Here is a 72089-nt window from a genome sequence, read left to right on the forward strand (position 1 = left end):
TTTTATGCCAACAACTTGTTTTTAGCCATAAGGACGTAGGTAAATGTGTTGGTACCAAGTGAAGCATGCTTGAGACCCTTTTATTCATTACTATTGTTTTCACCTAAATATAAAAATGGACTCAATCCCTTAAGAAGGTTGTCATGCCAACCATCGTTGGGAAGGGCCACCCGGTTCACACAAAACCGACCTTTGGAAAGACCCGTGGCATTAAGAAAACCAAATGCTTATTGCTTACTTAAACATAACAAGAAGCTACCAAATCAAAAGGAATCTACTAAAGTAAATAAGAAGTTATACTACTAAGAAAAACAAACTAAAGAAGCTATGAAATAAACTACGGAAAATAAGACAAATGAATATACAAGCCGAAGGGAAATGAATATATACATCAAATAAAAGGGAAGAATATATACATACCCAAAAAGAAAATAAAGATAAAAGAAAAATAATATTAGATTTATTACAGGCCAAATGTCAATGTTACTATGAATCATCCAAAATAGACTACCCCGTGAATAAACGTAAGCATTGTCCTCAATGCTCAACGAAAATATGAACAAGGAAGGGTAGAAGTTAAGAGAACTCCCTATGTGGTCTCAGTGTGCATGTCATCCTCAGCACCTTCGGTCTCCTACAACTGTATCTCATCATCACCTGGATGAGGGACAACAGGGTTGGTGAGCATTTGGAGCATCTCCTCTGCGGTGTGGGCAGCAAGGTCTGGCTCATCAGATTGGTTGGCTACTATTTGTGATACCTCAGGTACTGCTGGTGCTGCTGGTATTGCTGGTGTTGTCTCCATAAGAAGGTCAAGAGGTAGATCTCCTACAGATGCTATCTTGGCAACTTCTCTTATCAACCTATCCACTGACTTCTTCGAAGCCTGAGATTTTCGCATATTCTTCTCCTTCTTTCCCAACTCTTTTGTGACATCCCCATGCGCCACAAGAGTCTCCATAATTGTCTTCTAATTTTCCAAGATCTTTGAAAATGTTTCCTCCACTGACGGAGATACCTGGAATGCTGCTGGGGCAGAAGACTATGTTGCAATAGCACTGGATATGTCAGATAGCTTTGAAGTAGCTGTCTGCATCCAGTTGTTGAGACTCGCCAATGTTTGGGAGACTCACAACGTAGTCTGTGGATATGTGGAAGAGGCAAACACTAACACTGATGTAGATGGTCTAGCAGGTGGAGGTGGTGGCATGTCAGTTGTCTCGGTGGAAGGACCGGCTCCTGTGGAAGGTATGGCAGTTGTAGAAGGCTTAGCAGCTGAATTAGTAATCACTACCGTTGGCTCCTCAGACCGGCCAGCGGAGGTACTTTCCTTACCCTTGAACTTTGGGTTGTCAGCACCTTGTAGGTGGTACCATGAGAAGGGCTTCTTGGCCTTTACTTTTGTATCATATTGCATCAGCTCCACCTTTGCATCATTGAAATACTCTGTGAGGAAGTTTGGATAAGGGTAGGATCTTTCACCTTTTTGGACAGCTAATGTGATATTGGTTGACATGATGTCACCCACATTGATAGGGTACCCACCCATAATAGAATCCACCAGAACTGCTTGGGGAAGTGGGAGGTTTTTCTTATTCAAATACGGGTCAATACGGCTGCACACAAAGGTCTGCCACTCTTTAGCTTCAAAATTTATAGTGGCCCGGAAGATAGGAACCCCTGGAGTGATCCACAGTTGTGGTGGTCCTCAAACAGCTAATATCTCAGCTAGCCACGGGCGAGCTACATCACCCATAGCAAGCTTTTCCAAGTACTAGACTATCTCTACTTCTTCAAATCCCACATAAGTCTTCAAAGAGCAGGAGTCGAATTTGACTTTCAGATTTCTCACCTTTGTCTGAAGATTTATGCAAATAAATATGATCAATGGCCTAACCAGTCCCTAATTAGCATACATGATAATACCCAACTGATTCTAAGCACACATGACTAATCAATTAAAATTTTAGGCCTAAAAATAACCTTAACACAAAATAACAAAAACTAAAAGAAATTGAAAAATCTAAAGATGTAATGAATATACCAGTGATAAAGGATGCAGATAGGAATCTACACAGATGAAATTCTTGAGAATTGTTAACTAATTGAAATTGCACTATGCTTGCTTAGGGTTCAAGAACTCAGAGTGTGTAAAGTTTTGAATAGTGCATTGAGGACCTATTTATAGGTTGACCAAGTCGCCCCAATTTTAAGTTGAGTGCGGCTGTACAATTTTGGGTGCGGTACGTACTATTTACCTGGACCTTTGGTGAAACTCTGCGGACCTCACAAAAGTGAGTGCGGTTGCAGAATTTGTGCGGACCACACAATTTTGTGAGCAACCGCAAATTGGATATGAAATTTGACAGGCCAATCTTCAGAGAGCTTGCACATTTGGTCTTCCAGTTGTGCGCCCACACACAGAATTGTGTGATCGCAGAGTGATTGTGCGGTCCACATAATTAGTGTGTGGTCCGTACTTTGGCAATACTTAGCCAAAATTTTTATGCATAGTCCCTGCATCCAAACATATTCCTGCAATTCACTTCAAAACTAGTTAGCTCAATCCAAAACCTACCTAAAAAGAAATAAAATGAAAAATGAAAAGAAACATGGGTTGCCTCTCAAGAAGTGCCTGATTTAACGTCGCGGCACGACACAGATTACCTATCATTTGAAATGAAAAACGACCATGATGTGGCCATCATCAGCTTTACCAAGATAGTGTTTCACCCGGTGCCCATTGACTCTAAACACCTCATCATTCTTATTTTTCATGTCCAAAGCACCAAAGGGGGTTACATTCACCACTTCAAATGGGCCACTCCATTTAGACTTCAACTTTCCCGGAAACATCTGTAACCGGTAATTGAAAAATAGTACGAGATCACCTTCTTTAAACTCGTTGTTGTGGATGTACTTGTCATGCAGGAACTTCATCTTCTCCTTGACTCTAGATGAGCTTGTGTAGGCATGGTACCGGAATTCATATAGCTCATTCAATTGTGCCAACCTTATGTTTGTGGCGACATCCCACTCAAGGTTCAACTTCTTCAAAGCCCACATGGCCTTATGCTCAAGTTCCACCGGAGGATGACATGCCTTCCCAAACACAATCGATATGGAGAAATCCCAATTGGTTTTTCGTAGGCCGTCGTATAAGCCCAAAGAGCATCATCAAGTTTTCTTGACCAATCTGTCTGATTGGCATTCACAGTCTTTGACAAAATACTCTTAATCTCCCCGTTGGAGACTTCAACTTGTCCGCTTGCTTGAGGATGGTAGGGAGTCGATACTTTGTGAGTGACACCATACTTTGTGAGTAAGGTATCAAAAGCCTTGTTGCAAAAATGAGATCCCCCATCACTAATAATGGCTCTAGGAGTACTGAATCTTGTAAAGTTGTTCTTCTTCAAAAATGCCACCACACTTCGTACTTCATTGTTGCGTAAAGCCATGGCCTCAACCTATTTTGACACATAGTCCACAGCTACCAAAATGTAAGTGTTCCCACAAGAGCTCACGAACGGTCCCATGAAATCAATGTCCTACACATCAAAGATGCCAATTTCCAAGATGGTGGTGAGGGGCATATCATCCTTCTTAGAAATCCTACCGGCCCTTTGACATTCATCACAATGCTTGACTAGATCACTAGCGTCCTTGTAGAGAGTAGGCCAATAGAATCCATAACTCAACACTTTTGTTGTCGTTATAGCTCCACCATGGTGACCACTATACGATGAAGGGTGACAAGCCACAAGAATTTCTACTTGTTCCTCCTCCGGCACACATCTTCGAATCACACCATCGGTACAAATATAGAAGAGATACAGTTCATCCCAATAATAGTCAAGGCAATCCCGTTTGAGCTTCTTCCTTTGGTTCGAAGAGAACTTATTTGGTACAATGCCACTTACAAGATAATTTGCTACATCGGCGAACCACGACATTTTGGTCATTGAAATGGCTAGAAATTGCTCGTCGGGTAAGGAATCATTGATCTCAAAGCTGTTATGTGCCCCCCCTCCTCCTCCAATCGAGACAAGTGGTTTGCCACTTGATTTTCACTACCTTTGCGGTCTTGGATCTCTAGATCAAACTGTTAGAATAGAAGCACCCACCGCATTAACCTTGCCTTAGAATATTTCTTGATCATCAAGTATCGAAACGTCGTATAATCGGTGTGGACAATCACCTTTGTACCCATCAAGTACGGGCGGAACTTCTCCATAGAAAAGACAATGGCAAGTAGCTCTTTTTTGGTCATTGTGTAATTGACTTGGGCATCATTCATGGTCTTACTAGCATAGTAGATCGGATAGAAGATTTTGTTGATTCGTTGCCCCAAAACTGCTCCAACCTCCACATCACTTGCATCACACATGAGCTCAAATGGAAAGCTCCAATCCGGTGCGATGATAATAGAAGTAGTTGTCAATTTGAACTTGAGCAATTCAAATGCCTTCATGCAATCCCCATTGAAATGGAATTTGAAATCCTTCTCCATAAGCTTACACAAGGGATTCACCACTTTGAAAAAATCCTTGATGAATCGGCGATAGAACCCCGCATGACCCAAGAAGCTCCTTACTCCCTTTATGTATGTAGGGGGGAGTTTGGAGATCGCCTCAATTTTGGCCTTGTCGTCCTGAATACTATGATTTGAAATTTTATGGTTGAGGACTTTGCCTTCCTCAACCATGAAGTGACACTTCTCCCAATTTAACACCAAATTTGTATCCTCAGATCTTGCCAAGACCTTATAAAAAAATTTAAAGCAATCATCAAAAGAATTCCCCTCCACGGAAAAATCATCCATGAAGACCTCAAGAATATCCTCCATCATGTCAGTGAAAATAGCCATCATACATCGTTGAAAAGTCATCGGTAGATTGCATAACCCAAAAGGCACCCACAAAAATGCAAAAGTAGCATAAGGACAAATAAGTAGTCTTTTCTTGATCCTCCGAAGCAATAAGAATTTGATTGTAGTCGGAATACCTATATAGGAAACAATAGAAAGCACAACCGAACAACATATCAAGCATTTGATCAAGGAAGGGAAGTGGAAAATGATCTTTTCTTGTAACTTTGTTGAGCTTGCGATAGTCCATACACACCCTCCATCCGGTTACCGTTCTTATAAGAATCAACTCGTTCTTGTCATTGGTAACCATGGTCATGCCCGCTTTCTTTGGGACATATTGCACTGGAGAAGTTCATGAACTACTGGAAATGGGGTAAACAACCCCGGCATCCAACCACTTTATTAGCTCCTTCTTGAACACTTCTTGCATTACTTCATTTAGCCTTTTTTGATGTTCAACAGAGGTTTGGCACCCTCCTCCAAAATAATTTTGTGCACGCAAAAGGCGGGGCTTATGCCCCAGATATCCGCCAAAGTCTATCCAATTGCTCGCTTCCTCCTTTGTATCACCTCCAATGTGGACTCTACCTGCATATTACTCAAACAATAAAAGGATAACTGGTAAAGTAGAAGAAGGGACAAGGAATTCATACCTAAGATGTGGAAGCAATGGCTTTAACTCCAAAGTGGGAGGCTCCTTGATTGATGGCTTTGTTGGAGGAGTCTTCCGGTTTTCAAGATCCAAGGATAGCTTGCGAGTTTCATATGTGTACGACCCTATTCCTTGAAATGCATTCACACATTCTACATAGACTTCGGTCTCCTTATCATTATCAAGGTTGAGCAAAACAGCTTCCAAATTATCCTATCAGTTATCACATCGGTCACCAAATCCACGAACGAACAAACTTCATTGCTATTCGGTTGCCTCATCGATTTGCACATATGGAAGACCATATTTTCATCACCCACCCGGAAAGTGAGTTCACCGGCTTCCACATCAGTAAGAGCCTTCCCTGTAGCAAGGAAAGGTCTACCCAAAATAATAGGTACATCATAATCCACTTCACAATCAAGGATCACAAAGTCCACCGGGAGGATGAACTTGTCAACACGAACCCACACATCTTCAATAATACCCAAAGGCCTCTTCATTGTATGATCCGCCATTTGTGATCTCATAGATATGGGTCTTAGTTTCCCAATTCCCAAAGTTTTGAACACTGATTAGGGTATAAAGTTGATACTTGCCCCTAGATCACATAGAGCTTTGGCAAAATCGGCGCTCCCAATAGTGCAAGGGATTGTGAAAGCGCCTGGATTTTCCAATTTCGAAGCCATTGATTGCACAATAGCACTCACTTTATGTGTCATCTTAATAGTCTCACAATTCATTGATCTTTTCTTTGTCACCAAGTCCTTCATGAACTTTGCATAACCCGGCATTTGCTCCAACGCCTCAACCAATGACACATTAATAGAAAAACTCTTCACCATTTCAATAAAGTTTTTGAATTGGTTCTCGCTATTTTTCTTGGCAAGCCTTTGAGGGTATAGAGGAGGAGGCCTTGGCATTGGTACCATTGCCTTTGGCACTACCGATTCCGGTATGTCAACAATGTGCTCCCTAGACGGGTTCACGTCTTCTTGCATCTCCTCCACATTGTCATCAACATCAATTCTCACCTCCCCATTTGCTTTCACTTCATTGTTTGGCATCTCATCTCCTTGCACCAAGTGCTCTTCATCCACAATCTTCTTTTGACTTGAGGTTGTTACTTCCCCACCTTTTCCACTTCTTGTAATCACGGCCATGGCATGTCCCATGTTGTTCCCACCTTTCGGGGTTACCACCATATCACTTGGTAGTGCCCCCTTAGGACGAGTGTTCAATGCTTGCGAGTGGCCAAATTGAACTTCCAAATTATGAATTGAAGTGTTATGAGAGGCTAATTGAGCATCGGAGTCGGTATTCTTCTCCATCATTTGTTTGAACATGTTTTCTATTTGGCACATCTCATTGTTGGAAGAACTCAGCCCTTGGGAAGGGTAGGGAGGTAGATTGCTCGATTGTTGAAACATTGAGGCCTTTGAAAACCCGGACCCCGATTGTTGTTGTTGTTCCACCCTCCTTGGTTGTTACCTCCCAAATAGCCTTGATTATTTCCACTCCAATTGCCTTGGTTATTTTGGACCAATCCAATTTCCTTTATTGCCTTGATTGTTCCAATTCCCTTGGTTGTTTTGATTGTTCAAACCACCTTGATTGTTTTGATTATTCCAATTGCCTTGATTGCTTGAATTCTAATTTTCTTGATTTCCTTGTGGTCGTTATTGTTGTTTATTTGGGCCTTGATTGTTGTTTCTTTGCCCTTGTAAGTTGTTCACATATTGTATGTCCTCCTCTTGCTCATTATATTGTCCGTCTTGATCGAATCCACTATCATCTTGCTCATAATTTTCAACTTGATTTTGCACTTGAGGACCCTTTTGCCTTCTCTTGTTTACCATCATACTCACTCTTGCCATTGCATTTACTTGCTTAGGACCTTGTACTTGTTGAAGTTGCGCTTTATCTAGTTGATTCATTATAGTGATCAACTCGGCAATTGCTTGCCCATGATCATGTAATTCTTTATGCAAATGAATCACATTTGGATAACCTTGAGAAACGTTGCTCTACTTTGCCATGCTGATGAGGTATCTGCCATTTCATGAAGAATTTCACAAGCTTCGGCATACAGCATTGTCATGAAATTCCCACCGGAAAGTTGATTGACCACGCATTGATTGGTAGTGTTGATCCCCTATAGAAAGTTTGTTGAATCATGGCCTCCGTCATGTCATTGTTTGGGCATTCTTTCACCATAGTACGGTACCTTTACTATATCTCATGCAAAGTCTCATTAGGTTCTTGTTTGAAAGCTAGAATCTCATCCCTAAGAGTTTCCATAAGCCCGGGAGAAAAGAACTTGGAAATGAATTTCTCGGCCAATTCATCCCATGTATGGATGGAATGATTTCACAATCTCTCCAACCAATCAAGACCTTCCCCCGAAGAGAGAAAGGGAATAGCCTCAACCGCAAAACATCCTTAGAGATGTTGGTTTGTTTTCTCCCCCAACAAGTGTCAACAAACCCTTTCAAGTGCTTGTATGCATTTTGACTCAGAGACCCGATGAAGAATCCTTGTTGTTCCAACAGTGCAAGCATGACACTTGTAATTTGAAAGTTTTCTGCCCTAATGTGTGGCGGGACTATGGGACTTGCGTATACTTTATTGGGCAACACCTGGCGTGTCGCCACTCTTGGAGGAGGTTGGGGAGGATCGGGAACATTGTCTTGAGGTGGGAAGCCTCGTCTATTTCCTTGAGGTTCAAGAGGAACCTCATCAACTTGGTCATCATCCCCACCGTCCCCCAAAGGCATGTATCCAAGAGGATTATTGTTGTTGAGAGCCATTGTATCACCTACAATTGTGTCACAAAAAGATTAGTAACTCGAAAAGAAAAGAAAACAAATCACACACAAAATCAAATATATAGCAAAATTCATTATTTAGCTCCCCGACAACGGTGCCAAAAATTTGATGTCGCCCAAACTCACACCACTAACTGGAATTGTGAGGCGGTTGATGCAATTATAAATACCCAACGCGAGTCGGGGTCGATTCTACAGAGAGCTTTTTATGGGATTAGGTATATACCTAGTCTAGTGTATGACGTACCCAAGATTGCACTTTCACATATATAGTTATTTCTTTTCTATTTGTAGTTTGTATGTTAATGCTTGTAATTGAAAAGCTAAGAGTCAATATTTTTTGTGTTGTTATTTTTCAAATTGTTAAAAGATCTAGGGTCGTGACTTCCACCTAGGTGGTTATCTAACGGAATGTAGGCTCTAGGGCAAGTTTATTTGGTCGAGGTCGTAATATAGCAATCACATGCAATTACCCACCCAATACCTCTCGGTAGTTAAAATGATTTTGCCCAATTTGTCTTTCTCAATTTCAAATGGGTATTGCACAAAACAAGTGATAAATACTCAAGTCGGGTCTTAGTATCTCTAGATTCAACCCTTTAATTGAGGCTATCAATTTCTTGAGTTCACCTTAATTTCCTGTTAGCCAAGTTTTCCTAGACTTAGTCTCTCTTTCTCAAGTTGAGACTAAGTCAATTAGGCATGAATTAATATTTGCAACCATTAATTCTTAAATTCAAGCAAAAACTAGGCTAAATATTACTAACCCAATCACAAACAAGCCCTAAATCAAACACCCATTAGGTACTCACACTAGGGTTGAGTCACAACCCTAGCTAGAAATATATCTACTCATGGAAACTGAAGAAATTAAAGAAGAAGCTAAGATAAAATTCATAATATATGATTAAGGGAAGAAAATCTAAGGTGAAAATCTTAAACTATTACAAAGTTACCCAATACAGCAAAGAAAAATGGCTATCTATTCTCAGGTGCACAAAACTTAACCTAAAAAATGACAAAAGATCTATTTATACCTAGCTAAAATTGTCGGACAAAATTTCCCCTGCGAACGTTGTGTGGCCGCACAATTAAGTGTGCCGGGTTGTATTTCTGTGGCAACACAATTCTGGGTTGCGACCGCACTCCTTCAACTTCTATGAACCGCACATTTTTAGTGTGGCCGCACTCTTGATTCTGCGGCTGCACAATAATGGTGCGGTCCATATTTCTTGACCATGGGCTTTGGCATGGGGGACTTCTGTGGATCGCGCATTTTTGAGTGCGGCCGCACAATAATGGTGCGGTTTACACTTCTTCATTGACCAAAATCACTAACTCTCTTAACTTCATCTTCTGCAGTCGCACCATAATTGTGTGGTTCGCACTTTGTAAAGGAAAACTGATAGAGGTTGTCTCATGTTCTCCGGCCGCGCTTAATATTGTGTTGTCTGCATTTTGCCCTTTTAGCCTTATTTTGGTACTTGTCCAAAATTACTCATTCTTGAGTTGATTTTCATCTCTTTAGCTCATATTTCAACACTCCTGCAAGAAAGCACATTTTATTAGTTTTTGGGAATACCTTTAAATAATTTTGATCTAAAATGAAAGTAAAAGAGTGCAAATAAGTAGTCAAAATCCCTACTTATCACGATGTCGTGGTCTAACTCTAAACAACCTCTATCTTCTTCGGATCCACCTGAATACCCTCACTAGACTCCACATGCCTTAAGAAAGCCACTGAACTGAGCAAAAACTCACACTTGGAGAACTTGGCATAAAGCTTCTCCTCCCTCAACCGTTGCAACACAATCCTCAAATCTTGGGCATGCTCCTCCTAGCTACGAGAGTACACTAGGATATCATCAATGAATACAATAACAAACGAGCCTAGATAAGGCTGAAATACAATGTTCATCAGATGCATGAACATTGTTTGGGAGTTGGTCAACCCAAAAGACATCTCAAGGAACTCATAATGACCATAACGGGTCCTGGAAGCTGTCTTAAGAATATTTGAGTCCCGAATCTTCAGCTGCTGATACCTTGACCTCAAATCAATCTTGAAAAATATCCTCGCTCCCTGAAGTTGGTCAAATAGATCATTAATACGCAGCAAAGGATACTTGTTCTTGATTGTGACCTTGTTTAACTGCCTATAATCAATGCACATTCTCATGGTACTATCCTTCTTCTTCACAAATAGAACCAGTGCACCCCAAGGTGACACACTAGGCCTAATAAACCCTTTCTCAAGGAGTTCCTAAAGCTGCTCCTTCAACTCCTTAAATTCAGCCGATGCCATACAGTACAAAGGAATAGAAACGGGCTGAGTGCCCGACACCAAGTCAATATCCCCATCGGGCGGCATGCCCGGTAGGTCTACAAGAAACACATTCAGAAAATCTCGCACCATCAGAACAGAAACAATAGTAGGGGTATCAACACTAACATCCCTCACAAAGGCCAATTAAGATAAACAATCCTTCCCAACCATCTGATGGGCCTTCAAATATGAAATCACTCTACTAGGAACATAGTCTAGAGAACCTTTCCACTCAATACGTGGCAACCCCGGCATCACCAATGTTGCAGCCTTAGCGTGGAAATCCAGAACAACATGATATGGAGACAACCAGGACATACCTAAGATCGTATCAAAATCAACCATACTAAGAAGTATACGATCAACTCTAGTCTCCAATCCCCCAATAGTCACTACACATGATCGATACACACGGTCCACAATAATAGTATTGCTCATCAGCGTAGATACATGAATAGATGAAACTAGAGACTTACGAGGCATATATAGATAATGAGAAAAATACAATGATACATACGAATAAATGGAACGAGGGTCAAATAATACCGAGGCATCCTTGTGGCAAACTGAGACAGTACATGTGATCACTGCATCTGAAGCAATGGCGTCTAATCTGGCAGGAAGAGCATAGAATCGGGCCTGGCCACCACCTAATCAACCTACCCCTAGTGCAACCCCTAGCTGACTGAGCCCCGCCCCGAGCTGGCTAAGCGGGTGGTGTAGTTGCTGGTGCTGGCGCCATTAGTCGAGAACTCTGTTGTGGAGTCCCACTCAACAACCTAGGGCAATCTCTCTTGATATGACCAAGATTCCCTCACTCAAAACAACCCATCATATGATGGAACTACTGCTCCTAATACCCCGAGGAACAACCTGTAGAAACTTGAGTGGACGAGACATGGTGAGAACTCTACACTGGTAGTGCACTGAATGAAGACTGGCAATATAAGAACTATGGCTAACTGATGCACCATGATGAGCTGATCGAGTCATCTGATCATGCCTATAAGGGCGACCCCTACCATGGTGGAACTGAACCCTAGAAGGAACACCACTAAAACCACCTGATGAACGTGACCTCTTGGCCTCCCTCTAAACCCACTCCTGGTTGCGGACCATCTCTACCTACCGGGAAATGTCAACAACCTGATTGAAAGTGGCACCAGATACCCTCTCTCTGGTCATAAGGAACCGTATCTGAAATGTGAGGCCATCAATGAACCTACTAATCCTCTCCCTATCAGTGGGAACCAACCAAACCGCATGACGGGCCAACTCAGAATACCTCATCTCGTACTGCATCACAGACATATCATCCCCACGTAACTACTCAAATTGTCTACATAGCTCCTCTCTATGAGACTGCGGCATGAGCTTCTTTAATAATAGAACAGAGAACTGTTGCCAAGTAAGTAGTGTTGCACCAACTGGTTTACGCTTCTCATAAGCCTCCCACCAACTGCAGGCAGCTCTAGTAAACTGAAAAGTAGTAAACGAGACTCCACTGGTTTCCAGAATACCTTCTGTACGGAGAATCCTCTGTCATCTGTCCAAGAAACCTGGGCATCCTACGACTTTTCCCCCCTAAAAGATGGAGGCTGGAGACTACCAAACCTCTCTAGTCTCGGATGCTCATCATCAGTCATAATAGGAACCACACGGGCCTGAGCAACTGCCACCAGCTGGGCTGGTAGTTCCCCCAATGTCTAGAGTCCTTATCGAGGCCAACCCTGTACCACTACAAAGTAGCAAGAGAGGTCGAAACAACTTTACCCGAGAAGGTCGGGATCGATTTCCACAGGGAGCTAGAGATTGGAGTTGAGTTTCTATCTAAATTGGTGTTGCATAATTGTTCCTAATTGCACTTCTAAACATTGTTGGTTTTGATATTAATTCTAAATTTATACTACTAAGATGCTTAATTAGACTAAGTGAAGCTAAGAGTAAAATATTGAAGGTTGTCTAAATAGATAAAAGGCACCAGGGTAGTGACTTTTCCTAGGTGGATAATTGACGGGCTCTTGAGTCGAAGGCTAGATTGTCATATTTAGGGAGTTTGATATAACCATTGCACGATTCTACTCACTCTATACCTCTCGGTAGTTCGGGTTATTTTGCCCGAATTGTCTTTCTCAAGACCAATTGGGTATGATAATTTGTGCAAGCAATTGAGGTTCAAGGTATTACTATCTCTAGGTTTAACCCTTTAATTGGGGCTATCAATCTCTTAAATACACCCCAATTCCTTGTTGGACCAATTTCATAAACTTAAGCTCTCTTTCTCAAGAAGAGCCAAAGTCAACTAGGTATAAACTAGTGTTTGCAACCACTAATTCAACATTAAAATCCTAAATTAGTCCATCTATCAAACACCCATTGAAAATCAAGCATTAAAACACAAGACCCATCAATTATCCACACTAGGGTTGAGCTACAACCCTAGCTAATAGGTCTAGCTACTCATGATTATAGAAGAAAATAAAGAAATAGATAAACAAAAGCCCATAATAATTAATTACTAGATAAAATTTAAAGATTCACTGATGAAACTAAGCTAAAATTACTCAAAATAGAAAATAAGAACTGTTCACGAGCGCAGCTTCGGTCCAAAATACAACTGATGACCTAAAAATGGGAAAAAAACTATTTATACTAGGCTGAAAATTCTGGATAAAAATACCCATGCGGGGCTAGTGCGAACCGCACAAAATTGAGTGCGGCTGCACTAAGGATCTTGGCTGACCAATATGCTATCTAAAGTTGGCCACCGCGGACTGTACAAAATGCACGTGGATGTGGTGGATTCTATTGCACACAAAATGGACCACAAACCGCATCGGGCATCATCCTCCAATTTGGCAACTCTTTGATCTTGGGCTCTGTGTACCACAAAAAGGCGAGTGCAGCCGCAATGAAATCAATGCGGTCCGCACAAAATACTTTGCGGCTACATTTTTTGGCTGCCTGAAATGCCTACTTTCTGAACTTCATCTTTGCGGACCGCAGAGAATGGTGTGCGGCCGCACTAGTCCTGTTTTACTGAGCTTGGCCTTGGTCTTGGTACTTGTGCATGTTTCACTCCTTTTTGAGCTGGTTTTTGACAAATTGTCACCTTGTTGATCAAACCCTATAATCAAGTACAACATGTGATCCTTTGAGACTATTTTGTACACATTTCTAATCAAAACTTAAGCAAGATGGAGTGTAAAATGCATCATAATCCCTAGTTATAAACTCCCCCAAACTTAAGTTTTTGCTTGTCCTCAAACAAACAAAATAAGACCCACCCCTTAAGAGTCAATCCAAGAAAATTTAGCTGACCTAAAGTAATCTCATCTAGCATCAATTGGGACTAATAATTGCCCTTAATTCAAATGGATCATTAACACATTCACTCTTTTAAAATACCATGGATTTAGAGCGAAACAAGAGCATCAAAAGTTGACTTAACACATCAAAGAAACTCTTTCTATTACTCTGGTCATTGTGGGACCCAAACTCACAAATCCTCGACTCTCCCTAAGCAAACCTCACCTTTAAGATAGTAGCACTCAGAATGAGGTTAATGGAAATACACTCATCTCTCTCAAGGAAAAGTCACAAGTCCGGCTCTAAGTACCATATGCTTGCCCTTATGTGAGTCACCACTAATGTAAGTTTCATTCAACTCAAGATCATATAGGGCTTTTGTGGAGACATAGCGAAGGCTTTTGGTTCAGGGTAGGAAATGTTTGCTAGGTAGGTTCCAACTTCCCTTTAGCACTTGTTTTACTTTATTTTGGCACACATTTACTTGACTTTTTAAGTCATTTTACTTTTTTCTATGGGTTAGAGAGACACAGTGTCACTCTTTCTTGTTCATTTCAAATCTTTTCTCCTTTCTCAACTTTCCACACCTTTCATTCTTTGCTTTTATTGAACCCCTTCATTCATTTCTACATTGAACATCTTTTTTTTGTCTTTTTTTTCCTTCTTTTTCATTACCTTTCCTTTTATTCATTTTGTACCTTTTTACCACTTTGTTACAATCCTCGTCTCTCCCCCCAAACTTATACTTTTGCCATGTCCTAAGGAAAGATCGGATGCCAAAAGAGGGTATCTTTAGAACGGGTAAGGGCTTGTATCGTGGTTCATGAAGGAAAAAGGTCTAAGGCTCAAAAGGGTTGACTAGGGATATTATCATTGGTGGGCTATGGAAGTGTTCAAGATATCATTTGGATCAAGGAGAGCCTATAATCATGTCTCAAGTCAAATTACACTTAGGATTTCACCTAGACAAACATTCAGGGTAAGTTCTAGACCAATGGCTCGGGACTTGGACATGCAATGCAATTTCTCACCACACAAGCTATGGGATCACTAAAGACACTGAGTCGGGGGCCCACAACAACCTTAGATAAGATTTGAGCACACAATGGTCCCGAAAAACCACTTGATGATTATCGGCCAACACAAGAGTCTCAAGGTCACAACTTTAATCATCCTATACACAATGATTTATTTTTTACCATAGGATCAAAGGCAAATGTGTTAGGCCCACGTGAAGCTTTGCTTGAGGCACCCTTACTAACTAACTATTAAAAATCAAAAAGAAAAACAGACTCAAACCCTTAAGAAGGTTGTCATGCCATCCATCATCGGGAAGAGCCACCTGGTTTACACAAATTCCACCTTTGGAAAGAACCGTGGCATTAAGAAAACCAAAGGTTTATTGCAAAAATTCAAAACAAGAAACTAGGAACATAAATAAGAAGCTAAGACAGGAAAAATGCGAAAAGTAAAATGAATATGTACAATAGGGGAGATGAATATGTACATAAGAACGTAACTTTTATATACAGACCCAAGGTAAAAAGTACGAAAAATGTAATGAAATGCTGAAATTATATACATACCAAAGATAAAAAGAAGAAAGAAAGCATAAAATCTGTAATATGTACAGTCATCCAAATGTCTAAATAGGGCTACCCCCTTAAATGAAAGCTGGCATTGTCCTCAATGCCAACTAAGCAAAATAAGCACAAAAATAGAGGAAAGAGGATGAAAAAACTCCCTATTGGCGTCCGTCTGCACGAGATCCTGAGTCTGGGTCCCTTGGTCCTCTGTATGCTTGGGAACCTGTGACTGGCTCTCGGTGGTCTGTGGCTCTGCTGGGACCTGGGCCTGGACTGGCTCCTAGGCTGCATCCTAGGGCTGGCTGGAGGAATCTTCCGGCGGGTCCACCAACTAAATAACTGCATCGTCAAATTGGGGATCACTATTTTACTCTAAGGAGGCCTCTCGGACTGCTCTGGTTGCGGCTGGGATGCGGGTGCTGGGTCATGCAGTAGCAAATCTAAAGGCAGGTGATCCGCTTTCAATCTCTCAACCTCGACCCGTAACTCCTTCACCGACTCTTTGGAAGCCCGAGTCTTCCTCATCTTCTTTGCCTCCCTAGCAAGCTCCATGAGAGCCTTTCCATGTGAATCAACAGCGTCCATAAGCAATTTCTGGTTCTCTATGATCTTCTTCTGGTTGTCGAGAAGATCCTTGAGAGTGTCCTCAATGGACTGTGGGACCTATAGAGGAGGAGGTGCTGACTGAGCTGCCACCATGGTAGATAGTACAGACAGCTTAGAAGTAGTTGTCTGCATCCAATTGTTGATGTTGGCGAGGGCCTGGCTCAGGCGGTGGGCAGTCAATGAGTATGTAGTGGTGGAGGGTATCTCTAGAGCTGTAAAAGTGGAAGGACCTGGGGTCATGTCTGATAAGGTGGAAGGAGGCTAAGTAGGAGCCACTACCACTACTGGCTTTTCAGACTGGCCAGTCGAAGTAGTGGTTTTGCCCTTGAAGTGCTTGCCCTTAGGGTTGTCATCACCCTGTAGGCTATACCATGAAAAAGGTGCCTTCACCTTCACTTTCATATAAAACTTCCACTTTTCCACATCTTGGTCCTCCAGGTACATGGTCAAGAAGTTGGGAAAGGGATAAGATCTGTCACTTTCGTTCACTACCCGTGTAATAACCCGGAACATCACATTCCCGACGTTAATCGGGTACCCTCCATGATAGATGCTATCAAAATTGCCTGGTGAATAGGGAGTAAGTTGTCGTAGGTGGTTGGGTCTAGCCTGGTGCACACAAATGTCTCCCACCCCTTAGCCTCAAAGTTCAAAGTTCTCCTCAAGATCTTCACTCCTGCAGTCAACCAATTTGGGGTGGTACCTGGGATTGCCAAGTACTCCGCCAACCAAGGACGAGCTTCCTCACCCTATGCCATCTTCTCCAAGTACAAGGACTCATCCTCCACCAAGAAGCCCAGATAATCATTTATGGTCTTGCCATCGAATTTCACCTTCAAGTTCCGCACATTGGTGACTGTGGTACCCTTTTTGATATGGGCCACATTTGTGTAGAACTCCTTCACTAAATGCTTATTGGCGTCCTTCACATGGCCTATGAAGTATTCCCATCTAGCTCTCTCTCTGAATTGCCTTCGCACATTGGGGTTGTGAGGCAAAAGGTCCTGGGTGATAAATTTACGCTCAAGTATCAATTTCCTCTCGGGACACCACACTCTAAACTTGTGGTAGGCAACCTCACTTACAAACCGGTCCTGCCATGCCTATGGATTTCTAGTCCTCTGTACCCCACCTACTTGGGGCACACCCCCTTCTACCTCTTCCCCATCTTCTACTACTGGACCCTCTCCGGATAGTGAAGCTGTAAGAGAGGTGCAGTATTCATTTCCACTACCGGAAGCTGAGCCCTCAGACGACTTAGAAGATATATGCACTGATGTTTGGGCAGTGGGAGAGCCTGGAGATGTATCCCTCAACCTGTTCCTCTTTAGCCAGTCAGGAACATACTCTGGCACGGATCCTGAAGATGCCTCCCAAGAAGACTCATACTCACTCCCCGACTGGTCAATGGCTCTGTCAGCAGCTCTTATGATCCTCCTTGTATTCTTTATGTTTTGTCGGACTTATGAGGTCAATTTTATCATTCCTTGTCTCCTACCCCGTGAGGACTCTCCTCTTCCTGATTGTTTATCACCTTTGCCTCAAAATTTCACCATTGTCTGCAAACAACATTCAGTCATGCTTTGTTAGTATCAATAGAAACCATAAAATTCAAAGTTGTAGAAAAATATATGTTGTAGACAGTTGAAATATTGCATAGTACGGACCGCACAAAAAGCAGTGCGGCCTCAAAGACTCCACCGCGGACCGCACAAAATCCATTGCGGTCCGCACAGAGGTGGGGTTCAGACTACCCACTCTCTGAATCTATGCATTGTGAACCGCACAAAATTCCAATGCGGTCGGCATTGAGGCACTGTGGACCGCACAAAATCCAATGCGGCAGCGGTCCTCAAATGTCAGCATTCAAAACTTTGATCATTGCGGTCCGCACAAAATAGCATTGGGGACACCACAATGGCACTGCAGACCGCACAAAATCCACTGTGGTCTGCAGTGAGTGCCCAACAACAATACCAACCTAGGGTTCATGCTTTGTTCAATTTTTGTCCAATTATACACCTTTTAATGATTCTCTAAGTGTTGGCCCAATGTTTTAACTACCTAGCCCTACTTAAAACAAAAATTAACTAACCTATGCTAAAAGCTTGAAAGAAATACGGACAGGGAAAGAAGAAGAAATAAGAAAAACAAAAATTCAAAGAAAATAATAAAATTGAACTATTAAGAAGAAGTTAACGTTATCAGAAATGAGATGCAGAGTTGATTAGTGAACTTTAGCAGTCAATATCGTGCAGATTAGAGAGATGAACAGTAACTTTTGTGCCTCTGAGATGAAAAGGGTCGAAAAGTTCAAATATAGGGCCTCAGGTCCTATTTATAGAAAAAAGTCTTGGGGCCCAGCTTACCTACCCACCGCGGATGGCACAAAATGGCACCAGGGTCCGTGATGCTCAGAATCATGAGGCACAGAAAAGTTGACCACTGTGTACCACACAAAATGCAATGCGGCCGCAGTGGAGCACCGCGGACCGCACAAAATGCAATGCGGCAGCGGTGAAAAACTTCAGAGAGTCCTAACTTTTAAAACTTTAGAGAGTCCTAACTTTTGTCACATCACCAGTGCGGTCCGCATTGATTTCTTTCCCCCGCACAAAGGTCTTTACGGCCACACAAAATGAGTGTGGCCCGCATTACCAACTTCATAGAGTGGTCATTTTTTTTATTTGTTCTTGTACTGCATCAACACAATCCTACAACATCTCACAACCAGTCAGTCCAAAAATAAATCCTACACTACAATGAAAATCAAAGAAAAATAAGAAGAAAGATACATGGGTTGTCTCCCAAGAAGTGCCTGATTTAACATCGCGGCACGACACAGGTTACTATCAAATTATTTGAAATGAAGAAGTGCTACCACGTGGTTGTCATCAATTTTTCCCATATAGTGCTTGACCCTGCCTATTCACTCTGAAAACTTCCCCATTTTGTTCTTCAAGTCAAGTGCACCAAAAGGAGTCACAAACACCACTTCAAAAGGTCCACTCCATTTTGACTTAAGCTTTCCTGGAAACAGACGTAACCGAGAGTTGAACAAGAGAACCAAATCACCCACTTTGAACTCCTTGCCACGAGCATATTTATCATAAAGGTACTTCATCTTGTCCTTGTACAAGGACGAACTGGAGTAGGCATGGAATCGGAATTCATCAAGTTCATTAAGCTGCTCCACATGAAGATTTGCTGCCACATCTCATTCAAGATTTAACTTCCCCAAAGTCCACATGGCCTTGTGCTCTAACTCAACCGGTATATGGAACACTTTCCCAAACACAAAACAATACGGAGACATACCAATCAGAGTCTTGTAAGCAGTCCTATAAGCCCATAGAGCATCATCCAACTTCTTTGACCAATCAGTCCTATTTGCATTGACCGTCTTTGACAATATACTCTTGATTTCCCTATTTGAGACTTCAACTTGGCCACTCTCTTGAGGGTGATACGGAGTAGAAACTTTGTGGTTGACACCATACTTTGCAAGCAAAGTGTCAAAAGCTCTATTACAAAAATGAGACCCCCATCACTTATGATTGCACGAGGAGTGCCAAACTTTTTAAAAATGCTCTTCTTGAGAAATGCAACAACACTCTTGGCCTCATTGTTGGGTAAAGCCACGACTTCAACCCACTTTGAAACATAGTCAACGGCCACAAGAATGTATGTGTTCCCACATGAGCTAACAAACGGGACCATGAAATCAATGCCCCATACATCAAAAATATCAACCTCAAGAATGGTATTGAGAGGCATCTCATCTTTCTTCAAAATTCCACCCGCTCTTTGAATTCGTTACACCTCTTCACAAGTTCAATTGCATCTTCGTACAAAGTTGGCCAATAAAACCCACAACTAAGAACTTTTGAAATTGTTCTCGCCCCGCCATGATGGCCACCATAGGGAGATGAATGACAAGCCTCCAAGATACTTAATTTCTCTTCCTCCAGGGCACACCTTCGGATCACACCATCCGTGCAAATATTGAACAAATACGGCTCATCCTAATAGAAATCCAAACTATCCCGTTTGAGCTTCGTCCTTTGGTTAGAATATAGCTCACACGGGATTATACCAGTCACAAGGAAATTAGCAACGTCCGCAAACCATGGCATACCATTCACCAACATCGAAAGGAGTTGTTCTTAGGGAAATGAATCATTGATCTCTAGGCCGTCACGAGGCCTCCCCTCCTCCTCCAAGCGGGACAAGTGGTCCACCACTTGGTTTTCACTACCCTTCCTGTCCACAATCTCCAAATCAAACTCTTGAAGTAACAAGACCCATCGCATCAGTCTAGCTTTGGAATCCTTCTTCGTCATCAAGTACCGGAGTGCGGCATGATCGGTATGGACTATGACCTTGGCACCCATAAGATACAGGCAAAATTTCTCCATTGCAAACACAATAGCCAAAAGTTTTTTCTCGGTCACCGTGTAGTTCACTTGAGCATCATTCATTGTCTTGCTCGCATAGTACACCGGATGAAACATTTTGTTCACTTTTTGACCCAAAATCGCCCCAAAAGCAACATCACTCGCATCACACATGAGCTCAAAGGGCAAGCTCCAATTAGCTGCAGTAATGGTAGGAGTGGTGGTCAACTTGTGCTTGAGAAGTTCAAAGGCTTGCATACATCTCTCATCGAACACAAACTTGGAATCCTTTTCCAATAGATTGCATAAGGGGTTCACTACCTTCGAAAAGTCTTTGATAAATCTACGGTAGAACCCCGCATGCCCAAGAAAACTTCTAACTCCCTTGACAGAGGTAGGGGAGGGAGCCCCTGAAATCACATCAATTTTTGCTTTGTCTACCTCAATACCATGCTTTGAAATTTTATGCCTAAGAACTATGCCCTCTTCTACCATGAAATGACATTTCTCCCAATTAAGAACAAGATTAGTTTATTCACAACGGGCCAAAACTCTATCAAGATTTTTCAAACACTCATCAAATGAATCACCCACAACACTGAAGTTGTCTATGAACACCTCTAAAATGTATTCCAACTTATCGGTGAAAATAACCATCATACAACACAGAAATGTAGCCGGTGCATTACATAACCCAAAAGGCATTCTAGAAAAGGCAAAGGTTCCATATGGACAAGTGAATGTGGTCTTCTCCTGATCTTCTAGAGCAATCAAGATTTGGTTGTATCCAGAATACCCATCCAATAAACAGTAGAAGGCACGCCCAGCTAGTCGGTCTAACATCTGATCAAGAAAAGGCAATGGAAAGTGATCCTTTCGGGTCACTTTATTCAACTTGTGGTAGTTCATGCACACCCTCCAACCGGTGACAGTTCTGGTAGGAATGAACTCATTTTGTAAATTTGCAACCACGGTCATACCACCCTTCTTCGGTACACATTGCACCGGCGAAGTCCAAAAGCTATCAGAGATGGGGTACACAACCCTGGCATCCAACCACTTGATCACCTCCTTTTTCACAACTTCTTGCGTTGCCTCATTCAACCTCCTTTGATGTTCCAAGGAGGGCTTTGCATCATCTTCTAGAAAAATCTTGTGCATACAGAATACGGGTCTTATCACCCGAATATCAACTAAATTCCATCCATGGCCTTTTTCCGTTTTTGAAGCACCGACAATGTGGCATCAACATGCATGTTAGTAAGACAAGAGGAAAGAATAACTGGCAAAGTAGAACTAGGGCCTAAGAACTCATACCTGAGGTGTGGATGCAACGGCTTCAACTCCAACACCGGAGGTTCCTCAATTGAAGGTTTTTGGTGGAGTCTTCCTATTCTAAAGGTCCAAAGATAGTTTTCTAGGCTCATAAGAGTAAGCACCCATCCCATTTAAAGCATTCACACACTCCACTCGGCCTTCATCCTCATTGACATCAACATTCAAAAATATGGCCTCTAGAGGGTCCTCCACATTGATCATTGCACTAGTATCATCAACTATCACTGCCGTGACAAGGTCCATAAAAGAGCACACCTCGGAACTATTGGATTGCTTCATTGACTTACATACATGAAAGACCACATTTTCATCACCCACCCAGAAGATGAGTTCCCCTGCTTCCACATCAACTAAGGCCTTCCCAGTAGCAAGGAAAGGTATCCCCAATATGATTGGAACTTTGTATTAACCTCACAATCCAAAATCACAAATCAGCTGGCAAGATAAATTTGTCCACCCAGACAAGCACATCATCAGTAATACCCAATAGTCTCTTCATCGTTTTATCTGCCATTTGCAATCTCATGGAAGTCGGCCTCGGTTGCCCAATACCCAAAGTCTTGAAAACTGAGTAGGGCATCAAGTTGATACTTGCCCCCAAATCATAGCCTTAGAAAAGTCCCTTTTCCCAATGGTGCAAGGAATGGTGAAAACATCGTGATTTTCAAGCTTCGGGGCCACTGAATGCACTATTGCACTAACTTGGTAGGTCATCTTTATAGTTTCACAATCAATGTATCGTTTCTTTGTCACCAAGTCTTTCATGAATTTAGCATAGCCTTGCATTTGTTCAAGATCCCCCACCAAAGTCACATTGATGGATAAGCTCTTCATCATATCAATGAACTTTTTATACTGATTCTTATTTTTCTGCTTCGTGAGCCTTTGAGGATAAGGTGGAGGTGGTCTTGGAAAAGGAGCCTTGGTTTTAGGCACAACTGGCTCCAGCATGTCTATTACGTGTTTCCTAGACGGGTTCACGTCATTTTGAGTTTCCACCTAGGCATCTTGAATATCAATCCTCACTTCTTCATTCATATTTTCAACAATCACATTTTTAACCACCAAAGGAACTTCATCTTCTTGAAACTCAACATCATCACCCAAAATTTGCTTTTGTTTGGAGGCATTCACATCACCGCCTCATCCACTCCTTGTAGTTACTGCCATAACATGATTGTTCCCACCCTTCGGGTTTACTACCGTATCACTTGGTAGATCCCCCTTAAGGCGAGTATTCAAGAACTGCGAGATTTGGCCTAACTGAACCTCCAAATTTCTAATTGAAGTATTGTGGGAGGACAACTAAGCATCAGAATCTGCATTCTTCTTCATCATCTGTTCAAACATCATTTCAATTCTCCCCATATCATTGTTAGAAGAACTAGGAGCTTGGGATGGAAATGGGGGTGGATTGTTCGGTTGTTGGTACATTTGGGGGCCTTTGAAAGCCTTGGCCCCCATTTCCTTGATTGACATTGTTCCACCCACCTTGATTGTTGTTACCACCCCAGTCATTGTTGTTACCATGCCAATTACCCTGATTATTCTGATTGCCCCAATTGGAATTTTGGTTGTTGTTCTCCCAATTACCATTGCCTTGTTGTTGTTGATTTCCCCAATTGCCTTGGGGTCTTCATTGTTATTGGTTGGAAGAATTGCCCCTTTGGACTTTATAATTGTTCATGTATTGCATCTCTTCATTCTGCCCATCATAACCATCATCTTGGAATCCACCACAATCATTGTCAAATTGCTCTGAATTCCCTTGGTTATATTGACCTCTTTGTCTTCTTTTGTTGACTAGCATGTTGACACCCTCCATGGAATTCACTTAGAGAGGATTTTGAACTTGTTGCAATTGTGCCTTTGCTAGTTGGTTCATTGTAGTTGTCAACTCAGCTATAGCCTACCCATGATCATGTAACTCCTTGTGCAAATGAGTAATTGTGGGGTCACCCTAGGGAACATTGGCTCTACTTTGCCAAGCAGAAAAAGTGTCTGCCATCTCATCAAGAATGTCACAAGCCTCATCATAAGTCAGCTTCATGAAGTTTCCCCTAGCAAGTTGGTTCACTATGCACTGGTTTGTTGTGTTAATGCCCCGATAGAATGTCTGTTGGATCATCGCCTCAGTCATATCATTGTTGGGGCATTCCTTTACCATTGTTCTATACCTCTCCCAAATCTCATGCAATGGTTCAGTGGGCTTCTGCTTGAAATCCAAGATCTCATCTCTCAAAGCTGCCATATACCCCGGTGAGAAATATTTTGCAATGAACTTGTCCGCCAACTCATCCCAAGTAGTGATGGAATGGTTGAGAAGTCTCTTAAGCCAATCCAATGCCTTCCCTCTAAGTGAAAATGGGAAGAGTCTCAACCGAAGTGTATCCTTGGACACATTTGTTTGCTTGCTCCCCAACAGGTATCCACAAAACCATTGAGATGTTTGTAAGCATTTTGATTGGCAGCGCCCGTGAAATACCCACGCTGCTCCAGCAATGTCAGCATCACATTGGTAATTTGAAAATTGCCCGCCCTAATTCAGGGTGGGACAATTGCACTTGCATAGCCTTGGTTTGGAAGCACTCGAGGAGCCACTCTTGGAAGTGGCGGAGGAGGGTCTAGAATATTGTCATTGGCATTAGCATTGGCCTGGTGGCCTCTACGTTGTCCTTGAGGTACTAGAGACACCTCATCATCTTCGACATAATCTACTTCCTCCCCCCCAATCACATTTCCAAGAGGGTCATTGTTGTTTGTAGTCATTTGGTACCTGAAGTTGTGACACGCACAAATTAGTAACACATAAGGAAAGAAGAACAATACACAAAACTAATTAGATAGATAGACAAAACCGTTAGCTCCCCGGCAACGGGGCCAAAAAGTGATCGAGTCCAACCCTGTACTACTTAAAAGTAGCAAGAGAGGTCGAAGCAACTTTTGCCCGAGAAGGTCGGGATCGATTTCCAGAGGGAGCTAGATATTGGAGTCCAGTTTCTATCTAAATTGGTGTTGCGTAATTGTTCCTAATTGCACTTCTAAACATTGTTGGTTTTGATATTAATTCTAAATTTATACTACTAAGATGCTCAATTAGACTAAGTGAAGCTAAGAGTAAAATATTGAAGGTTGTCCAAATAGATAAAAGGCACTACGACAGTGACTTTCTCCTAGGTGGCTAATTGACGGATTCTAGAGTCTAAGGCTAGATTGTAATATTTGCGGAGTATGATATAACCATTGCAGGATTCTACTCACTCTATACCTCTTTGTAGTTCGAGTGATTTTGCTTGAATTAACTTTCTCAAGACCAATTGGGTATGATAATTTGTGCAAGCAATTGAGGTTCAAGTCGGGTATTACTATCTCTAGGTTTAACCCTTTAATTGAGGCTATCTATCTCTTGAATACGCCCCAATTCCTTGTTGGACCAATTTCATAGACTTAGGCTCTCTTTCTCAAGAAGAGCCAAAGTCAAGTAGGCATAAACTAGTGTTTGCAACCACTAATTCAACAGTAAAACCCTAAATTAGTCCATCTATCAAACACTCATAGACAATCAAGCATTAAACCACAAGACCCGTCAATTACCCACACTAGGGTTGAGCCACAACCCTAGCTAATGGGTCTAGCTACTCATGATTATAGAAGAAAATAAAGAAATAGATAAACAAAAGCCCATAATAATTAATTACTATATAAAACTTGAAGATTCACTGATGAAACTAAGCTAAAATTACTAAAAATAGAAAATAAGAACTGTTCACGAGCGCAGCTTCGGTCCAAAATACAACTGATGACCTAAAAATGGGAAAAGAAACTATTTATACTAGGCTGAAAATTCTGGATAAAAATACCCCTGCGGGGCTAGTGTGGACTGCACAAAATCGAGTGCGGCCGCACTAAGACTCTTGGTTGACCAATTTGCTCTCTGAAGTTGGTCACCGCGGACCGCACAAAATTCACCGCGGCCGCGATGGATTCTATTACGGTTCGCACAAAATGGATCGCGGACGACATCGAGCATCATCCTCCAACTTGGCAACTCTCTGATCTTGGGCTCTGCGGACCGCACAAAGTCAAGTGAGGCCGCAATGAAATCAATGCGGTCCACACAAAATGCTTTGCGGCTGCATTGCTTGGCTGCCTGAAATGCCTACTCTCTAAACTTCATCTTCGCGGACCGCACAGAATGGTGTGCGGCCGCACTAGTCCTGTTTTACTAAGCTTGGCCTTGGTCTTGGTACTTGTGTATGCTTCACTCCTTTTTGAGTTGGTTTTCGACAAATTGTCACCTTGTTGATCAAACCCTGCTATCAAGTACAACATGCGAGCCTTTGGGACTATTTTGTACACATTTCTAATCAAAACTTAAGTAAGGAGTGTAAAATGAATCATAATCCCTAGTTACCAAGTCCCCGCATCACCTGCTCGGGTGTACGGGCGGCGGGAGTTTGAGTACCTCCCTCGGCCTAAGAAGTAGTTGTTGCGGCCGGAATAGAGATCGCTTGAGCAAGACTGGTGCATACGATCAAAATCTGAGCTAATGCCTCCTAAAGGCCTGGAATCATGATGGTCACAGCTCGTGCCTGAGCTGGCCCCACTAGCTCATCCACAACTAGGATCTACTCCTAAACTAGGGTAACTGGTGGATCTGCGGGTGCTGCCCTAGCTGTTGTACGAGCTGCACCTCTGCCCTACCGCGACCGCAGCCTCTCACAACCCTGACTGGTGCTACTGGTGGCTGTCCATCCTGGCCAGTAGTACGTGTCCTCACCATCTATGAGAGAATATAATAGCAGAAGTATAGTTTCCAGAATCAACAGATTCACATGACAAGAATTCAAGAATTTGAAGTTTCCTAAGGGTTCGACATCCTCTTGAAGATAAGAACAGAAGTCTCTGTACCGATCCGAAATTCTCTACTAAATTTGCTTATGACTCGTGAGACCTATGTAACCTAGGCTCTGATAACAACTTGTCACGACCCAAAATCAACCCTTCGTGAGAGCGCCTATCATGGAACTAGGCAAGCTACTACTTAACATCTCAACACAATAAAAGCTTTGAAAATAAAAGCGGAAGGAATTAATATTTAAGAAAAAGCCTTTTTGAAACAGAAATAAATCTGGCATACAATACAATCTATCCCAAAACCGGGGTGCCTCTGAGTACATGAGCATCTATTCTAGAATACAGTCTGCTATAATGACTAGAAAATAAGAACTAAAATACAGATAATTATAATGAAGGAAAGCCAAGGCCTGTGAACGCCATATAGCTACCTCGATAGTCTACGTGATCTGACTCCTCAATCAGCAGCCGCCGTGACCGGAAGCACCTGGATCTGCACATGAGGTGCAGGGTGTAACGTAATTACAACCAACTCAGTAAATAAAAAATCAAACCTTTGGACTGAAAGTAGTGACGAACTCAACCGGCACAGTTCAATATAGAAATAATAGTGCAGAAACGTAGGCATGCTTTTAAGTTCAACAGGTAAGCTCAAAATAGTAAAATAAATCAAATCTGAATGACAAAAAGAATATAACTATTCTACTTCTACATGCTAATGCACATATTGTATATGATGCGCCATGCTGACAACCTCATGTGCTCACACTCTCAAGTGCTCAATCACGTAGTACTGTATATGGCCCAAGGAAGATCCATCCCAGAATATATACATCACTGGCCATCAGCCACCTAGTACCGAGTAGGGCCAATCCAGCCTGCAGAGAAGATCCATCTCCAGATACATAATTCTTCAGACAAGATCCATGTCCATGGAAGATCCATCTCTCAATAATATCAACAGCGCTCACTAGGGGTGTGTACAGACTCTGGAGCTCCTTCAGTCCAAGCGCTATCATAAATCAGTATAACCGCTGCGGCTTGCAGCCTGTTCCCACAACTGTCACTCACAATTAGGCTCTCGTCCTCACTCAGTCATCAATCTCTCTAGTCTCACTCATGGGCTCACAATGTCATGAAACCAGCCTGAAAATAATAATATGATGTATCAATAAATAACAACTGAGACTAAGATATGATATGAAATGAATGAATATGACTGAGTACGAAATATCAATGAAATCAGTAAGATGACACAAGAAACGATCATTATAAGTCCCACCAATTCCGTCATAAAGCCTAAACATGATATCTAGCATGATTAACAGCTCAATTATTTTATGACAAGATGAAAACACGAATATAAACAAGATAGAACCACTATACAGTGCCATGGAATTGACCAGGTCACAATTTTCACAGTGCACGCCCACACGCCCATCACTTGGCATGTGTGTTATCTCAATACCAAACACATAACACATAATTCGGGGTTTCGAACCCTCAGAACCAAGTTTGAAAGTGTTACTCACCTCAATCCGGGCAAAACTCTACTCCAAAATGCCTTTGCCTCTCAAATCGATCTCCAAACGTCCTGAATCTAGCCACAAGCAGTACAATACAATCAATATATGCTAAAGGAATCAATTCCACAAGAAAAAATACGAAATTATAGCCAAAATCCGAAATCGGCTCAAACCATACCCCTGGGCCCACGTCTCAAAATCCAACAAAAGTTACAAAACCTAAAAGCCTATTCATTGACGAGTCTAACCATACCAAATTTACTCAAATCCTATAACAAAATCCCATTCAAAACCTCAAAATTCTAGCTCAAGAACTCTTCCTCATTTTCTCCAATTTTCCACCTCAAATCTCAAATTAGACGATAGAATTAAAGGCATAATCATGGAATTTGACCAAAATTACATAGGAATGGCTTACCCCAAACACCCACGCAAGAATCTCTCCAAAAATCGCCTTCTACCGAGATCCCACTTCAATTTTATGATATGAACTCGAAACCCTCGTTTTGAATCTTTTAAATCTGCCCTGATATACCTTCATCGCGAAAGCGACCTTCCTCCCGCGTTCGCATAGACCATTCTGATTGCCTCTTAATTTAACCCTTCGCGAATGCGACCTCAGCTTTGGAACCCGAAGCTTTGCCGACCCCACTCTTCGCGAACACGACCACTACCCCGCGGACCCATAGACCAAAAGACTAAGGGTCTCCAGCTGCCTCAAATCCTCTTCGCGAATGCGACACCTCTCCCGCATTTGCGATACACTCTCAGTCCACACTTTCGCGTTTGCGTCCTCTTCTTCAAAAACGCTAAGTACAAAACCTTCTCAGCTCCTAGACACCTTTAGCGAATGCGAGACTTCTCTCGCGAACGTGTAAGAGGAAACCAGAAGAAACTTACCAGCAGTCTTCAGCCAACATGCCAAGTCCAAAAATGATCCGTTAACCAACCGAAACTCACCCGAGGCCCCCGGGACATTAACCAAACATATCATCAAGTCCCAAAATATCACATGAACTTAGTCGAACCCTCAAATCACCTCAAACAACATTAAAAACACGAATTGCACGCAGATTCAAGCCTAATGAACTTTAAATTTTCTAAATTCTACAAACGACGTCGAAACCCATCAAATCACGTTCGATTGACCTCAAATTTTGAACACATGTCATAAATGACACCACGAACCTACTACAATTTCGAAAATCCAATCCGACCTAATATCAAAAGGTCTACTCCATGTCAAACTTTCCAAAATTCCAACTTTCGCCATTTCAAGCCTAATTCTACTACGGACCTCCAAATCACAATCCGTACAGCTCCTAAGTCCAAAATCACCTAACGGAGCTAACGAAACCATCAAAATTTAAATCTGAGGTCGTTTACACATAAGTTAACGTCCGGTTAACTTTCCCAACTTCAGCTTTCAATTAAGAGACTAAGTGTCTCAATTCACTCTGAAATCTGTCAGGACCCAAACCAACTAACCTGATAAGTCTTATAATAGCTGTAGAATACAAAATAAGCAGTAAATGGAGGAACGGGGCTACAACTCTTAAAAAGACCGACCGGATCGTTACAATTTTCTTGTGCAAATATCCTGTAATGAACGATGAACGGCCAATCTTCTTTAGTCTTTGTGAATGGTGTGACAACTACCGTGCTTTTTAGTTTTTGTTAAAATCCCATATATTTTTACAATTGTTTGGATAGGCGTTTGGGTAGTTTCGAGTAGATATAAAAATTCCGATTTGGATCTTTTGTTATCGTATTGAAGAAATGGCAATCCAATCCAAATAAGCTCATATTGGATCGATTTTTTAAGTTCAGTTTGGATATTTCGGATTTTCGAATTTCAGCCTATAAGTTGAAATGTTTCTTATTCATACAAAAATGAACATTCAAATGAGCTATTCATGTTAAATTGCCTAAAAAGTTTCTTATTTTCACCTCAATTATCCAAATACAATATTCAAATAACAAAATCATCTTCAAGGAAATACAACATAGAATTAATAAGACCGATCGAAATTAGCAATAGTACAACTATATCCAAATAAAAACTATGAGATAATGCGTAATGGGTAGGGTATTTGATTAATATTTATTTGCATATAGAAAATAGACTAATATAAAGTATAAATTTTTTGGATTTAATCCGAAATCCAATAATTTTAAAAATTAAATTCTGAATTCAATCCATAATCCGATAATCCAAACCAAAAATCCTAAAAAATTTAATTTTGGTTGGGATTTTAGATTTGCCCAAACTATGGCCACCACTAATTTTACCAATCCGCGTTTAGCTGAATTTATTACTTCATTTACAAGAAAATTTGATGTATCATTAGTCTTTAGCCTCAAGCTTATTAAAGTAGATTTATTTTATTTTATTTAGGAATACAGATAATTACTTGTATGTCTGGTTTTGGAAGATTCATTGCAGGAAGGAGGATGAGGTATTATATAAGCCTTTTATAAAGAAGGAAACTTTAGTGTTCTTCTGTTGAACTGAACTTGAATATTAAATTGTAGCTTGAAACCTAACTGGTTATAACTTTATTCTATGATACTTTTCTTGCAGTTAATGTCATTACATTTTGTTCTATGATACTTGCAGCTTTATTTTATCCTATGATATTTTTACGAGGGATGTTATCACACGTTAGTAATATATGTAAGCCCTACAATCACAAAAGAAAATCTATATATAGTACTAAAATCTTGTCAGTTTCGACATCATTTTCTTCTTTGCCTTCTTAGACTTGAATTTTCCATTTAAAAATCCATTCCTCTTCCACTATACTTCCAGCACCCCCTCTCTCGTATTAGAAGAAACTCAGCTCAAGTACACTCCAGTCAGTCAATTTTGACTATATAAATAGTCAAACCAAAGAGGTAATTAACTTCTACATTGTCATTATGTCATCGTAGCACGAACTTAGTATACGAGATTGACGCTTTATTTGTCATTTTATGCTAGACACAAGGTGTACTATTGCAATTTTAATCGTTTCATTGTTAAATTTCCCAAATCTGGCGGGATACGGTAACTTGGTCTTCTTATTTTTTTGATAACCAAGTATTTTATTAATTACCAAGTGAATTTTTTTACAAATCAGCATGATCAAAACTCAGTCTGCTGTACCAAAAGAAAATTCACTCCAACTCAAGACCCAATTGAGATTGTGAAATTTTGAAGCACAACTCTTAGGGAGGGTTTCTTTAAAATTCCTCAAAATGACCAGTCGGATCGTTATAGTAGGTGTCGTTTTAAATGATTTTGAGCAATTCTCACTTCTAAAAGTAATTTTTGAAGTTGAGCTAAACACAATATCTATTTCTTTAACCGATCCCGCCTTATAAAATGGTTTGTGTTGTTAGTTTCTCGAGTAACTTTGAGGGGGAAAAATAAAAATATAAGGGTGTTACAAATTATCACTCTATAACATACTTAAGGTAGTTTTTCCTTTGTTTTTTTCTCAAAGAAATGTCTATTACTCCCTTAAATTGCCATTAGTTTAGGATGATATAAAATGAACAGTGTATATAGATTATGAGACATGGGTTATAAAGCTTATGTGTTTTCAATTACTTAAAAAGTCGACCCTTCCTGATAATCTTTTAAAAAATATTTTGTAGAACAAATTATTTCGTTCAATCTAAGAATTAGAATTTCTAACAGGATAACGTACAAGACATCTAGTTTTCTTTTCATAAGAAGAAGTAATACGAGATTTCATTTATTTTTTATTTTTTGTCTTTTCTTTAAATTTTTAAACCGGTATCTGTTGTTGGTAGGAATTATAAAGTTCAAGAAAATAATTAAAGAGGGATGGCACACTCTATTGAGGTTACCCCAATTGATCACCAAACTCCACTGCTTCGTCAAGCAACAAAAGATGATGAGGTCTCTCTCTTTCTCAACACAATCTTTCATTTTATTTGTTTATTGTATTTTTGTACAAAAGGAAACAAGGTAACAAGCATGAATAGTCACTCGTGTATCACTTGTTAATATTATAATTTTTTTATATATACATTAATTAAGTCATTAAAAGCATAAATAATAACGTCAAGTTTGATCAAGTTTCTTTATTAAAATTCAGTTGTTTTATTAATTTTCCTTTTTAACCCCGTTAGTCATCCCATCAATTACTCGTCGATCAAAAAAATGAGTAAATTCAGCTAATCCTCTTATCCCACCATGGTTTCCACTAATGATGTTTAAAACTTCATTACGATTCACTATTCGTTTTTGTATACCTTCCTTGTAATTACTTGTTATTCCTTGTTTACTTTTACTTGTTCACTATTCTAAAAATATATTTTACTTTTACTTATTCATTTTAACAAATTAAGAGAAAGACAATCTTTTTTTTTTCTATTTTACCCTTATCATTAACTCTTCATTCCCCAAAGCTTTTTAAAATGTTATTATTATTATGAATAAAATTGTAAAATACATATATCATTTACTTTTTCTTAAAGGGAATACAAAATCAAAAGTGAACAACTAAAAATAAATGGAGGGAGTAGAATTTATAGAAAATAATAAGTATATAAATACTACTACAACATTTAAAATAAAAAAAATGGAATTCAGCGTGTTAGTTTCTCAAAACGAAAAATAAAAACTATGAACTCTTTGCCATTAATTGCAGAAGGAGGAAAGAAAGTGGACAACATATTCAAAGTGTGGTGCTCACGTCAATCAAATCTAGATGCTTATAAGCCAAAGGTGATCTCCATTGGTCCTTACCATAAATACAATCCTGAACTTCGCTCCAAGGAAAAGTATAAATTGCGTTACTTACAGCGTTTCCTCCGCAAAAATGAGGGAAAAGATTATTGGTCCTTACTAGGAGTGACAAATGGACGGGTCTAGTCGGATATGGTTCGGGTTGAAAACGGGTAATGAAAAAATGGATAGATTATCCGACTCGATACATATTTAATACAAATAAAAAAATGGATTTATCGGCGGTTAATATGGGTAACCATATTATCCATAACTTCTTGAATATATTCACTTTTAATTCTCCCACACTTGAGGAACCCCCAATTTGAGGTTTCACAAATGTAAAAGTTAATTTCATTGGTTATCCATTTTCGAAGTGGATAATATGGTTCTTATCCATATTTGATCCATTTTTAAAAATTTCATTATCCAGCCCATATTTTAGTGGATAATATGGGTGCTTAATTATTTTCTTTTAATCATTTTGCCACCACTAGTCCTTAACAAAAACACAAACCTAAACTTCGATCCATGATAAAGTACAAACTATTGTACCTACAACGGTTCCTCCACAGGGGAAGAGGGGATAGATGTGGAAAATTGCATTAGGGAATTGGAGGGCAAATCATTTGTTGCGGAAGCCAAATCTATATAGTGTGAATGAGTCACAATTACTATACCAAAAATCATCACAGCCACCAAAATAATAAATAAGACAATAAAGCAACAATAAAAGGAATATCAGAATTAACGAGGTTCGGCCAATTTTGCCTACTTCCTCGGACACAACCAATATTTTATTTCACTCCAAAAATACAAGTGAAATAATACTAAAGAGAGAAGATACAAATGCCTTAAGAAGATAAGAAGACAAATGAGAGGTGTGTTTAAATCCTAAACATTATGCCTTTTTTTATAGGGTGAAGTACCAACCAAAATTGGTACTTCACCGATGTGGGACTTTGGCACTCAACAAATCTCCACCTTGGTAAAATTTTACATCTTCAATTTTCTCTCAATAACAAATTTTGGTTGTGTCTTCATCTTTAATCTTCAGTGTTCAACAATGTTGATCAAATCCAAACAATGTTGAAACTTGACTGCAGTCACCACCATTGTCAGCATATCAGCAGGATTCTCCGTAGTATAAATTTTCTTCACCGTGACTCCACCTTCTTCTATGATTTCTCGTACGAAATAATATCGAACATCAATGTGCTTCATCCTTGCATAATAAACTTGGTTCTTCGCTAATTGAATAGCACTTTGACTATCACAAAAAATTGTGATACGTTTTTTGTTCAACACCAAGCTCTGTTAGCAACCCTTGAAGCCAAATTGTCTCCTTCACAGCCTCTGTAATAGCCATGTACTCTGCCTCTGTTGTAGACAAAGCAACTGTTGACTGCAAAGTAGACTTCCAACTAACTGGTGCCTTTGCAAAGTAAACACATAACTAGTAGTTGATCTTCGTTTGTCCAGATCACCCGCAAAATCTGAGTCACAATATATAACTACAGATTGATTGTCTTCCTGCTCAAAAACTAACCCAACATCTACAGTATTATGAATATACCGTAGAATCCTCTTCACAACTTGCCAATGCTCCTTTCTTGGATTATGCATATATCTGCTAATAACTCTAAAAGCTTGTGAAATGTCAGGTCTCGTACAGACTATTGCATACATCAAGCTACCAACAACATTTGCGTATGATACCCTTGACATATACTCCTGTTCAGCTTCATCTTTTGGCAACATAGTAGTACTTAGCTTAAAATGGGGAGCAAGTGGATTACTAACTGGCTTAGTCTTTTCATCTATGACAAAACGTTGTAGTACTCTTTTCAAATATTCTTTCTGAGATAAATAGAGTTTCTTTGAACGTCTATCTCTTATTATCTCCATGCGAAGAATTTTCTTTGCCTCACCCAGATCCTTCATCTCGGACTCCTTCTTCAGTTGAATCTTCAACTTATCAATTTCTTCTGAATTCTTGGAAGCTATCAACATATCATCAATATATAGGAGAATATATACAAAGGAACCATCTTCAAGCTTGCGCAAATACACACAATGACCATATTTGCTTCTCTTGTACCCTTGCCGCAACATAAACTTGTCAAATCGCTTGTACCATTATCTAGAAGATTGTTTCAATCCGTACAATGATTTTTCAAGTTTGCATACCATATGTTCTTTTCCAGCAACTTTGAATCCTTTTGGCTGAGTCATGTAGATTTCCTCCTCCAAGTTTCCATGTAAAAATGTAGTTTTTACATCCATCTGAACTAGTTCCAAATCCAATTGTGCTACCAAAGCCAACATAATTCTAATGGAGGAATGTTTTACAACTGGAGAAAACACTTCATTGTAATCAATTCCCTCCTTTTGAGCATATCCTTTGGCCACTAATCTTGCTTTGTCGCGAACATCTTCTTGGTTAGGAAATCCTTCTTTCTTTGCAAATATCCATTTGCACCCAATTGCTTTCTTTCACTTCCGGAGATTGACGAATCTCCATGTATGATTCTAATGAAGGGATTATATTTCATCATTCATGGCAATCCTCCACTTATCTTCTTTTGAACTTTGGACTGCATCTTTATAAGTGGTAGGAACATCATCAGCTACAGTTGAGGTGGCACAAGCAACTGTCTCTATAAGACGAACGAGTTTTGTTATTGTCCTTTTTGGACTGCTAGTTGCTATTGATTCAAGTTGTTGTTGAGGTTCCTGAGTTGGAATCTCCCTCTCTACTGGCTCTTCTTCCAGAGGATAATCTTCATTTGTTTCCTCCTCTGCTTCTTGTGTAGGAAAAATAAATTTTCCCTCAAACTCCACCTGCTTAGAAGCACCCTCATTTTGTTTGGTATCTTCTGTTACCTTATTTACCATAGCAGATTCATCAAAGGTAACATCCCTGCTGAATATTACTTTCTTTGTCATAGGACACCATAAGCGATATCCTTTGACTCCAGAAGTAATCCCCATAAAAATAGTCTTCTTTGCCCTTGGATCCAATTTTGACTCTGTCACATGATAATATGCAGTTGAGCCAAATATGTGTAAAGAGTCATAATCTACAGCAGGCTTTCCATACCATTTTTCAAATGGTGTCTTTCCATCAATAGCGCAGATGGTAGACGATTAATGAGGTGGTATGCATATGTAACTGCCTCAGCCCAAAATTCTTTGCCCAAGCCAGCATTGGACAACATACATTGTACCTTCTCCAGCAAGGTCCGGTTCATACGTTCTGCCACTCCATTCTGTTGTGGTGTATGTATGATAGTAAAGTGTCGGACGATGCCATCATTTTCACAGATCTTATTAAAATGATCATTTTTGTATTCACCTCCAATGTCTGTGCGAATACACTTGATCCTCCTACCTGTTTGATTCTCCACCATCATTTTCCATTTGAGAAAAATTCTCAACACTTCATTTTTGCTCTTCATTGTATACATCCACATTCTTCGGGAAAAATCATCAACAAAGGTTACAAAATAGTGTTTCCCACCCAATGAAGGTGTTTTGAAAGGACCCCAAACATCAGAGTGTACATAATCCAAAATGTCTTTAGTATTATGGATCGTTGTACCAAATTTAACCCTTGTCTGTTTCCCTTTGACACAATGCTCGCAAAACTCCAAGTTGCAAGCCTTTACTCCTTTTAACAATCCTTGATCTGATAAAGTTTTCAAGGATTTACCTCCAGTATGTCCCAAGCGCATGTGCCATAGACTGGTTGTGTCTGCCTCTTTTTCGTCACTGGATGTTACTGTCGCTGTCCTAATAGCTGTACTACTGCGATAACGGTACATGTTATTGTTCTTCCGATTGGCCTTCATTACCACCAGTGCACCGAAGCATACTCTCATCACTCCATTTTCTACAATGATTTTGAACCCTTTTGATTCTTGGGCTCCCACAGAGATGAGATTTTTCTTCAAACCCGGTACATATCGAACATCTGTTAATGTTATGATCATTCCATCATGGTTCTTTAATCGTATTGAACCAATGTCATATGAGGTAAGAGGGTTGTTATCCGCTGTGTGGACGACTCTATATTCTCCTTCTTGAAAATCCACGAACCAGTCCCTATTGGGACACATATGATAGCTACAAGCCGAGTCCATCAACTATATGTCTGATAATGTTAATGGCTCTATTGTAACTAATGAGAAGTCTGAATCATCACCATCGGCTACATTTGAATCCATAATAGACTTTCGATTGTTATGTTTGGCCTTATTCTTCAACTTCAGACAGTCTTTCTTCTAGTGCCCGTTTTTTCGACAAAAGGCATATTCATCTTTGTTGGGTCTAGATCTTTATTTGGATCTTCCTTTATTTGTCCTCGTTTGATTTTGAGGACGACCCCTCACAACCAGTGATTCTCCTTCTCCGCCCTTCTGTTTTTCTCCCTTTCTTTGTTCATAGCTGTACAAAGCCGAACAAACTTCTCTGAGAGAAATTTCGTCATTCCCATGGAGTAGAGTAGTTTCAAGGTGCTCGTACTCATCAGGAAGTGACCCCAACAACATCAAGGCCAAGTCACCGTCATCAAAAGTTACATCCATATTTTGCAAATCTATGACCAACTTATTGAAACTGATGATATGTTCATTCATCGTGGTACCAGGAACATAGGTGAAGCGAAACAGTTTCTTCTTCATGTACAATTTATTTTAACTGTTTTTCTTCAAAAATTTATCCTCTAGTGCTTTCCATAATTTACTTGCAGAAGTTTCCTTTGTGTATGTATATTTCTGCTCTCTAGCAAGGTAGGATCGAATGGTACCGCAAGCAACACGGTTGATAATTCTCCAATCTTCTTCTCCAATAACATCTAGTCTCTTTTCTTCAATAGCAAGATCTAGCCCTTATTGAAAAAGGACTTCTAGACTCTCGCCTTGCCACATCCCAAATTGTTCTTACCCGTCAAAAATTTCTACCGCAAATTTCGCATTTGACACAATTCTTGTCATAAGGGAAGATGTCAATGATGACGTATTGTTGACACTTGATATGCCAATGATGATGTATGTAGATTCTTCTTGTTTATTGTCTCCCATCTTTGACATAAATATTATTTAATAGCTGATGATACAAATCAAGATTATTTCCTTTATGGTATGGAAGATCAGACAAAGCTGCAACCACAGAGCATACTCAGACAGAACTTTGACTCAGTTATCAAGATAAATCTTTTCTGACGTGGAAGATCAGACTATGCTGCAACCACAGAGCATACTTGGACAGTACTTTGGCTCTTATACCAATTGTTGCAGAAGCCAAATGTAAATAGTGTGAATGAGTCACAACTACTATACCAAAAATTATGACAACCACCAAATAATAAATAAGACAATAAAACAACAATAAAAGGAATACCAGAATTTACGAGGTTCGGCCAACTTTGCCTACTTCCTGGGACACAACAAATATTTTAATTCACTCCAAAAATACAAGTGAAATAATACTAAAGAGAGAAGATACATGTCTTAAGAAGATAAGAAGGCAAATAAGAGATGTGTTTAAATCCTAAACATTAGGCCTTCTTTTATAGGGTGAAGTACCAATCAAAATTGGTACTTCACCGATGTGGGATTTTGGCACTCAACAACATTAAAGTGTTATGACGATATAGAGAACCTTGACAGTAATATTGTTGTCAGCTTTTAAAAAATATTATTACTTGATGGTTGTTTTCTAGTTGAATTTATTTGAGAGCGTTGTGGAATGTGTCCAAGAGGAGAAGGTCGGATTATCCCCGGAAATTGCATAAGTATTCAAGTAAATCGAGATCTGTTGTTAGTAGAAAACCACTTTCTTTCTTTGTCATCACTAAGTTTCATCTCTACTATGAATGAGGAAGATGAAATATCATTCACAAAAATGGTGAAGTGGATTTTTTAACCTTCAATTCATTACCGAATTAAGATGACCTCTGCATCCTATTTTGAGAGTGAAGGTAATGATGCTGACATCAACATTTACTTCAAGCTGTACAGATATCGTGTCACCCTTCAGAGATTAAAACTACTAGCCTAACGAATCCTAGCATGGAAACAGAACATTCCTGGAAATCAAATTAGGGGTTATAAGGTAGAAAATGAAACCCTACCAATAAGGTGAAAGTTCAAGTAATCAATCAATTACACTATTAAAATAAGGTATTGATAAGTACTTCGTGGGTTTGATTGTTTGTTTGTTTGTTTGTTTGTTGTTTTCTTGTTTTTTTTAAAAAATTATCATATGTCATATTCTCTCCGTTTCAATTTATGTGAACATGTTTGACTGGACACAAAGTTTAAAAAAATTGAAATACTTTTGGAATTTGGTCCTAAACAAGTCAAAAAGGGGGTCGAGAGTATTTGTGTTTTGTAAAAGCTTCTCATTAAGGGTAGGATTAGAAGTTTAAGCTAAATGGTTTCCAAATTTAGAAAGGGTCATTCTTTTTGGGACGGACCATATAGGAAATAAGTTCACATAAACCGGAACGGAGAATTATGTGTTATCCAAATTAGCACTGAAATGACATCTTACAATGTTTTATTTAAGTTCATTCCCTAATAATATTTTCTTCCTAAAAATGAAAAATAATAATTAATAAGGCATGTATGAGAGATGTAGTGACTACTGTTACTCTTCTTGGAGAATATAAACTTAATATTTTCTCTACTCACTGCTTAATATTTAGTTACTTAAAATTTTCATTTTGGAAATTGCCGGTTCTTAGAGTTTTTTATTTTTATTTTTTATCATTATCTGTAACAATATATGTTGAGGAAAAAAAAAAGGAAAAAAGAGAAACCATGACTCTTTTTTAACCAATTACAGATAGAAGACGGGAGGAAAGATGATCATTTAATCGAGATCAAGGAGCGATTAAAGTTACAAAGAGATAAATCTTTGAATCAAATCTTTGATGAAAGATTTGAGGATTTGGACAATTCATCTATCAAATCCACTACCATATTCAAAGTAAATGCGGCCATTCGCGAATCAAACCCAGATGCTTATACGCCAAAGATCATCTCCATAGGTCCTTACCATAGAAAAAATCAAGAATTTCACTCAATGGAAAAGTACAAACTATTATGCTTACGGCGGTTTATCCGGCGGAAAGAGGGGCTTGATGTGGAAAGCTGCATTAAACAAATGGAGGAACTAAAGGATGAAGCACTAAAGTGTTATGACGATATAGACAGTGATATTGTTGGCAAATTTTCGGAAATATTGTTACTTGATGGCTGTTTTGTGGTTGAGTTTCTTCGAGACCCCCTAATTATCAACGCGCAATGGATGGTGTCTCAAGTATGTCGAGATTTATTGCTACTAGAAAACCAACTCCCTTTCTTTGTCCTCGCCAAACTTCATGACATGATTAAGCGTCCTGAAGATCTAGAACCCGACTTCATACGTATGGTGAAATCGGCTCTTTGTCATATTTCGCCAAGTAAGATACCTTTTCTCAAATCAGAAATTGATGGTGATGAAAAAAAATTCGATCATTTACTTCATGTGGTACACATGTTTTGTCGTCCATCAGAGATGCCGAAAACTAGCCAAATCTCGAATTCTAGCACGAGAAAGGAATGTTGCAATATTAAAAGATTTCTTGGAAAGAACTTGCGAATATTTAGGTCAAATAAAATCTCTACCTCTAATATTTGGCAGTATTGGCAAGCTCCAAGTGCAACAGAGCTTTATGAAGCTGGAGCTAGTTTCTTAAAATTAGGAAGTTTCGAACAAGATCTTATGGACAGAACAACTATGTTTGATATCAAGTTTGAGAATGGAGCGATACAAATTCCTTGTTTAGTAGTTGGTGATTCAACGGAGGCCTTTCTGAGAAATTTGATAGCTTATGAGCAACACTCGACTAACTTATATCCTAAATGTTTTTTGGATTATGTAGATATAATGGGTCAACTTATTAAGTCACGTAAAGATGTGAATTTGCTACGCCTAAATGGAATCATCCTTAACGGGCTAGCAGATGACGGAGAAGTGGCTAACATGTTCAATAAACTTGGAGAAGGGATCGTGGTTGTTGCTGGCAGCACCTATTACGCTGAAGCGAGCAGAAAAATGAGTCAACATTGCAAAAAGCCGTGGAATCAAATTATTGCAAATTTGAGGCAAAATTATTTTAGTAGTCCTTGGGCAGGAGCTTCAACTGTGGCAGCAGTCATACTCCTCATACTCACAGCTATGCAGACAGTTCTAGCTTTCACGGGTGGTATTAAGTAGTGATCTGCATTGTTGTAATATCATAAGATGGTTGATGGATATTGTGATGACCCGATAGGTCACTTTGAGTTTTAGCCTTTATTTTCGTATTCCAAGACCTTGATTGGCTCCGTTTAGTGTTCCTTGATTTGCGTGTGCAGTCCGTATCTTGTTCCGAAAAGTTTTCATGTGAAAAATTGAAGAAAATGTGAAATTTTACCATAAAAACCTATTTGAGTTGACTATAGTCAGTATTTTGTATAAACGAACCTAGATATGTATTTTTATGGTCCCGGTAGATCCGTATCGTGATTTGGGACTTGATCGTATGTCCTGAATCGAATTCGGAAGTCACTAACTTGAATTAACATGATTTGTTGAAAATTACTAGCAATTTGAAGGTTTAAACAATTCCTAAGTTTGACCGTATGTTAACTTTATTGCTGTCGGGTTCGGATTTCGGTTCCGGAACTTGGAATAGGTTCATCTCACCATTTATGTCTTGTCTGCAAAATTTGGTGCAAAACATAGTTAATTTGACGTAATTCGGATGTCTGGTTGTAAATTTGCATGTTCTTGAGTTTTCTTTTGAAAATTTCATTCATTTTGATGTCTGGTTCGTAGTTCTAGAGGTTATGTTGTATTTTGATCGCGCGAGCAAGTTCGTATGATTTAACTTGTGTGCATGTTTGGTTTGGAGCCCGAGGGATTCGGGTGAGTTTCGGACGCACAGCTGAGTGTTTGATAGAGTTAGAATTCTGCTGTGAATTTTTTTGCAAAAGTCTCATTTCTCGCAATTGCGAGTTTAGGATTGCATTTGCGATAGTAGGATGAGCTCTATCAGATCCGCATCTGCGAACAGATTATTCGCAATTGCGATGGGGTACTGGGGTGAGCTGGTATGCATTTGCGGTGAATTGGCTTTTATTAACTTTTTAAAAAAACTATGAAAATCTTAACTTTATGTATTTAATTGATTCCCGTACGTAACCTTGGATGAATCTTTCTCTGTGTGTATGTTGCTGGAATTTTAGTTACAAGAAAGTTATCAAAGAAGGATGGCACATCTTATTGAGATTGCCCAAACGGATCGTCAAATTCCACTACTTGTTCAAACTTCAGTAAATGAGGTCTCTCTCTCACACACACCTGACACCACGCTATACTTCTTTAAAATAAAAATAAATGAAGTCATATATGGTGTCCTTCACTTTAAGCTATCCTTTAAAAGGTAAGTAATATAACCCAAAAATAAATTCATCTTTATTACTCTTGGGTAACGATTGCTCTGCTCTGCTCCAGACGCCTCTGTTTGGCCTCCGTGTTACTCTTCTTAAGGCAATATAGATTTTGTATTTTCTCTACTCACAGCTTATCTTTAGTAAATTTTTTATTTTTTTGGAATTGCGTTTTTCTTGTTTCTTTTTGTTTGTTTTAATTTCTTTTTACTTGTTATTTCAACTGATTTTGTTTTCTTTTAGTTTTTACTTGATATAACTTAATCTCAGTGAAAAGTTAAGAAAAACAAAAACTAGAATGTCATATGCGTGTAGACTTCTGGAACTCATTTTTCTTTATTATTTAAACATTAATAATTAATATAATAAGTAAAAAATAAGAAGAGTTGTAAAAAATGTTTATAAAATTAATTAACAAAATAAAATATTAGTAAGGCCAAGATAATCAAGCTACAATTATTTATATTAATGATAAATGGGTTAAAAGTATAGAAAAATCAAAGTGAGAGAGGTAATCGTAAAAACATATGGGAGGTTAGTATAATAAAGCAAAATGTGAGGAGAAATTTATTATTTCAATTTTTATTTTGGACAATTGTCAGTCTTGATTGGAAAAAGAGGAGTATGGCGTAAACTGGTAAAGTTATTGTCATGTGACCAGGAGGTCACGGGTTCGAGCCGTGGAAACAACCTCTTGCAGAAATAAAGGGTAAGGCTGCGTACGATAGACCCTTGTTATCCTGTCCTTCCTCGGATACTTAGTGCATCGGGATCGAAAAAAGAGGAGAAAATCTTTCTTTAGATTTTTATTTTATACTAGTTCTAGTATACGTGCATTGCACGTGTGTAGTGTCTATCAATTAAAATATATACATTGGCATTTAAAAAAATACAATATTTGTTTATAGTAAGGATTCAAATTATTAGTATTACTTATACCATATATTAAATATTTAATTGTAACTATATTTTTATCCACAAAAATTCTTTTATCAAAGGGTACAAAAATTAAATTGTTGCACTTTATTTCTCTTTCTGTAGCTATTATTAAATATTTTCATAATTATTTTTTCTAATTATGTTTTAAAATCTATAGTAATAGTTATATCTAAGCAAATTATTGATTGGAGAATAAAATTAATAGCCAGTGAACGAACCTCACATAGAATAGTCATAGCATTTATATGTAGTGTTTTAAAAGGGTTTTGTCGGCCTCGCCACGGGGCGAGACATTATCAAAACGCCTTAAATCTCATGTGTGAGGTTTAGTTCTACGAGGCTTATACCTCAGACCCCCTACTGTGTACCTTAATTAAATACACCTAATGCTTAACGCTCATGGCTCACCCAATAGTTCCATACAAATCATATATCGAATTCACTATTTGGCGTTGCTGACTCTTAAAAAGTTTTTATAAATGAATGATTAAAGTTCTTTTCATGAATATAAAAATTGTGAATAACTCAAATAACGAATCATAAAATTTCATATTTACTAATTGAGAACATCGTAAGGGTGAATATCATTTGAATATTTCTTTTGAAAATAGGTAACCAAAATTTATATCATTACTTGCTACATTTTCATGTCTTAGTTCTATGTCTCTCAAAATTATCATACATTTGCTAGTCTATTTTTTCAAAAGTAATTTTGTTTATTCATGAAGGAGTAAAATTTTAAATTATAGTATTGATAAAATATAGTATTTACTTTGAGGGAGATAAAATGTGCAGCTTGATAATTGTTTTAAGAAATTATAATTTTAATTATTTGAAAGTTAAGATGTTATAGTTGATCATGGTAAGTTTAACAGTATTACATTAATTATACTTTTAAAACATGCAAATATTTTATTTTCTTTGATTTTCCTTAATTATTTTTAATTATTTTGAACTTTTAATGAATTTATTTATTTTTTATGTTTCAATCTATATTATTAATTTATAACTTAAATATTTTTAAAGATATGTGGGGCTTACGTCGTATGTCTCGATACTTATGCCTCGTCCGGTATCAAGTAAAATGTATCGCCTTGCCTCATGCCCTTGTCTTTTTAATTATAGGTTAATTACTGGTTTGGGATAAAGGACAAAGCAAAATGCTTCTTCTTTGTTTAATTTTTTCTTTTGTTTTTTATTTTATTTGTATCATAATTGTCCCCTAAAATTTTGCACAATTATACAATCTCTTTTGAGCTAAAAAACGTAACATCTTTAAAATTTAAAACATAAATAAAAAAGAATTAAGAAAAGACTCATAAGTTTTTGTTTGATTTGGAGCAATGTTCCCAAAAAAATCCCATTACAAAAGTAGTTAAAATTTCCTTTTTAATAAAGTATTTTTCTCTTTATTTGCAACTCGATTACTTGTTGAAAGATATTTTTTCTTTTATTTAGCTTATATTTTAGGAATTGAATAAAATCTAATACCTTTTTGGAAACATATTGTTCCCGGCCATTTATTTATATATGAATTTTAGGAATGCAATTTTTTTTTTACTTTTCTTATTATTTATGTGAGAACTTTTGGAGTGTCCTATTTTTCTTTTAACTTGTTTGGATGTTTTTACTTGACGTAAGTACATTTAGATAAAATTGTAATTACACAGCATATGTCTTATCTTTAAATTAGAAATTGCTAAACACTTCGAGGATACTTTCGTCCCTTCTTGAAAAGACAATTTTTTATTTACGTTTAGGATATTTTTTGCTTTTTGTAAAAAAATTATTTTGTACTTTGACATAAAAGAAATAAGATTAATGAACATATTTCAAAGGATCAAATTAACAATAGAATTTTGTTTTGCTATCTTTTGGTTATCAGAAAGGAAGAGAAAGTTTTAAAGGTTCTTTTTTCTTTTACTGCTTGATAAACAGCAAATATTTCAAGGAAAGTTTCTCACGACAAAAATAGATAGATTTTTCTTCTTACGCGATTTTGAGAATTAAAGTTGAATACACATTCCTAACTATTAGTTTAGTCTAAGATACGGTTTTTTTCGTTATAAAAGTGTAGAAAAAATCAAAGTTGTATAATTATAGTAAACTTCAAAAGTTCTAAATATATTAGGACATCTTAAATTAAATAATTCAAATAAGAAAATATCCAATAACCAAAATTTTAAGTTGATTTCAAGTCAAATGACCATTTTATTCTAATGTGAACTCTATTTTAAAAGGGTAAAAAAGACGAACGACATTTCGCTAACAGACTTCGTGCTTTTAATATAGTATACTAGTATCTATATACGTGCTTTGCACGTTTAATTTATCTCTCGCTAATGGTTAAAAGATTAAAAAATATGTCGTCTTACAACTTTATTTAAAATATGTTTTCGCGTTACTATGTTAAGACGGTGTCACTTTACCATCCAATTAGTATTAAGTTATTATCTTAAGTTAGTTTTGTGATATTTTAAAAAAAAAATCGTGAAAAAATAAGCATATATGTTTGTAAATATTCTATATTATATAACTGCGCGTTGCGTTTCTCTTGTATTTGTACATACATGTTTAGAGTGCATGAACATTTGAATCTTTAACTCGGCCTAGAAAGATTTTAGTTTCAAAAACAAACATGCGATAAGTATTTTAGTCAATTCATAGTAGAATACAAATGGTGATTAGAATTTAACTAACATAAAACATATCGGCTAGTTTAGTTTCATATGATTTTGTTAGGAGGGAACTATACTAACAATTTGATATGATTCCTATTATCATACCATAAAAAATGTTAAAACAGAATATGTAATCTTCTTCTAACCGGTTTGACTTGAAACACTTATTCCATACTCCTTGAGGAACTTGTTCTCTTTCTTCCCATAATATATCCTTTCAATTTCACAAGGCAGATAAATTTTCATACAACCATTAGCTGTATGTGAAGTAATTCTGTATTTTATTCAAATTATTTGTAATGTACTGAAAGTATTGAAATAAGAATGGATGTTATTGTGAATAAATTATTGTTAATTTATTAATTTCTTTCAATATTAAAATATATTTAATTAAATCTCTATTCATGACAAATAATTCTTCACATTCATATTATTAGTCAAAAACTATAAAGAATTTAACGATATTTATAATTTGTCTCCCAAAAAAAAAGAGGTTAAGAACCCAAATTATTGACATTGGATAAATGTCGTAATAAGTGTCACAAACTATTTGCCGACATTAATCTAAATATTTGGGAAAAAACGACATTGAATCTTTTGACATTTAAATTAAGTTTAAAGTAAATGTCAGTAATAGATTTTGAAAATCATGATGATAAAAAAGAAATTTCGTCCATGTATTACGTCTTGAACAATTTGTGACAGAAAGCGTTTTAAAAAGGAATCTGCTAATAGGGATAGAGAATGTCCATCAACGATGCAATGAATTCCAATTAGAATTGAGGCTCATTAATTAGAAAAAAGTTTTCTTGACAAATACGGATTCTTCTACTTCGATCCAAAGTTGTCAATAAAATCAAAATTGTGGTTAATGACAATTATATTCACTTTTAACTTGCTTGATTAAAGAAATATTTAAGGGCTTAAAAGTCAATTAATATTTTGGGGATATTTTGACCGTTTAATATTTAACGTGGAACATTCGTGCTTTTATAGTAATATAGATAGATATAGATATAAATTTTATCTGATCATATTTATTGACAATTTATGTGGAGAAAAGAAACACAATACAAGGAAATGATATGTCATTTCCATTCATTACAGATAGAAGAAGTAGGGGTGTTAACGGTTCAGTTTGGCCGGTTTTTGATTAAAACCAAAACCAAACCAATTTAATCGGTTTTTAAAATTTTAAAACCAAAACCAAACCAAATTACATACAAACCATCGGTTTGGTTGTTGTTGGTTTGGTTTGGTTCGGTTTTTCGGTTTCTAGTAAGCTAATGATAAGTCGATAATAGTAAAACAACACTAGATAACAATCTGAAAATAATTTGCTAAATTTATGCTTTTTTATATATTTATTTCGGAACTGAAAGTTTATTTACCTGTTTATACGAAAAAAATGAACAAAAAACAAACTAAAAGTTTACTTTCTCAAGCTCTAACTACTATAGTCTTGCAATTTGAGTTTATTTTATTTACTCTTGTCATAGTTTTTTTTTTCCTAACTCTTTTATTAGGAAAAAGTATGTGTGTAGGTTAGAGAATTAGATTCTCTTAAGGAAAAGAAAATTGGTCGATTCTTATTCTTTTGGGCTTAGGCAATCTTTTAAGATATATGTAGGATAAATCAAAATTCAAAATAATAATTAAAATGCATAAAGTATTTAAAATTATTTACAAAAAGATATTATATCATATATCAATAATTATTAATATTTTTATATAATTAATCAGTTCGGTTTTTTCAGTTTTTTATAATAGAACCAAAACCAAACCAAATATTATCGGTTTTTAAAATTTAAAACCAAAATCAATCCAAATCAAGAAAAATATCGGTTTACTTAAGCGGGTTGGTTCGATTTTCGGTTTGGGTCGGTTTTCTATCAAACCGTAAACAGCCCTAAGAAGAAGGGAGGAAAGTGGATCATTTAATTGAGGTAAGGGAAACGAATGGTCAAGATCGGTCAGGACTGAAAACAAACAAACTTGCAAATGAAATCCTTGATGAAATATTTGGGGATTTCAACGATTCATCTAGCAATTATGGTACCACATTCAAAGTAAGTGTGGGGTTGAGTAAATCAAATCCAAACGCTTATAAGCCAAAGGTGATCTCCATTGGTCCTTATTATAAACATAATCCTAAACTTCGCTCCACAGAAAAGTGTAAATTGTGTTACCTACAACAATTCCTTCGCAGGAAAGAGAGGATTGATGTGGAAAGTTGCATTAGGGAATTGGAGGATGAAGTATTAAAGTGTTATGACGATATATAGAGAACCTTGATGTAATGATCCGACTGATCGTTTTGAGCATTTATACTTCGCTCGGTAGTACATGGGAGTGAACAACTCCGTATGATATATTTTGACTTTGAAGAATGATTCTTAACTAGGGAACTTTAAATTTGAAAGAGTTGACCGAGTTTGACTTTTTAGTATTTGACCTCGGATTAGAAATTTGATGGTTTTATTAGCTCCATTGGGTGATTTTGGACTTAGGAGCGTGTGTGGATTGTGATTTGGAAGTCCGTAGTTGAATTTAGCTCGAAATGGTGAAAGTTGGATTTTTTGGAAAGTTTGACCGAGAGTGGACTTTTTGATATCGGGGTCGGATTTAAAATTCAGAAGTTGGAGCAGGTCCGTAATGTCAAATGTGACTTGTATGCAAAATTTAAGGTCAATCGGACGTGATTTAATGGGTTTCGACATCGGTTGTGGAAATTTGAAGTTTCAAGTTCATTAATTTTTGGATTGAGGTGTGATTCATCGATTCGATGTTATTATGTGTGTTTTGAGGCCTCGAGTATGAGCATATTATGTTATGGGACTTGTTGGTATGTTTGGACGTGGTCTCGAGGGGTTCCGATGAGTTTCGGATAGGTTTGGATTGTGTTGAGCTCGTTTTTTTAGGTTTCGACGTTGTTTGTTCAAGCATAAATGGTACTACATTGAGCAAATGAGCTCCAATTTCTGTTTTATTGAAGCATTAGGTCCTTATCATAATTACGGAGCCATAGCAAAAAAAAAATCGAATTGGACATCGTACGAGGAAGTTATGGTCATTTTATTAAATATTGGGTTGCCAGATTTTTCAGATTAATTACGAAATTGTCACTGACTTCGAATTTAAAAATCTGCACTATTTTTAAATATTGAAACCAACATATCTCCTTCAATATAAGGTCAAATGGTGTGATTCAAGAGTCTAACTTGAATAAAGTTTCACAAGGAATTCATTGGAGGCATCAAAAGTGAATTTTGAGATTATTTGGTATAAGAAACAAGGCAGAACGGTGTTAAAACGAGGGTTGTGTTTATTTAACATATTTTGAGTTGGGGAGCTCGGAATTGGGCAATATTTGAGGCGATTTTCACCATATGAATTAGGGTAAGTGTTCTCTATTCGATTTTGGTTATATTTCATGAATCTATCTTTAAATGTAATTTTTGGTTGATGAATTTTAAAGAGAAAATTGGGGTTTTTGGCCTAATGTTTTATAATATGATTTTTTGAGTTTTGAACATCGATTTGGAGTTGGAATTGAGTGAAACTAGTATGGTTGGACTCGTAATTAAATGGGTTATCAGATTTTGTGAGTTTTGCCGTGTTCCGATGCGTGGGACTGGGTGTGATATTTGCCGGATTTGGTATTTGATTTAGGATTCGATCTTTATCATTTGGAATTATTTCCTTGGGCTTTATTTGATGTATTTGAGTTTCTTTTGGCTAGTTTTGAGCCATTCGGAAATCACTACGTGCGTGATGACATTTTTGGAGCATCACTTTGCTTGCTTGGTATTGTAATTTGTATTTTCGAGGTAAGTGTCTTGCCTAACTTTGTTGAGGAAAACTTCCTCCTATTTGACATTGTTTGCTACATGCAGGGATGATACATATATGAGGTGACGAGCGTATATGTATGTGCCGGGGTTAATCATGTTCGGGGGTAGATTACGTTATAATTATGTCTTGTAGAACTACATGAGATTCAAATTTTCTTTTATTGCTTTCCTTTGATCTACATGTTTTCATATGGCTCAACCCAACACCTAATTTATTTGCTTGTCTATAATCTTTTGGGGTGCAAAATATTTTTGGAGCAATGTTGTAACGACCCGATCGTTCGTTTTGAGAGTTATAGCCCCATTTCCCCCATCTATGCTTATTTATGTGTTGTTCAGCTGTGTTAAGTTGTATCGAGTTGGTAGGTTTGAGTTCATAGTAGTTTTGGAGTGAAATGAACACTTAGTATGAGTAAACGAATTCGGATTTGGATTTTTATGTTTCGATTAGCTTCGTTGGGTAATTTTAGACTTAGGAGTGTGTCTAGAATGTAATTTGGAGGTTCGTGGTAGAATTAGGCTTGAATTGGCGAAAGTTGGAAGTTTATAAGTTCTTAGGCTTGAATTCGAGGTTGATTTGGTGTTTTGGTGTTGTTTTGGGTGTTTTGGAGGTTCAATTAAGTTCGCGTAGTGATATATGACTTGATGGAATTATTGGTTGAGGTCCCAAGGGACTCCGGTGAGTTTTGGATAGGTTTGAGTTGTGTTGCGCTCGTTTTTTATGTTTCGATGACGTTTCTTCAAGCATAAATGATACTCCCTTTGTTGTGAAGTTGCATTTACTTTTGTTGTTGCTGTATTTATTTGTTAAATTTCTTTGTGGTATTTACTGAGTTATGGAATTTACCTGTTTATTCATGTTTCTTTTTTTAAAATTATGAAAATAAAATAATTGGACTGTTTTACTTAGCTCGTCACTACTACTCAGTTCCTTAGTTATTTCTGTTACTACTAAGGTGGTTGTACTCATATTACACCCTGCACTTTATGTGCATATCCAGGTGAGTTAGAGCGCGATGATCGTTGAGTTCAGGCCGGCTATCTGTGGAGATTGCGAGGTAGCTGCCAGCGTCCACATGAACTTGTTACTCTTCTTCTCATTTCTTCTTTGGGACAGTTAGATAGTTTATATGTCTTAGTTTATGATTTTAGACGCTCATGACTTAATGACACCCCGATGTTTGAGAATCGTTTTCGTTTTTTATATTATTTATATTTAGAGTTGGTTTAGTTTATCGGGAATTAAATTATTGAAGTGTTTTATTAAATTCTTATAATCAAATTAGTAGTAATATTTTGGAAAATAGGCTTGCCTTGTAACACGATAGACGCCATCACGACCATGGTTAGATTTTGGATCGTGACAAGTTGGTATCAGAGCCTAGGTTACATACGTCTTACGAGTCATGAGCAGGTTTAGTAGAGTCTTGCAGATCGGTACGGAGATGTCTGTACTTATCTTCGAGAGGTTGTAGAACCTTTAGGAACATTTAACATTCTTGAATTCTTATCGTCTGGTATTGATTCAGCTTGAAGTGTAACTCTTCGAATTCCTTCCATGCATTTGTATGCGCATATGAGCGCTCGGTATCAGTTGTGCATCGACAGATTGTGATTCCCTAGATGAGGTGCGAGATGTGATTTCCGTGTGTTGATGTTGGGCCAGTTTGGAGGACTTGAGGCCGGGTTTTGACTGTAGATTGAGCATTGAGGTGTTGGTTGTGTGGGTGTATGCTTGTGGACCAATATGTCCGGTAGTGTCCCTATTAGTGAAAATTGTAGCTGGATGGATACGTGATGAGTATGATGTGACCGCAAGATGAGTTTCATATGATTTGAATGTGACGAGAAGGTATTGTTGAAGGCTTCACCTATTTGAGACTCCAAATATGTTTTTAGACTTGTTCGAGGACGAACATTTGTTTAAAAGAGGGAGGATGTAACGACCCGATCGTTAGTTCTGAGAGTTATAGCCCCATTTCCCCCATCTATGCTTATTTATGTATTGTTCAGCTGTGTTGAGTTGTATCGAATTGGTAGGTTTGGGGTTCGGAGTAGTTTTGGAGTGAAATGAACACTTAGTATGATTAAACGAATTCGGATTTGGATTTTTATGATTTGATTAGCTTCGTTGGGTAATTTTAGACTTAGGAGTGTGTCCAAAATGTAATTTGGAGGTCCGTGGTAGAATTAGGCTTGAATTGGCAAAAGTTGGAAGTTTAGAAGTTCTTAAGCTTAAATTCGAGGTTGATTTGGTGTTTTGGTGTTGTTTTGGGTGTTTCGGATGTTCGACTAAGTTGGCGTAGTGATACATGACTTGATGGAATTATTGGTTGAGGTCCCGAGGGACTCGGGTGAGTTTTGGATAGGTTTGGGTTGTGTTGCACTCGTTTTTCTTATGTTTCAACGCAGTTTCTACAAGCATAAATGATATCATATTGAACAAATGAGCTCCTATTTGTTTTTTGATTAAAGGATTAGATCCATATCGTAATTACGGACCCTTAGCAACAAGAATCATCAAATTTGGACATTGTATGAGGATTTTATGGTCATTTTACTAAGAATTAGATTGCTAGATTTTTCAGAGTAATTATGAAATTGCCACTAGCAGCGTATTTAAAAATATGCACTATTTGCAAATATTAAAACCTACCTATCTCATTCATTATAAGGTCAAATTGAGTAATTCAAAAGCCTAACTTGACTAGAATTTCACAAAAAATCCATTGGAGTCATAAAATACGAGTTTCGGAATCGTTTGGCATGAGAAACTAGACAGAATAGCTGGCAGAAAATATATAAAGCTAGGGTTTATTCACTCGGTCATATTTTGAGTTGGGGAGCTCGGATTTGGGCGATTTCGGAGGCGATTATCACCATATGGATTGTGGTAAGTGTTCTCTATTCGGTTTTGGTTATATTTCTTGAATCCAATCATTTTTGGGATTTGATTGATGATTTAAAAGTGAAATTGAGGGAGTTAGGGTTTGAGTTTTGGAGAGTTTTAAGTGAAGATTTGAGGGACCAAACGGAGTCCGATTTTGATAAATTTTATTTGGTTAGACTGAGGAGAGGATGAGGGTTTTGATTCTACCATTTTTGATTGAATTCGAGACGTGGGCCCGGGGGCTAGATTTTGGCCGATTTCGGATTTTTGGCATAATTTGTAGTTTTTATTTTGGAATTTGATTCTTTAGCATATGGTGATAGTATTAATATGATTATGGTTAGATTCAGGGCTTTTGGACATCGAGTCCATAGATGAGGGCATCCTGGAGTAGGATTTTATGCGGTTGAGGTAAGTAATAGTTTTAACTCTAGCTTTGAGGGTATAAACCTGGAGAAATTGATATCATGTGATTGTATGGTGGAGATACCCACGCTAGGTGACAGGCGTATGGGTGTGCACTGCGAGGGATTGAGACTTGGTCCGTCCCGTGAGGTTGTGAGGCCTAATGGCTATTATATGTAGTTATGTGTTTACTTGTTGAACTTGTTTGCCTTCATGTTAGAGATCATGTTTAGGCTTTATTCATGCTCACATTATTTTAACTAAGTCATAGAAATTATTGTATATGTGTACCTCAGTCTCTATTATTTGCTAATATGTTGTGATACTTGATGTGGGTTGTGGCCCCTTATTTGTTGATGATGGTGAGGCTAGTGAGGTACATGATTGAGTGAGACCGAGGGCCTGGTTGTGAGGATATTAATACCATAGCGCGTGAGTTGTCCACGTAGCATGTGAGTTGACCGTGCGGGTCCAGGTATTGATACCATAGCGCGTGAGTTGTTCGCGTAGCACGTGAGTTGACCGTGCGGATCCAGGTATTGATATGATGGCACGTGAGTTGTTCGTGCTTAGCGCTTGGGCTTTGAGAGCCCCTCCGGAGTCTGTACACACCCCCAGTGAGCGCACGTGAGTTGTCCGTGCTTAGCGCTTGGGCTTTGAGAGCCCCTCCGGAGTCTGTACATGGCACGTGAGTTATCCGTGCATAGCGCTTGGGCTTTAGGAGCCCCTCCGAAGTCTGTACACACCCCCAGTGAGCACAGAGTGTTGAGTGTATTCAATGTTGAGTGTTGAGTGTGAGTGTTGAGGGATGGAGTGACATTGTTGTAAAGTTGCATTTACATTTGTTGTTGCTGCATTTATCTATTAAATTTCTTTGTGGTATTTATTGAGTTATGGAATTTACCTGTTTATTCATGTTTCTTTTTTTAAAATTATGAAAATAAATAATTGGACTGTTTTACTTAGCTCGTCGCTACTGCTCAATTCCTTAGTTATTTCTGTTACTACTGAGGTGGTTGTACTCATATTACACCCTGCACTTTATGTGCAGATCCAAGTGAGTTAGAGCGCGGCGATCGTTGAGTTCATGCCGGCTATCTGTGGAGATTGCAAGGTAGCTGTCAGCGTTCGCAGGACCTTGTTACTCTTCTTGTCATTTCTTCTTTTGGACAATTAGACAGTTTATATGTCTTAGTTTATGGTTTTAGACGCTCATGACTTAGTGGCACCCCGATGTTTGGGAATCGTTTCCGCATTTTATATTATTTATATTTAGAGTTGGTTTAGTTTATCAGGAATTAAAATTATTGAAGTGTTTTATTAAATTCTTATAATCAAATTAGTAGTAATATTTTGGGAAATAGGCTTGCCTTGTAACACGATAGGCGTCATCATGACCATTGTTAGATTTTGGATCGTGACACTAATTCGGTCATCCCTATGCGTAATCATTAATACATAGCTACAACCGATCTTCTTGAGATACTAGATTGTATACTTATGTTGTAGATCATTTGTGAGATTTGTGGATGTATTTGAATAATACAGTTTTTGAGGGTTTATTTAACCATTGCTGGCTTGGAAAGCTGTGATTGGGATTTGTTTGGAATATCCTTTAAAAATACCCCTTGATGTTATTTAAGCTTCCTGCCTTGTTTGTCATTGATATACATATGCTTCGTAAGGAAGAGTGTAAAGCACGAAGTGTGATGCCGTGCCATTGTTTTTATATTATCATGTGAGGGAGAGTGTAAAACACGAAGGGTGATGCCGTGTCATTTTATCTATACTGTTATGCTTTTATATCATCGTGAGGTCATGGCACGATATGTGTTTCCGTGCAGGTGAGGATGAGGGACATGCATTATGTTGTGATATCTGTTTTCTCGTGTATATATTTATGTCTTTACCTTGAGCTGTTATTGTCGGAATCTCAGATCTGATGTGACTTGTTGCTATTGTTCTGTCATTTATCTCTATATCAATTGTTGTTGTATCGCTGATATCTTCTTCTTGTTTAACTTGCAAATATCATGCTTATTTTCCTGCTTTTATAATTACACTCATGTCGTATCTGTTATGTTGCATTTGGTACAAGCCTTCCATCATGCTAGTCATTCATGCATCTACTTGTTAACTTGGAAAGATCATGTGCTTCCTTCTTATTTGTTATATCTATACTTAGGCCTCCATCATGCTAGTTAGTTGAAGTTGATATTCCTTGTTTCCAATTGTTGTCATCACTCACATGTTTTCCGCCTAGTCTTTTACTATTGCCCACATGTATATCCACGTTCATTATAACTCCTTATGTATTTCCTACTTTGTAATTCCTATTATCGATATTTCTATCATCTGGTTGGTTCTGTTATACGTAAATTGGGTGAGGATTAGATAAAAGAACGAAGGGTGTTACCGTGCAATTGACTTGTTATCTGAGTACATTCCTCATGCTAGGAAAGTTAAGAATTGACGGTTGTGGTTTATTGGTTTCTTTCTAAGGAAAGGATTGGTCGAGGTATTTGAAGATGCCAGATTGTGATCTCTGTTAACACTCAGTTATTGCTTTGCATATCCATTTCATGTATTCATCTCCATTATATCGTAGTATAGTTCTATTGATGATTTACAGTGCAGGTTTTATCAGAAAGTATCTTTTAACCAAAAAATGTCTCGTCACTACTTCGACGAGGTTAGATAAAATACTTACCAGTACATGGGGTCGGTTGTGCTGATACTGCACTTCTCTACATTGCGTACATATTTTTAGAGCAGAGTTGCTGGTGATGTTGGGCGCTGACTTTGAAGATGCTCGTGCATTCCGGATATAGCTGCCACTTGTCCTTGGTAGCTTAGATTTTGGTAATCTATTTATGTAAATTTCAAAAAGATCATGTAATTATTTGTACCAGCTTTGTAAATTCCAAGACTTAAAAACTCATGAGTCGTACTACCAGTTCTTGGTCAATTTGTAAATCTTCAGCTAATTCTTTACTATTTTCCTATAATATCTTTTGGATTGTATTTTTTATTAGTTGGCTTACCTAGAGGATCGAGTTAGGTGCCATCATGACTAGTGGTTTTTGGGTTGTGACAAAGTGGTATTAGAGCACTAGGTTCGTAGGTTCTATGAGTCATGAGCAAGTGTCTAGTAGAGTCCTGCAGATCGGTTTGATGACGTCCATACCTATCTTCGGGAGGCTACAAGACATTTAGGAAAAATTTTCCTTTCTTATTTCCTTATTGTGTGACCTTGTTTCAGCTTGAAATCTACAACTTTGACTCCTCCCAATTGCTCATATGTGGTGTTGTGCACTCAGTATTCATTATATGCGACGATCAGTGATGTTGCAGATAGATTACGATGTGTTGTCTAGCCTCAGAAACTGATGCAGTGTTAAATCTTCTAGTCATTCATTTGTGGTATGAGGCAGGTTCATATGTCTGGTTGGTAAGCACAAATTTGGGAAGATTGGCTTGTGGCATCACTATTGTGACCAAGGTGGGTTCATGGCAAAGTGTCGATTTGAGTATAACTGGTAGGCCATCTCCTGCATGATGAGTTTGGATCATATGTCTCGTGTGAGGTTTCCATTCAGTGGAGTGTATATGTGATCATTTCAGAGCATTTGGGGAAATTGTTTGACTATTCCAATGATGGCTAAGCTCTTGGCAGAGTCTTCGGGGTGTTCTATGACCGGTATTGCATGCGTTTTTGAAGTATTCAACTAAATAGTCGTGCGTGATGGGGGCGTGCTATTAAGATATGGTACTTTGGGGTGTCGATGAGGTGATCTATGGCTTCAAGCTAAGTGGTGGAGTCTGCTAATGACGATCAGATTGTAGGGTCATGGACCTTATCGGTTTCTAGAACAAGATATTGCTTGGTTATTTATTTGAATGGTCATATACTGGTGAAGTACGGGTTTCTCGATGTGTATTAGTTATGTATTATAGATCAGAGTAATATGAGTAGTTATCGAGAAGTTTCTGGAGAGTTTCGGGTCTGATGTAGCCTTTAAGGATTTTTGAATTTGTCTACAGATAGGCTTGAAAACAATAGAGAATGGTAATCGGATCTACGATATTTCCTTGTCAATGAAGGTCTATATGTCTATGTTGGAGTGATGCAAGAAATGACTTCGAGTTCACATGAAGTTCTCTCAGGGCGGTTATATCGGTTTGAGTTACTTTCGAGTTGGCAGTCTGCGTGACTCGATTGAGTTAGAGGCGACTGGTTCTGATTATTCGATTATGTGTTACTAAGTTTCAGAGAATTTATCATGCTTATGACCACGGTCGGAGTTGATATTTTCTACAGGTATAGAAGCTATATTGCGTGTGGTGGTGTTCTTTTGGATTGAGTTAAGTGAAAGATTCTCGGGTGATGATGTGTTCAATTTGCTTATAGTTCAGAGTTGACTATGAGACTTGCGTAGTGTTGCGAGTTAGCATGTAGAGGCGATGCGCCGTGTGGGGTTGAAAGGTTTCATGTACAAGGATGCATATAGTTTTGGAGGGAAAGATATAAGTACTTGATGACATGGTCTATTTCGGATGTTTAAGGTCTTGCTGCCACTATGTTCCCACCATAAGAGAGTTCGCCCGTTAGAAGGTACATTGTGTTGTGAAGAAATGTCGAGGATTTGATGATAGATAGTAGGTGTTATAGAAAGGTTGCTATGGACTTTTGGAAGGTTAATTGCATGTTTGGGGAATGATCGGAAATTGGTTTGGGGGTTTCTTTTGAGCCTAATGAGAATGTGTATTCTGTATCGGATCAGACCTATTTGTTCTTGCGCAGTTGTTATCATATGTATATAATCGAGCAGAATGGATGTTATTCACGTCTTGGTTTATGTTATGTGTGAGGGTTACATTTCTTCGCACGCATATTGTAATTTTGTTTAGGACTCATGACATTATGGGCAAGGTGACCTTCGTGATGTTGATTTGCTTAGTGCACCATAAATGTGCTTATCCTTCTCAGTATTGTTTCTTACTAATAATTTTTTCCACAGTTATATTTTTATGCACTCGGTTGTGCTTGATATTGACACACATGTGATCAGTGAGCCCGAGTATTATGGCTCAATAGGTACCCTATGTGGATTGATGTGATGGGATTGGGTTGCACGCCGTAATGACACAGTGATGAAATATGACTCTTTATTCCTTTTTCGTGTATTTTGCTTTCACCTTGTTGAAGATAGTTCATAGCAAAATACAAAAATTTTACTGTCTGCTTAACTTGCTTAGTAGTCTTCTTGTTTAGTTTTCTTACTATTATCTGTCATGTATGAATTATTAATTGTTGGTGTACGAAACCGGGTTGCGTGGACCTCCATATGATTATTGGTGGCACTTGTCGGTGGGGCTGCTTGTATTGGCTGAGATGAAGTTTCTAGACTTGAAATTTGTGCTATTGTATTGGGATGAGGAAGGTTTGGAAGAATAACACTATATGTTGTTGAGGGTTTGGATAATGGCCCGGGTTGGACGAGTGAGTTTCTTGGCTTATTGATCGGATGAGTGGTTAAGCGGTTATGCATGTTTCTTTCATCATCGGTAGGGTATGAAGGTTTTGAATGAGGTTCTAACCGATAGGAGGTTTGCTACCGGCACTGGATTTGTTTTTGGGCAGTAATGGTGGTCATCAGTTCCTACTGTGAGTGCCGAAGTGATGGGGTATATCATGTTATTACATCTTGGGTTATGGTTATGACTTAATACAGATTGTTCAGGCTTATACAATGTGCATATGAGGGATTCGGGTCTCGTCATGAATTCTAGATGATAGAGATTGGGTTCTATAATGACCCGACTGATCATTTTGAGTATCTGCACTTCGCTCGGTATTTTGAGGGCTCGAGTATCTCTGTATGATGTATTTTGACTTATGTAAATCGTCGGTTTTAGTTTTCAGGTTATTCGGGACTGATTTGGAAAAATGATTCTCAACTAGGGAGCTTTAAATTTGAAAGAGTTGACCGAGTTTTACTTTTTAGTATTTGACCTCGAATTAGAATTTTGATGGTTATGTTAGCACCACTGGGTAATTTTGGACTTAGCAGCGTGTCCGGATTGGGATTTTGGAGGTCTGTAGTTGAATTTGGCTCGAAATGGCGAAAGTTGAATTTTTTTAAAAGTTTGACCAAGAGTGGACTTTTTGATATCGGGGTCGGATTTCAATTTTGGAAGTTCGAACAGGCCTGTAATGTAAAATGTGACTTGTGTTCAAAAATTTGAGGTCAGTCGGACGTGATTTGATGGGTTTTGGCATTGGTTGTGGTAGTTTAAAGTTTTAGGTTTATTGATTTTTGGATTGAGGTGTGATTCATCGTTTCGATCTTGTTATATGTGTTTTGAGGCCTTGAGTAAGTCTGTATTATGTTATGGGACTTGTTGGTATGTTGGGACATGGTCCTAAGGGGCTCAGGTAAGTTTCAAATAGGTTGGGTTGTGTTGCGCTCGCTCTGTTTTATGTTTCGACGTTGTTTCTTCAAGCATAAATGGTACTACATTAATCCAATGAGCTTCAATTTCTGTTTTTATTGAAGTATTAAATTTGTATTGTAATTTCAGAGTCATAGCAAAAAGAATCATCAAATTTGGATATCGTATGAGGAGTTTTTGGCCATTTTATTAAGAATTGGGTTGCTAGATTTTTCAGATTAATTACGAAATTGTCACTGAATTCGTATTTAAAAATCTACACTGTTTCCAAATAATGAAACAAACATATCTCATTCAATATTAGGTCAAATGGAGTGATTTAAGAGCCTAACTTGACTATAATGTCACAAGGAATCCATTGGAGGCATCAAAAGAGAGTTTTGAGATCATTTGGAACAAGAAACGAGACAGAACAATGTTAAAACCGGGGTTTTGTTCATTTAACATATTTTGAGTTGGGGAGCTCAGAATTGGGCTATTTTTGAGGTGATTTTCACCATATGAATTGGGGTAAGTGTTCTCTACTCAATTTTGGTTATATTCCATGAATTTATCTTCGATTTTAACTTTTGATTGATGAATTTTAAAGAGGAAATTAAGGGTTTTGGCCTAAAGTTTCATAATATGCATTTTTGAGTTTTGAACATCGATTTGAAGTCGTAATTGAGTGAAACTAGTATGGTTGGACTCGTAATTGAATGAGTTTTTGGATTTTATGAGTTTTGCCGGGTTTTGAGGCATGGACCCGGGTGTGATTTTTGGCCAGATTTGGGATTTGATTTACGATTCGACATTTATCATTTGGAATTATTTCCTCGGGCTTTATTTGATGTATTTGAGATGCTTTTGGCTAGTTTTGAGCCGTTCGGAGGTCACTACGTACGTATGGCATTTTTGGAGCATCGCTTGGCTTGCTCGGTATTGTAATTTACTTGTTCGAGGTAAGTGTTTTGTCTAGCTTTTGTTGAGGGAATTTTCCCTCCTATTTGTCATTGTTTGTTACATGTGGGGGTGATACATATATGAGGTGACGTGCGTATATGTATGTGCCATGGTTAATCATGTTCGGGGGTGGATGTCACGACCCAAATCTCGGTCGTGATTGCCCCCAACACACTACTAGGCAAGCCCGACCATTATTCAACACTTAACCTAATTTATCAAAAATAGCGGAAAGAAATATTAATTAAGCAAGATTAAAGTACTGAAGATTTTAACAAATACACAATATAATCTCATTAGGACTTGGTGTCATGAATCTGAGCCTCTAGAATACAAAATATCATCCTAATACACGGTATATCCAAAGTCCGATAATGCGGAAATAAAGAGATAGGATAGGAGGGAGAAGATCAATGGTTGCGAACGCTGTGCAGCTACCTCGATACTCCCAGAGGTTGGATCTGCTGATCAACTGGATCTACTGAGCCTTAGATTGCCCTGGATCTGCACACAAGGTGCAGGGAGTAAAGTGAGCACTCTAACCCAGTGAGTAATAAAAGTAACTACAGTCCGAAGATAAGAAAATCCAGTAAATACACAAAGTAAGCTACAATCCAAATATACAGCAACATATGGAACTGAGCAGCTAAACACTAGTATAAATACAAATACATGAATGCAATGCAATGCATATGATGGTACATTCCAGTACCCACTGCGGCATGAAGCCAAGCCATCCATATTTATTTATCGTCGACGGCGCTCACTGGGGGTATGTACAGACTCCGGAGGGGCTCCTACAGCCCAGGCGCAATATCTTGGTCAGTCATTGTTACCTGACCGGTCAGCCATTGTTACCTAACCAATTTATATCATACAGTGCCATTGTTACCACTGTTCAAGTATATCATCCAGTGTCATTGTTACCACTATTTCAAGTATATCACACAGTGTCATTGTTACCACTGTTTCAAGTATATCACACAGTGTCATTGTTACCACTGTTTCAAATATATCGCACAGTGTCATTGTTACCATTGTTTCAAGTATATCGCACAGTGTCATTGTTACCACTGTTTCAAGTCACTTTATAATCAGTCCAGAAAATAATATAATAAGCCTCTTGGGCATTTACAAAACAGAAGTTCCCAGCCCGGAATACATTTAAAAATATCATTTAAGTTTTCAACACTTAGAATTATGGCTGAGTTTGCAAAACAACATTTAAAACCTTGGACTGAAATTAAATGATATGCAAATCATGCTAAGCAGTAATATCAATCCTCGAAGGATTTTACAAATCGGCACAAGGCCCCAAACATGGCATCAAGCCCAGTAATATCAATGAAGTATGTGTATCAATCACCAGTATAGTATAAACATCACACGGGATGGACCAAGTCACAATCCCCAATAGTATCCGACCCCGCACTCGCCATAGAGTGCATGTCATGCCTCAATATAGCGTTACGATGTGAAAGTCCAGGGTTTCAAATCCTCGGAACAACATTTACATCTATTACTCACCTCTAACCGGCCGTAGACTAGTCCGCAATGCCCTTTCCTCTTGAATTGACCTCTTCGTGTGTCGAATCTAGTCAAAACCACAACGAATACGTTACAATAGGCTAAGGGAATATAACCCAATCGAAAAAACTCGAAAAATATCGAAAATCACGAAAATAGCAAAACTCGAGCCCCGGGCCCACGTCTGGAAATTCAGAAATTTTTACATCAATACGACCCTTATCTCGCCACGAGTCTATACATACCAAATTCACAAAAATCGGAGTTCATTTGACCCCTCAAATCACCATTTAATTCTCTTAAGTTTCAAGCCCTAAACCACCATTTTTGTCCATAAATTACTTGAGTTTTCAGCTCTAATCCATGTATTTAACTTGGAAATAAGTAGAAACAACTCACCTTTGATGCTTGATGAAATCCCCCTTGAAATTCTCTCCAAAATAATCCAAACCAAATGAAAGAAATGAAAGAAATAAGCCAAATCCGTGTTTAAAAGAATCTGTCCGTGTTTCGTCGAGTTGTACATCCTATTAAAAATTTTCCTTGTCGGACACCTTATGTTTAAACACCCATAACGTCTTGTATAAATATCCAAATGACAAACGGTTTGAATATTTAGAAACTAGACTCGAAGATCTTTAATTTGATAGGTTGTACACCATATATATCTTTATATATCCCGAGATATGAGATTCTAAAGTAGGCTCCCCGAAATCAGAAAATTCTGGAGAACGAGCTCCACCAGTCATATTCAATCGACCGTAACATTCTCTACAGATGTCCAAATTACGATTTCTTTATCTTTCTGGAAATTAGACATGAAGGTCTACAAATTTTGTTTTTGAACCATCTCAAAATTCCTTATATATCAAAAGATATAGGGCTCCGAAGTATGCTACACGATTGCATTTTTGCTGTGCAGAGACAGCTTCTGCAACAGCTTTTCTTCTTCTTTTTTTTTTTCGTTTTGATCCGAATTTCATTCCGTTAACCTTACGAAATCCATCCGAGGCCCTCGGGACCTTAACCAATTATATCAACATGTCCCACAATGTCATTCAAACTTGTTCCAACCTTCGGAACACCCAACATAACATCAAAACGTCAAATCATCATCGGATTCAAGCCTATGAACTTTGAAACTTCTAACTTTCACATCCGATGCGGAAAACGTCAAAACTAGTCTGAATGACCTCAAATTTTTCAGACAAGTCCAAAATGACATAACGAAGCTACAGCAACTCTCGGAATTCCATTCCGACCCTCGGATCAAAATCTCACCTATCAACCGGAATTCGCCAAAATACTAACTTTGCCAATTCAAGCTTAATTCTACACCGGTCATCACAAAAATATTCCGGACATACTCCTACGTCCCAAATCATCTAACGAAGCTATCCGAACCATAAAATTCGTCTTTCGAGCTCTCTAACACATAAGTCAATATTCGGTTGACTTTTCCAACTTAAGCTTCCTTAAAAGAGCTAAGTGTCTCAAACCTTACCAAAATCATTCCGGAATGACTTCAAATTTTGCACACAAGTCACATTCGACATTGCAGACTTGACCCAACTTTTGAATTTGCATTCCGACTCCGATATCAAAATTTCCACTTCCGGCCAAATTTTCTCAAAAACCTTCAATTTTCCATCTTTAGCCGAACGGCTCCAAAATGACCTTCGGACCTCCGAATTCACTTCCAATTGCTTTCCCAAATCCAGAATCACCATACGGAGCTATCCTAGTCTCGGAATCCCAAACGGACATAATAACACTGAAATGCATTTTAAACCAAACTGATGCAATTTCTTCTAAAATGCTATCTTCCACAATAGGCGCCAAAATGCTCCCGGGTTATCCAAAACCCGATCTGGGCATACGCCCAAGTCCGAAATCATCATACGAACCTGTTGGAACCTTCGGATCCCAATTCCAAGTTCGTTTACTCAAAATTCCAATCCTAGTTCATTTCTTCAATTTTAAGCTTTCGAAATGAGAATTTCCATTTAGATTTGACTCCAATCTTCCTGAATTTTAATTATGACCATACACACAAGTCAATATACCTGAGATGAAGCCGCTCATAGCCTCAAACTTCTGAATGACGCGCCGGAGCTCAAAATGACCGGTCGGGTCGTTACAATCTCCCCCACTTAAACATACGTTCGTCCTCGAACGTGCTGAGAACTACACTAAAGTAGTCTGAAATCACTTGTTTAACATATCATGCACCTTCCCATGCTACCACTACTCCGTTGAGCACATTAACTCGATAATTCTATAGATATACTTATTTATTCAAGGAAATAAGCCATTAGGCCCAATTCCAACATCCTGAATTTTCATGCCAAGCCTGTTTCCATCATACGACCACCATATCAATCTCCACACGCTGTACTCAAACATGGTTGCATAACTTTGCTGAATTCACACTTTGCATCACTTTACTCATAGAACCACAATAACATTCTTTAAACATAATAATCGAAATTCCACGAATCTGATGCTCCCATTGCATCTCATGATCTACACAGGTCTTGCTCTAGTATTTTTTTTCAACACCGATACGACTGAAGAGATGTGCCGAAATTCACAACCAACTGCTGAATCAACAATTCATTGGATCTACACTCCTGACAAGTTCCATTACCTTGTCCCAAACCAAAGAATGATCTTTTCTCTATAATATACTTCATATAATCAGTTTGCACTGACCCCAAATCTAGTAACCTCGTCTCACCCAGTACGAACTGCTCAGGCAATAAGCCACCTCAGACATAATCAAAAATCCCACAAGACGCCACAATGTGTCAGTATGCTATCAATTCGAACGCAATACAAAAGGAAGGCGAACTTTAGAAGGAACTACTAAACTCGCACACTAACATAGACTTCCTCAGAAAACAGGGAAACAGAACACACAAAAGCAAATATAGGCACTGAACTGAACATCACACTGTTGCGGCATAAAACCCGATCCAAACAACATACCCATGGCGGTGTGCCACCCGATCCACATATAGAACTCACAAAAGGAGATATACGTCGAGCTAAATAGCTCATCACATCAAAATACCGAATATCGGTCATAAACACACTAAGGTGCACTATATCATTCCCAAGGAAACATATAGCGCTATAGGCTACAAACTCAAGCACAACTGAGGTGCGATACATGATCTAAGTCTCATCCTACTCATATAACATCACCGCTGAGCGGAACCTCAACACATAAGGAATTTACCAAGCCGTCTCACAACTCATACGGTGCAATATATCTTTACATGAATTAATTGACCACGAAATAAGACTGCGACTATCCTTCCATAAAGAGAGCATTGCTGAAATAAACACAACTGGCCTGACGTAAGGCTCACTTCCACATGTAAATCTATCCACCGACCTCAAGTCGATCCTGATCGTGCCAAGCTAGGCCAATAATCTTTCACAGGTCCATAACCCAATAAACAGAGTGCCCTCCAGGCATAAATTCTCAAATGGATGATATTACCAAAATCCTCATACTTGGTTTAAATTTCTAATTAATCAAGTGACTACATGTCACACTTATACAATATTCCTGTGGGACAAGCTCCCACCATCTTCCGAAATAATTAACGGGTCTGCACATCCAAACCACCAGCTGCACTAACGCTGAAAAGCGATCAAGAATCCCTAACCAGGATGCAAAGCCTTTCTCACAGAACACCGACCTCAGGTGATACTGACGTCAATACCCATCTTACTCAAAACACTGAAACTCATATACTGCTCATCCGAGATCGTGACATCACAGTCATTGACCAAACTGCAACCTTGGTCCTTACTTCAAATTCCATACCACTCACTGCACCTCACGTGCCAATATACGATAGACGCGATTTCCATCACAACTCTGGAACAGCCGATAGGCTAATACTTCATCACATAAGACTTTCCATTTAACTCACTTCAGGAGAACTATAGCAGCATACAGGCGAATCCTCATAATCGTCGAATATGCCAATCTCTAAGTAGTTGTCCAAGCCACCATAACACTTTCTGGGATCCGCCTACTCATAATAGGCCCTAACAAAAGAATGCTTCAGAATAACATCAATCACTGCGGCCGACAAGCCTCACATGCATAACTCGATCACGCTGAACGAACCGATCACTGACACCAGTATACCAACTCAACTATGGCTAATCAATCTACTTCCTTCCAATTTATCCTTGATTGCCTTAGAAATAATAAACTCTCCCTTTAACACCTAACTTATTTCAACCAAACTCACCCCGAGTGACCTTAAATCACGAGACCATGCTGTCTCAAATGCCATGACCATTTCATGTCTCTCAAATGCTAAACCGCAAGTCAAAACATCATAGAACATTCTGTGCCTTTCTTCATAAGCTGCTTCAAAAAGCTTGACTCTTAACCGTACTTATAGACTCAAAATCATTAGGCACCACACTTTACCTCTTGAATTAACTAGGACCGCTATTGAGATCCACCCAGCTCTGACTTGGCCCTGAATGCAACCAACTCTACTATATTTTATAACATATGAATACCCTCTCGATAAAGCACCTAGAGGGATCACTTCCCTCGAAGCCTGCACCTATACGAGGCATAAATCATGAATCTTCCCTCAAGTCTGAACATGAGACAATAAGGCTAACCATAGCATGCATCCAACAATTCATTTACTCAATTACCACTCATGGTCCTTTTCCGTAGCTGCAATAACCCACCAATATGCCAATAACCAGAATTCACGCAGGTAATAAACCGTGCAATCAGCTAATCAACAGCAAGCTCCCCAACTTGGCTCGAAGCCATAGAGCACAACACATATACTCTATTACTGTCGTAATATCATGGTGAGATTAAACTCACTCCATCATAAGCTCGTGGAAACACGAATCATCTGGAATTTTAACTCTTCTACAATTATTGCATTTACTCACACAACAGTTAAGCCCACTCTCTAGGCGACCAATTTTTTTATTTTTTTTTAAGTCCTAAATTTTTCAAAAATTTCGGCAGAGCCTCCTTTGTAATTGGTCCTATCCACCTGCCAGAGAATCACCAAAATCATCCTAACAACACATCCACAACTTGACAAAGCATCACAATGCATATCAATTACATAAATCTAAATTGATACATGGACATGCGTTGCACCTATTTGAATCATAACACATAGAAAATACCCTTCAACCCTCCATTATTGGGCTATTCAACCAAGTAGGAACATATTCTTCCTTTAATATTTTCGACCTTCAAGGTGGTCTCCTTGACTCAACGATTTCGTCATAATACATTTACGGAAGCGATCTCAACTCCCAGACTTATCTAACTAGGAGACACGAAAAATATTCTTCACGCGCCCATAACTCGGGCTACTCAACAAATCACAATAAGAAACGAATAACTTAACAGTTCATCTACTATCCAGTAGGCTTCTTCGCCACTACCAAGTCGTACAAATACACCTCGCAACACTAACATACTCATCACGTGGATATCCAATCGCCATTCCGGCTAACAAGGACAATAATGAACATATGAGTTCAAAACACTTGCTCACAAAATCAGCACCTCGATGCTCAAGCCATTGGCAAAGATTTGGCCTCAAGTCCTCCAGACTGGTCTAACTTCAAACTCACAGAGATTACACCTCGCCCCTCGATCGGGGAATCAAAAGCCATCGAGACACATCTGATACTGAGTGCCCGTTGGTGCATACGATCACGCGGAAGGAATCTCAAAAGTTTCTTTTCAAGCTGAATCAAGGACGCACAATAAGAATTCAAGAATGTGAAGTTTTCCTAAAGGTTCGGCAGCCTCTAGAGGATAAGTACAGACGTCTCCGTACCGATCCGCGAGACTCTACTAAACTGGCTCATGACTCGCGAGACCAAGTAACCTAGGCTCTTATACCAACTTGTCGTGACCCAAATCCCGGTCGTGATGGCGCCCAGCACACTACTAGGCAAGCCCGACCATTATTCAACACTTAACCCAATTTATCAAAAATAGCGGAAAGAAATATCAATTAAGCAAGATTAAAGTACTGAAGATTTTAACAAAATACACAATATAATCTCATTAGGACCCGGTGTCACGAATCTGAGCCTCTAGAATACAGAATATCATCCTAATACACGGTATATCCAAAGTCCGATAATGCGAAAATAAAGAGATAGGATAGGAGGGAGAAGATCAATGGCTGTGAACGCCGTGTAGCTACCTCGATACTCCCAGAGGCTAGATCTGATGATCAACTGGATCTACTAAGCCTGAGACTGCCCTGGATCTGCACACAAGGTGCAGGGAGTAAAGTGGGTACTCCGACCCAGTGAGTAATAAAAGTAACTACAGTCCGAAGATAAGAAAATCCAGTAAATACACAAAGTAAGCTACAATCCGAATATACAGCAACATATGGAACTGAGCAGCTAAACACCAGCATAAATACAAATACATGAATGCAATGCAATGCATATGATGGTACATTCCAGTACCCACTGCGGCGTGCAACCCGAGCCATCCATATTTATTTATCGTCGACGGTACTCATTGGGGGTGTGTACAGACTCCGGAGGGGCTCCTACAGCCCAAGCGCAATATCTTGGTCAGTTATTGTTACCTGACCGGTCAGCCATTGTTGCGAGCACGTTATTTTTCCCTATATGAGAATTACTCCCAAAAATTCAAAATAAAACAATTTTCCTTTGTGTGCAATTTTTGTATTTTTGAGGTATTTTTGTATATTTATTTGTATTTTTGTCTGTGCATGTTTATTTGTTTAAATTAATAAAAATATAAAATATGTCGCATTTTCATTTAGTATTTATTAGAGTTTGTTTTACAAAATGAGAAAATCAGAAAAAAAATAATAATAATGTATATTGCATTTTTAGCATTTAACGTCTAAATTGTGAGATTTTATCGTTAATTGCTATTTAAATGTGCGATATTAGTTATTTGGAATTAATTAGTATTTTTGATAAGTTAGTTTAGTTTATAAGTTAATTTAGAATTTTAGTTTTATTAATTAGGAAGTAAAAGAAAAGAGAGCAAGAATATAAAAAAAAAATCGGAATTGGGCCTTTTCTTCAATTTTGAACCACAGGCCCAAATATAGCCAACCTTTCCCTACGACCCGGTCCATTTCAAACCGGGTCAACCCAGTCCATAACCCAACACCCCTATTTCCCTATCTTTCAAAAAACAAAACCCTAAAAAAAATTTACTGTTGAAAACCCGCCCCCTCTCTTTCTTTTCTTCACCCAAACCCACCCCCTCGAGTTCATCTTCCTCGTCGCACCCAGCACACAACAAACACACACACACATAGCAAACACTCACACACACACAACAAAACACTCACACACACTGTGCACGCAGCAGCCGTACATGGTTGCTGCTTCTTCTTTGCCTTCGTCCCAAACGACCTTGACTGCTGCGTCTTCTTCCTCGTTTCAGCTGTGTCAAGCTTGAGCTCAAGCAACCATGGCTTCCCCTCTCGTTGTTGCATCTTCTTCTTCGTTTCAGCTGTGTCTTCTTCCTCGTTTCAGCTGCGTCAAGCTTGAGCTCAAGTAGCCATGGCTTCACCCTCTCAAAGACCCTAGTATCGTCGCCTTTCCTGTTCTTTCTGTCCCGTACCATGGACGAGCTTTGCCACTGCTGTTACTGCTACGTCCAGCCATGGAAGAGAGCTTCGTCGCTCCTCGCTGCCATGGCTGCGTCTTTGAGCTCGTCCAAACAACCACGAGAGCCTCGTCGCACTGCTGCGCTGCTGCTTCATTGTCTCGTCGCTGCCTTCTGCTTCGTTTTTCAAATGACACCAAACGACCATCTTCTTCGATGGTCCGTTCGTGATCGTCTTCGGCGTCGAGTTATTTTGGTGCGATAATTGTTTCCGGGCAGATTTGTTTTCGTTCGAGTTCATCGTCATTCCGATCCAGTTAGTTGGTTTAAGTTTTGTTTCTGTCCGTAATTTGTTTGATATTTTTCAGATTTGAAATCAAATATGTTTGATATTAATTTCATGTTCATCGTTTTTTTTTATCTTTCTTCAGTTTGTTTCATTCATTTTTCTTGTTTATTTTTAGGTAGAAATTGATTAGTTTAATTATAATGTTGTTAGATTTAAGTTGAAGATTCAATTAATTATTTTTCAGTTTGTTGTATTAATTTAAAAGGATTTAATTTTAATAGAAAAGTGTTAGTTTAAATCACTTGAATCCGTTCTTTGTTGTTTAATTTAGATTTAATTCGTGTTCATTTTTTTTATGAAGTTCGTTTTAATCCCGTAATTTAATGTGAGTTTATGTTTTGGTTTTTAATTTTTTGATTTAGTTGAATCATGTATCTTTGTTGTAATTTTGTTGGATTTAATTTTGAAGATCAATTGATTATTTGAGTTTAGTGATTTGAATCTATCTATTTATTTTGTTTAAGTTTAATTTGAATTTGAGCTCATAATTTGAATATACTTGTTTGTTATTGTTGTAGAATCTGAAGTAGATTTGTTGTTTAAAGATTGTTCAATCAAAATAATTCCAGTTGTTTCTTTGTTGTTCATCATATAGTTTGAGTTTGTTCATAAAATCTGATTAGGAATTAGTTATAGCTGCTATATTTTGGTTAGAATTGATTAGTTGAACTTGTTATAGTTGACGGGGTAGATTGGTAAATTACAGTGTTTTCTGGGTCAAAATGGTAATTTCAGTAAGGTCAGAGGGGTATTTTTGGAATTAAAAATCTGAACAATTATTTATTTTGAGTGCTTTGTCCATTAAGATTAAATAATTTTTTTTAATAATATTAAAATAGTACATGGTGGGGGACAAGACATAATGGTGGGGAATAATGCATTTGTTTAATATAAGCATGGAGAACAAGATATAATGGTGGGGAATAATGCAATTGTTTAATATAAGCATGGGGAACAAGATATAATGAGGGGGGGATAATGTATTTGTTTAATATAATGGGGGACAAAACATTAGGTAGTGGGATTAAAAAGGGGATGAGTGGAAGATAGTGGGTTTTAATTTTTAAAAAATGCTGAAAGATGGTAATAAATAGGGGACTTGATCAGATTTTAGGGGGACAGAAAAAAGAATAGAGAGAGAAAAAAAGGGAACTGAATTTTAAGAGAGAGAAAAATCCGAAAATATTAAGACTTCCAAAAATACCAATAAAAACATTCTGGAAATTAAAAGAGTGAGTAGTATACACCTGATATACAATTTAAATATTCTGATATACGGATTCAGAAATTAAGGGTTGAACATTAATTAGTCTTTCAAATCTGAAAAGATTCCTTTGGCTTCTGTTCGTTGATTGTTGTTAGTGTTTCTGGATTTTTATCTTGATTTTAAAATCTGTCACTGGTTTCTCGTTGCTGGGTGTTGTTGTTGTTGTATGCTACAGAATTTCTGCTGATCTCACTTTTCTTTTGCCTCCAATATCAGGTACACAACTGACATGTTGATTATTGTAAACTGAAACATGTAGCATGAATACGAAAATGAAGAGTTGAAGTTCTAAATTTATTTTAATTATATTCTGAATTTTATTTGTATATATAAATTATTTAGCTTACTCTAATCAGAATCATGTAGCTGTTTAATATATATAGTGAAACATCTGACGATAGCTTAACGGACGAACTATCTATATATTGCCTAAAAATAAATAAATGGTGTAGTAACTTCGTCTAGTTAATTCGTTATTGTTGGATGATTACCATGTCTCAAAAAGCACGTTAGTTCATCAAGCGAATAGACCATTTTGGAACTTGTAGGAATGTTGTTTAGTTAAATACTATTGGTTAATTTCAGCATGTAAATGGTTTAGAATTACAATTAGATT

The 72089-nt window shown here is 38.3% G+C and overlaps 1 protein-coding gene across 1 annotated transcript; it reads left to right on the plus strand.

The window, feature by feature from the left end:
• Positions 1-31047: 31047 nt before the first annotated feature.
• On the plus strand, positions 31048-41589 carry LOC107811665 (UPF0481 protein At3g47200-like). Its single transcript, XM_075233455.1, has 3 exons — positions 31048-31193; positions 32097-32205; positions 39889-41589. The coding sequence occupies exons 2-3, from the start codon at positions 32131-32133 to the stop codon at positions 41302-41304; spliced, it is 1491 nt and encodes a 496-aa protein (XP_075089556.1). The 5' UTR covers positions 31048-31193; positions 32097-32130; the 3' UTR covers positions 41305-41589.
• The last annotated feature ends 30500 nt before the right edge of the window (positions 41590-72089 follow it).

This window comes from Nicotiana tabacum, chromosome 16 (genome assembly GCF_000715075.1).
Source record: "Nicotiana tabacum cultivar K326 chromosome 16, ASM71507v2, whole genome shotgun sequence".
NCBI classification, from domain to species: Eukaryota; Viridiplantae; Streptophyta; class Magnoliopsida; order Solanales; family Solanaceae; genus Nicotiana; species Nicotiana tabacum.

What these genes read in the sequence shown, in the direction of transcription:
- LOC107811665 (XM_075233455.1), top strand. Translation starts at nt 32,131, where the DNA reads ATGGCACACTCTATTGAGGTTACCCCAATTGATCACCAAACTCCACTG. An exon ending in AAGCAACAAAAGATGATGAG is followed by an intron (nt 32,206 to 39,888) that starts GTCTCTCTCTTT and finishes AACCAATTACAG; the next exon opens with ATAGAAGACGGGAGGAAAGA.